Here is a 72,089-nt window from a genome sequence, read left to right on the forward strand (position 1 = left end):
ATAATGGTTTTTCCTTTTCGAACTATCACTGTAAATTTTTCTTTGCATAGTTAATGTGTTTCAAGTTTTGAGCTTTCGCTGTGTAATTACTTGTTTAGTTCATGATATCTAGTTTTTCAAGTCCCTTCGAATTTGTTTAGCTGTATTCAAGAGATCATGGTTGCCTAGCTTACTCAGGCTCTGAATTATAAATCTCAGTGGGAACATTGTCTCTTGAATTAATATGTTTTCTCTCGTCGGATCTTTCCTCGGAAATATAAATTTAGTTTTTCCTTTTTTTTGGAATTATGGTTGGCGCTCTGTTTTGTATTCTAGCTCCATAGAAGCGATCTCGACCTGTATATAAATGTGAATTTCTTTGCGGGGCTTGTTTTTAAGCTAGGAGGATTTTCGACCTATTATACTACAGGTGTTTTGAGGCTATCTTGCCCTTCTCATTTACTCTACTCTATTTTGGTGAACTGCCATAGGCCTATAACAAAAAATGATTATTGAAGTATTTCTTTATTTGATTGCATTCAGTATTTACAGGGTTTGAGGCCATTGAACTCGGCCTACTGGTTTATTTGTTATTTGATACTATGATTCTTCAGATTAGAGAAATTACGTGGATTAGTTACTTGTATTTTACTGTTCATAAATGTTTCGAGAAAGCTTTCGTTCGATAATCTTTATTTGAAATAAATTTGTCTAAAGTGGGACCGCAATGATGAAAGCAAGTGTAACTTCTTTCCTCCCCTGCCACAACGATGAACGCAGCTACAACTTGCCCTTTCCAGAACGATAAAAGAAACTACAACTTTGCCGCAACTATGAAAGAAGCTGCAACTTTCCCCTATAAGTGGACCAACTTGAAGAGGTAAAAGAAACAAGAAAACTCAAAAAATTATACTTGAAGACGTAATAAAAATAGACAATAGAGGTAGATATATAAGTACAAGTTTTCTTACTATATCGGTTCACTTTGAGTTTTTAAAAATAGGAAAAATACATTACGGTATTTTTTTAAAACTATCAAAACAATCTTACCATATCATAAAATAAGAAAAATACTTTAAAACCATGAAAACAATCTTACTATATCGGTTCACTTTGATTTTACTATTTTATACTAGTTTGAAAGCCTTGTTAAGATTGCTGCATGCCATCTTCATCCACCGGTGGGCAGGTCAGTTTTGGCCACCTGGTCCACATGCGTTATGCTGCAGTCATCATTCTTTAGACCATGACCCTCTAGGGTTTAAACAATATGGTTACAACCATGGAGCTCTCAGGTGCTTTGGGGTCGCTTCCATGGTTTTACATTCAAATATTACTCTTCTTATTTTATATTACTAATGTTTTTATCTTGATATCCGTTGAGGAGGAAGGAAATTTATGTGCTCTTTATTAGATATTTTTCTCTGTTGCAAGTCTTTTTTTTTTTGGTTTCCATAAATAGCCTCTTTTGACTCTTTACCTCGTACCTAAACATACTAATCCCCTATATTATTTTCAATCGTTACACGTACGACTTGAGGAAATAAAAGAATTTTGCTTCCGTTGTACCAAAGACATTCAACTTAATTCCTAAATTGACTTTCTCTTCCTTAATTTACACGTCATACATTTCTCAATTCACCCCAAACTTTGTGTGAAGTTATCCTAACGTGAAGATAAAAGTGATTTGTTCATGATATCCTGAAATAGGGTTTTTGCTAGACTTCTAACCCTCCCATGGATACCATCTGTATAAAACGGTTATGAGCCTTAATATGGTTAGGCAGGACTACCGGCTGCATGCAGCACTTGTTTAACATGACATCCCATATCGTGATTTGTTCATGATATCCTGAAATAGGGTTTTTGCTAGACTTCTAACCCTCCCATGGATACCATGTGTATAAAACGGTTATGAGCCTTAACAAATGGCATTTTATATGGTTAGGCAGGGGCTACCGGCTGCATGCAGCACTTGTTTAGCATGACATCCCATATCTTTAAACGCTATTTTTCATTTCCATATAATTATCAAAACACTAATATTCTTTGTTACGATATAATTGTCAAAATATCATGACATCCAACATCTTTAAACACTAATATGGTTTTACTTTCATATAATTGTCAAAACACCAATACTCTTTGTTGCCATATAAGTTATCTTCTGCTTTTCTTCTGCTTTTGTTTCAGATAATTAAATTTCTTTCTTCTTGAGCAATTTCACACTAATATGGTTTTACTTTCATATAATTGTCAAAACACCAATACTCTTTGTTGCCATATAAGTTATCTTCTGCTTTTCTTCTGCTTTTGTTTCAGATAATTAAATTTCTTTCTTCTTGAGCAATTTCACATCGTGCATTTTTTTTAACAATTTATGAATGGAAATTTTAATTTTGACCAGATAAAATAAAATAAAATGAATTATTTTTAATTTACATTTATATAATTATAATTATAATGGCTTTTAGAATTTTAATTTCGTTATCAATAATTATTAAACAAAAATTATAAGAATTTAACCATCGTAAAATATCCACAATATTTTTAGTAATATTTAAGATAGAGAGTTGAGATTTATTTCAAAAGTAATTATATCTTAATTTCTTTTCAATTTAATTAAAAAATATATCACCAATTCTTATTGTTATACTATATTCTCTCTTTGGATGTGTTTTAAAAAATATATGTGTTTAACTCATATATTAATTCTTTTTATAATTAATGATAATAATAAAATTTTTAAATGAATTTAAAATTTAGTTAATTTTTTAATCTTAATAATGCTAGATATATGAATCTTAGTATCTACTATAAAATGTTGTCTATTGTCATTTACTAATCATTTAATTTATATACTTTTATTGACAATAAATTTAAATATATTGAATTTAATAAAAAATATTATGTAACCTTAATAATAACCCATTAATTTTAACTTAAATAATATTTAAATATATTAAATTTAATAAAAAAAATTATGTAATATTAATAATAACCAATTAATTCTAACTTAAATAATAATATGTAACTCCATAAATTAAAGTAGGAAATCCAAATATTTAAAATTAAATATAATAAATATCAATATCATTAAATTTTAAAGCTTGAAATAATAAATATAAATATTATTCTATAAATAAATTTATTTAAGACACCAACCACTAAACTATCGATTAATAAAATGAAATATTTTCATTACATCATAATATTTTAAAAAGTTATTTATAAATTTATTTAAGACACAAACCACTAAACTATCAATTAAAAAAAGTGAAATAACTTCATTACACCATAATATTTTAAAATATAATATATACTTTTGTAAAGTTCCTATTAATCCTTTCCCCATAATCCCTCTTGACCTGAAACATGGATCTAACTTATTCCTTTCGACCTGGATCTCCCTTTGTTAGCAATATAAGTACACATTTTATAAAAAAATAATCCATAATACATTTATTTCAGTTGTTTAAAAGATAATCCATAATTAAGTCAAATAGCTTTTACACGTTATAGGAAAAGTGGCTCCAAACATTGTGGGCCATGTTGAGATAGAGAGACATCACTGTTGCATGCCCTCGACACAACGAAAATTTAAATTCTAATATCTCTTAGAAATATCAGAAGACAACCAATAGACCATAAAAGAGATTGTTGTAAAGTTTGCCTCTAATTTGTGTATTATAACAGGTTGTGAAGCCAGAGATGCAACCACGGTGCCCAAAAATACCATACAGAAACGTTATCAAAGGATGATATGGGCGTTTACTTGGATTTAAATTTCGTATATATTTTTGCCAGGCAAAAAAGAAAAACTGTAAATTGGCATCAAAGTTGAAATCCTCTGTTGCGCGTGAAACACAGCCAGCGATGGGTTGAAATTTCCAGCATGGATGTTGCACAAAATTGTTGATCCGAAAGATATTAGTAATTTAATGGCTTCATAATTAAACCCCAATTTAGTCTCCAAATAATGCCAATCATATAGATGTCAGCGGAAATGAGCCTAACCCATTCAGAACACAATACCACGTATTTCTGAATATATTTTCTAATTTCGTAAGAGTAAAAAATATGTTACAACTTTGGGTAATTACAGCAGAATAAGGCTGTTACAGACGGATTATGCAGATCACGCATCTATTCCCACAAACAGCTCCTTGATTTTCAAGACTTCCAAAAGGATTTCGGGACCTGTAGAAGAAAAACTTTAACAATCTGCTGACGGAAACCTTTCATCATCGTCCTCCGCCTTGAAGCCACTGACCGCAGGAAAAGTAGGGCGAAGGCCATCCATCAGCTCGCCATTACTGAGACTGCACTCTTCTGCGATTGGCCGCAGTGTTTTCTCCAAAGGCCGCCGTCTTCCCACACATACTCTCCGCGGAGGGGCAATTTCTAGCCACTTCTTATCAGTTGTTACAGTCGTCTTGTGAATCGCCATTACCAGACACTCACTTTGTACGGAGAAAACAATTTTGAAACGAAAACCCTAATAACTACCAAGCCCTAAGGACAGCAGCTGGGCAAACTGCAATCCGAGACGAATTATAGTGCTTTAGTAAAGTGAATATCGGTTGCAAGCCAGAGGAGCTAAATCAGATACGAATTCCTGAGCTGAGATTCCTGATGATGAGTGTGTTATGGTGTGGATTTAAAGGGCGGATGGGCTGCTTCCGTTTAACGCGTATCCAAAACTCCTTCCTCCGTAGTTTCGCCGGATCTTGGATTCCGCGTGGGCGCCTCTAGAAGCTTCTCAGGAATATTCCTGCCAACCGCAAAGATTAGGCACTACGCGTGTTTCGAACGTCAAGTGTGTTGTCCTTTTCAGTAGGATATTTTTGATAAATTTGATGTGTTTGCTTCAACAGATTGGTATCATGTGGACTCAAACCGGATTTGGAACGTGAAAAACGATGCGCATCTGTCGTTCTAAATATACACGTTGCTGCATTGTGATGCAAATTCCAATTGTGTGGTAGGTTTTGTTCAACCGTGCAACTCTATGTTTGGATTCCTAAAAGCTAAATATGTGTTAGCCAAACAACTAAAGTTATTAGCTATGAGCTGTGCTATTTGTTTATTGGAGAGACTGTTGTCATCTATGTGTTTCTGAATTGCCCATGATGCTAATAAGGTAATAGCATTTGCTGTTTCTTCTTGGGACATGCAGTTTGGAAAAAACATAAGATTTTCATGTTAGAAAACTAATAAACTTAAACAGCGATTCTACATGCGGAAAGAACTGAAAAGAAAGTAACCTTGGCGCTTACTCTAACAAAAATAAGTTCAACAACTCATAGAAAAATACAACAACAACTGAGTTTCATGGAAACTATAAAACGAGGAAGGAGCCATAAAAAACAGAAAATGTTACTGTACACCTTGCCCCTAATTTATGAATTGTCATCATTTTCAGAGACGAAAGATAAGAACATGGAAAAACTTTATGGATTGCCCTCAATTAGGCCGAGCCATCCAGTCCCCCATACACAACAATAATAATTGAAGTTTTGTATGGATCGGATTCGCGGGAAGACAAAACTCCTCCGTAAGAATTGAACTCTTGACCACAAATTACCCTAAGATTTGAGCTATTTCATAAACTGCGTCATTAATGCGCGCTGGCAATATATGAGCCTTGAGATAACAGGCGGATTCAAAATTCCCCTGTTTTTAAGGTTTTGACGATGTAAATCGCCCGGGACAAATCTGCAGATAAAATATATTTTCTGCAAACAAAATTTCCTCTAAATTTCTGATAAAAGGATCATTTGTAGCCAATAATCGTCCCAATACAACATCTATCAGAAAATTTATAAAGGAAATTGAACGACTCTGACTTCCAACAACAAAATGGTGATAGTTGCATAGAACGAGGATATTGGCCAATGAACATAATACACAGGTCATATACGACCCACGGTTTGCGCAAAAGGAAATAAATTATGGAACGAAACGGTGGATCGAAATTTGTTTCTTGGCCAACACACAGCAAGGCAGAGGTAAAAGGGCTCTGATACCAACTGTTAGAAAACTAATAAACTTAAACAGCGATTCTGCATGCGGAAAGAACTGAAAAGAATTACTGAAACTTAATGCCCAGGGGTACGAATTACCTCCAGCCATTGGTGAAACTGTTGATGCAATTTCCTTCTGAAACACCACGCTCCAGCTGCGCATGCAAAAAGGAAAGAAGACAGCTGATCTGAAGGCACTTCCAAGCTCTGCTATCTCAGCTAGATGGTGTAGAACTGAAGGGGATTGAGATAGGAGCTTGGGGACCAAACAGATGAACATATAGTTAAGCTTCGATCAAGCTTCTAAAAGCTATGTGTTAGAAAAACCACAAATCAAGGTAGAGATCAGATCAAAGTGATGGACCACTTTAGTAGCTCCCAATTATAAATTTAGTAATTGCAGTTGATTTTCTTAACTTAAGGAAACTACTGCAGTTGGTTTCCATAAGTTAAGAAAAACTGCAATTCCATAAATCAAAGTAGCTTTTGTGTAAAATCAATGGAGCTTAACATTCTCCCACTTGGTCCATACTTCCAAACTTAATGTCTCAACTTAAAAACCATTGATAATCTGTATTAAGTAATAGATACATGAATCATGACGATAAGTCCTCTTATGACGAGTATTATCTTCCATGTATTACTATGCATTTATTCTTATTATAATTTATGTGGCAACAATTTCTTAATGAATAAACCTTATGTTTATTCTTGGTCCTTCTTAAATGAATTTTCTCAAATCAACTTAAAGTGCACATAAATATGAGAAAAAACATCACAATAATTAAGAATTTCATTAAAATATCATTGTCCATACAATGAAAAACTTCATAATGGAACCAAGTCCCATATTCAATACATGATCCTTGAATTTAAATGATGGCATGCCCTTAGTCAAAGGATCAGCGATCATTAACTCAGTGCTGACGTGCTCAATGACCACTTTATTTTCTTTAACACGTTCCCTTATAGCTAAATACTTAATGTCGATGTGTTTATTTCGACTCCCATTTTTTTTTATTTTTTTTTTAGCCATAAAACCAGCAGCTGAATTATCACAATATATTCTCAATGGCTTAGAGATAGAATCCATAATTCTAAGCCCAGAAATGAAATTCTTAAGCCATACACCATGTAAAGCAGCCTCAAACAGGATATACATAAGCATTCTGATATCGTCCCAACAAATGCAATGTCAGGTCTTGTGCAGACTTGAGCATACATTAGGAATTGCTGATCTCTTAGGTCTAGTAGATCTTCTTAATGTTGTACCATCATCTTCCTGAGAAGTATGTGGTTCAACTTGTTGTTCAAAAGTTCTTGGCAACTCTTGAACTCCTTGATCTACTGGAATATCGTTAGCAGCTTGTGGAACTTCAACAATTGGTTGTTCAACACCAGTTTGTACTTGAGGGGTGCTATGAATAATAACCAATCTATCACTTGAAGTGGAAGGTTGAGATTCTGAATGATCTTTCTCAGAAAATACGTTTATGGTTTGATCGCTCCCACTGATCAAGTCATTTTCAAGAAACTTTGCATTTCTTGATTCCACAATCCTAGTGTTGTGAGATGGACAATAAAATCTGTAAGTATGTATGATCTCTAATATGTCTGAACTCCTATTGACACCTTTCTTTGACTTGTTGGTCTGATTTCCCTTTATGCAGTCCACACAAGTCTCAAAATCAGTAAAATCTAGAGTATTAAGTATTCCTTCATTTACCAATCTTTTAATTCTATCTATGGAGATATGACCTAGTCTCCGGCGCCATAATTTAGAGGAATCTTCATTAATAACACATCTTTTAGTGCCAGTGTGAACATGCATTGAATCATATGTGACTTTGTTTTGTAAATTAATGCAGTAAAGACCTTTAGACAAAATACCATTCCCAACATAATCAGATTTATAGAATAGACTGAAAGATTTTTCTGAAAAGTTTAAGGAATATCCAAAAGGTACAAGCCTTGAAACTGAAATCAAGTTTCTAGAAAAACTTGGAACATAAAAGGTCTTTTCTAACTCCAAAACAAAACCACTACTTAAAGTTAAATAACATGTTCCTATAGCTTCTACATGCGAGCCCATTTTGTTTCCTGATAAGATGCTTTGCTCACTTCCCACTGGCTTCCTTAGGTTTTGCAAACCTTGCAAGGAATTCGAAATGTGAATTGTTGATCCAGAATCAATCCACCATGTGTTAATATTAACATTAACCATATTAGATTCATAACAAACAAACGAGATTACTTCCTTAAGTTCGGGAATGTCAGAACGAATTTCAGAGAAATTTGCAGGTTGTACTACTGCATTAAAAAATCACATGCTTATGTTAAAATTGAGGCTTAATAAACTTTCATGTTTTACCAATGTAAAACATGCTAAAAAGAATTGAATCTAATGACATAAAAATTGCCTGTGGGCTAAATTTTTAATTCAAACAGATTCAATAAAACTTTATGATAAAACTTATTAATTCATAACTCATGTGGGTAGGTTATGAAATTTTATCCTAATTAATCACATAAATATAATAAAAATTCCCGTGGGATAAAATTTATTATATTCAGTGTAATTAATTACAATTTGATTGTAAATCATACTTAAAAGGAATTGAATCAAATGACATGAAAATTGCCTGTGGGCTAAATTTTCAATTCAAACAGATTCAATAAAACTTTATGATAAAACTTATTAATTCCTAACTTCTGTGGGTAGGTTATGAAATTTTATCCTAATTAATTAAATAAATATAATAAAGATTCCTGTGGGATAAAATTTATTATATTCAGTGTAATTAATTACAATTTAATGTCTAAATAATCTTTATGTGATCTTATCAAACAAAATATATAATTTTATTTAATTAAAGATGTTGTGGCTATTCTCTAAGTAATTAAAATTATATGGATCACTAGACATTATTTTGCTGCATAAACAAAACTTAACCAGAGAGAAAAACAATGTTTACTGAAAGGAGTAAGTCAAAATGACATTTTAATAAACTCCATAAAACTGTAATAATTCTCCAGCAAAATCAAAAGCAGTCAGCATTACCGAAAATGACTACAAATTGATTGTTCAATTTATAAACTTAACCCAGAGATTGACTGAAGCAGCGTTGATCTACTTTGCACCTGCATAGCAAATGCAGTTCGAAGGCTAGCTGGCTTGACTTCAGGCTCCATCCTTAAGTTTATAAAGCAACAAAAATTGACCAGCAAACAAGCTATTTTGCTCACAAAAACTTAATTTTCAACAACGCTAAATCTGAACTTCATGCGAAATAAACATAGGATCAAAACTGAATGCCCAAATGAGAAATAAACCATTTCTTATTTCTCTTTAATTACAAATGTTCATAAATGTAAGTTCAATGTAAATTTTTACAATAAATATGTAATCAATTATAAAATTTACAGAGTGCCATTATTCGATAATGATGGGATCAGGAGACGCAGCTAACGAATTCAAGAACCATCATATAAACATATATTGAATAGCATGGCACATGCTAACACACAAATTGTGCAAGTCTTTAAGGCTGCTAACTGCACCACTAGATGTGTCAGCCAGAAGCCTTGCTATATAAAGACATATAAAAGTAAAATGAGAACAAGTAATTCAAAATGTGGAATTTAATGATTGCATTTAGATTCAAAAGGAGTAAAATATATAGCTACATTTATATTGCATTGTATACACAAACCCACACATATACACACACTAATATGGACTCTTACCAAATAATCAATATTGCATATCACTTGTGTAAGTTTGTTTGTCCATTATCGTGTTAACCCTTATCTCATGGGCATATAGGACCCATTTCTATGGCATAAGATCTACATGACCACCACGATAATGTCATGCAAACCCACATGGATCATATCATCTAGGCCCAAAAAGATGAGTAATATTCAAAGTTGTTTATAGCATATACATCATTGTGGCACTATTTGTAGCTTGGAGACCTATCAAGAACACACCTTGTGGGCCTTTTACATGCAGAAATTATTATGTTTGAAACTAAACCCTTAAGCAAACGCTTTGCCAAATTTGATAGAATTATATCAAAAGATTTATATCTGGTAATTTCTGCCGAATAAAATGATCATAATTAAAATCAGGCAGTGTTAAATTTCAAGAACAGTGCGCCAGATCATTTATGATGTGCTGAATAAACATAAATAAAAAAAATTGTTTCATGCACCATATTAAAGCGCCTTGGGGTTCATAGCTCCCACTAGAAAACACTAGAAAAGAGCATTCCCCTACGTGAACCACTATTGGAAAACACTTTACAAAATATCAAGAGATCAGAAACAAGGCTCGCATAAAGCACTGAATAATGGATTAAATATATATGATAACGATTATTATGTTACCGATTCAACTGTCATTGTTGATTAGCAGAATCAATCAGTTATGATTAACTTGCATCGATTCGAAAACCAAATAAAGAATAGTAATATAAATACGTTTGCATTGATGGCAATTTTAATAACCTTTTGCCACCATGCGAATTACTGCAATGAATCTTACGGATTCACTGGATCGAATTCATAATTCCTATACATACTCCAAATTTGAACCATGGAACGCTAAATTTTTGGGACTAACCTTGGCGCTTACTCTAACAAAAATAAGTTCAACAACTCATAGAAAAATACAACAACAGCTGAGTTTCATGGAAACTATAAAACGAGGAAGGAGCCATAAAAAACAGAAAATGTTACTGTACACCTTGCCCCTAATTTATGAATTGTCATCATTTTCAGAGACGAAAGATAAGAACATGGAAAAACTTTATGGATTGCCCTCAATTAGGCCGAGCCATCCAGTCCCCCATACACAACAATAATAATTGAAGTTTTGTATGGATCGGATTCGCGGGAAGACAAAACTCCTCCGTAAGAATTGAACTCTTGACCACAAATTACCCTAAGATTTGATTTCATAAACTGCGTCATTAATGCGCGCTGGCAATATATGAGCCTTGAGATAACAGGCGGATTCAAAATTCCCCTGTTTTTAAGGTTTTGACGATGTAAATCGCCCGGGACAAATCTGCAGATAAAATATATTTTCTGCAAACAAAATTTCCTCTAAATTTCTGATAAAAGGATCATTTGTAGCCAATAATCGTCCCAATACAACATCTATCAGAAAATTTATAAAGGAAATTGAACGACTCTGACTTCCAACAACAAAATGGTGATAGTTGCATAGAACGAGGATATTGGCCAATGCACATAATACACAGGTCATATACGACCCACGGTTTGCGCAAAAGGAAATAAATTATGGAACGAAACGGTGGATCGAAATTTGTTTCTTGGCCAACACATAGCAAGGCAGAGGTAAAAGGGCTCTGATACCAACTGTTAGAAAACTAATAAACTTAAACAGCGATTCTGCATGCGGAAAGAACTGAAAAGAATCACTGAAACTTAATGCCCAGGGGTACGAATTACCTCCAGCCATTGGTGAAACTGTTGATGCAATTTCCTTCTGAAACACCACGCTCCAGCTGCGCATGCAAAAAGGAAAGAAGACAGCTGATCTGAAGGCACTTCCAAGCTCTGCTATCTCAGCTAGATGGTGTAGAACTGAAGGGGATTGAGATAGGAGCTTGGGGACCAAACAGATGAACATATAGCTAAGCTTCCATCAAGCTTCTAAAAGCTATGTGTTAGAAAAACCACAAATCAAGGTATAGATCAGATCAAAGTGATGGACCACTTTAGTAGCTCCCAATTATAAATTTAGTAATTGCAGTTGATTTTCTTAACTTAAGGAAACTACTGCAGTTGGTTTCCATAAGTTAAGAAAAGCTGCAATTCCATAAATCAAGGTAGCTTTTGTGTAAAATCAATGGAGCTTAACATTTCAGGCAAAGTTTGGATTGCCCTAGAGATGGCAGCAGGTCGTACTCTGGATGATCTGCTGGAACTTTCTCCTCCTGTGATAAGGCCCGCTTCAGGGTTTCCAAGTGTATTCTTCCACACCCCTGCTTTATCACAACTTTATTTTTTCTTCGTATTAATGATTTGGCCTTAATCTTTTCTCCATTTGTCTTTTATCTTCAATGTCCTCACAACATTAATGTTGTTGTTTTACATCCCCTCTATGGAGGGTTGGGTGAAGATGTAAACAACGAGAGAGGTGGAAAAATATCTCCACTCATTTTTTCTAGGCTGGTGAATTAGGTATTATAATATTTATTTGTTGAAATAGTGGTTACCACTATAATACTTTGATTACAAAGATGCCAACGCCAAACCTAAAAGTACATAGCAGATGCCACAACCAAAAGCAGAGTACTTATGAGAAGTCAGGGATCTTATTTATCTCGTACTATGACAAGCCAGGGAATCTTGTACTATGACAAGCCAGGGATTTTGTTTATGTCTCTCCCTAAGATAGCTCCAATTCTTGGAATCAAAGTGTTTCCCTTGCAATTGCCTTCCTATACTTCTTAACTAATCTAAAAATAAGTAGACTTCTCTAAAAATAGAATGAATAAATTGGCAAAAATTGATATGTTCGAAATTTCCAGAAATAAATCTGTATTTTTAGTTTAAGAAAATTAAAATTTATCTTAAAAATAATTATGGTTTTTTACAAATGTTAAATCTTAATTTTTTTTCCTTAACTAACATTTAGTTTTTTTAATTTTTAATTAAATTAAAATCCCCGTAATAAATATATTTCATTAATAATGTAACTTAAAAATTAATATATATCCTCCATCGTTTTTTAAAACACTCCATTAACATTCCGTTATTTTTTCCACGTGTATTCTTCCCTATATTAGGGAATAACGTTGTCTCCCGAGTCCCATATATTAACGGAGAAGTTCTCCAACAACTCATGACCGAGTAACAAATATGATAATAATAAAATAATTTAGAGATGGTCAATCCATACTTCGGCCATGATTGTAAGGTGATGTGTGTAATGTTGACCTTTTAGGACCCACTTTCACACTAATTAAAGTCGCGCTTTCACATTTGAGTTTCAAATTGAAAGTGAGCTTCCTCTCTCATTTATGTTGCACGTTACGATCGAGTAGTAATGGAGATCTTTTTAATTTCATTCATCTTTGGATTAAAGTTTCAACGATGCTTCCTTGACATTATGGACATGGATATTTAATAAAAAAGCCAACTTTTTGGGGTCACGGTGCAGTTAACTTTTTAAGTGAAAGTTTCTAATTTAAATTAATGGATAACTAAGTTATTTTTATTCATTTTAATTTTAATTAAATAAAAATATATTTTTAAAATTAATATTTTAATTAATTTTACCATAAAAATTTATTGAAATTTAAATGTAATATTAAAAATAGCAACCATTTATTTTAACTGTATAAGTTAATATAGTTGACCCATTATTATATATATATATATATATATAATTTAATTTCATAAAATATGTGGTTTAAGATTAAAAAAATATCATTTAATGTAGGTTAAATATACAAATTATTAGTAAATATTAATTTAAAAAGAAAAAATGGTCTGTAATATATTATATACACAAAGTCACATTATACATTTTTATATACCTAAAATTGTATTTAAGTATATTGAATATAATGTGTATAGTATTATTATAAACAAATTTGAGTTCACACATAAATATTAATTATAATTAATGTGTATAATAGCATTATGAATTTTTAAAAAATTATTATGTAATACGCCATAAATACCATAAATATATAGTTATGTTTAAACATCCTTTAACAATTAAATAAATTTTTTACATTTTATGATGATGATGATTGTTAATGTACAATAAGTCTTATATGGTTCGCTCGAGCTTCAAAGAATTATTTAACATTTTATTTCTATGCTCAAAGAGAAGTGAGAGAAGTATTCCTAGATTGATATAGTTTTGTTAAAGTAAAATGTTAAGAAGGTTGGTAATGTGACAAATATTTTGAAAATTAGATTGAATGTGAGTATAAGATGGACAATCTAAAAGAAAGTGTTTTTCATCTTCAACCTTCTTAGGCTCGCATAGGTGACAAACTATTTCATCTCATGGAATTTTGGGAATCGACCATTGCGCAATTTCATTATGAAGCCCATAGAAATTACTTTTAATCTTGTTAATATTTATTTTCTTCTTAATAATAGTCAAGGAAAACATATAATTTTGGTTTTCGAGCTTGGGGTTGATCACCTCCTTATAATATCATAGTTTCCTATTTCCCTTTAGCTCTTTATTTCCCCACAGTTTCTCCTTAAATTTGGAAGTAATAATATTTTTAATATGATCAAGATTCTACAAGATGATCTCCTCCTTTACTCCTCAGTGGTCCATCCAAGACTAGGCATCCTTATGTCACCTTTGCTTGAGCAGAAGGTCAGTAATTTTAGAGGTAATTTAGGAATCCTCTTGAAATACATGTTCCATAACTTGTTCTTATGCATAAAATTCCTAATTATAGTCATGCTTTCAATGAGGAAAGACTTGCTTCAATCATGAGGATAATGTAGGAAGCATTTCCTTTAAACTTGAGGTAGTACGCACACTGCAACCCCAAACCTCACAATTGTACGAAGTAACAAGATTGATGAGAGTTTCAAAGAAGATATTTTTTAATCCAAATTTAAATATTTTCCAACTTACAATTGTTTTCAACCCCATAGTTAGTTTTCCAACCTATATTTATTATTGTCTTAATGTTATAATTTTGATTGAGCTTATGATCGATGTCGATTCCTAGATATTTGTATGAAGGAACTTCCTTCAAGGAGTTGTGATCATAGGTGGTCATTTTGGATTTAATTATCATGATTTTAGTTTCGCTGGTATTTATAGCCATATCCATCTTTGAGCAACAATATTGGAGGATTTTGAGTTTCTTTCCAAGATCGTAATGGCCTCTTGCCAAAAGAACAATATCGGTAGCATAAAGGAGAAGAGTTATGACCAGATGAATGAGTGTGGGGCCAACACAACCTATATCTTCCAAACACTCTTTTAGTTTATCAATATATATATACCAAAAAGGGTATGGGATGACGAACATCCTTGCTTGAATCAAATATTGCATTTAATTTCTTCCAAGCAACCCTTACTAGTCCTAAGCTTAGAAATAACATTCTTGTATAGCCTTGTCACAACAACCTTCAACTCGAGAGAAACCATTATCACTTCTAGCCTATTTTATAGCTTTGTTCTAGGAATGTGTCAAAAGATTTTCTAAACCAACAAAACAATAAAAGAGATTAGTTTCATTATTTTGAAATTCCTTGACAATTGTAATAAGTTTAACAAGATGGTCCATAGTTGAATAATATCTCCTAAACCTAGTCTAGTCTTTAGCTCCTTTACCATGGATTTCAAGCCAAAGCCTAATCTTCTTTCTAAAATAAGCATGTACAACTTGGCTAAAATGTGGCTAATCAAAATGGTCCTATAATTAGAGGGAATGCGTTTATCCCCACTCTTAAAGATATCCACAATAAGGCTCTCTATCCAAGGCTTAGGGAATCCTTACTTCACTACTAAATTAAAGATCTTGTGTATGTACAGGATGAGGATAATTACCATATTTTAAATTTTTTAGTTTTGTATCCTTCAAAGTCCTTAGCTTTCTCATTAGTGGGGTACTTATCCCCAAACTCAATGTCTTTCAAGGAAGATAACATTCTTTAGAGGGGCATTCAAAATGGCATCCATTGTGTTAGGGAATTCGTAGAGGGTTTTAAGGTAAATATTCTAATTGTTTAATGGAATCAAATGATTTTCTTTAGTCTTATGAATAAAAAATTATTCAAAATTTTGTAAGATTAGACTTAGAAAGGTGCAACAACTACTCTTGCTTTCTACTTGTATAATATATTTTCTTTCTTTTAATAAGATATTTGTATAATTGTATTTTATCAAGTTTTAAGGTTTCATTAAGAGTATTTTTAATAGTTTTTATAGTAATTTTACAGTTATTATCATATCAATGGTTGGTAGTTCTATTATTATTTTTATATAATACCTTGGTAGAGAACTTGCTAATGGTAGTAGAGAGAGTTGTAGTAAAATTATGATAAATGTTTTTAATGTTATCCTTATAATTTAGGATTTCTAAATGCCTATTTAAATCTTTTAAGAAGATATCCATTTTACTCTAGTAAAAAAGAGTGTAGTTTTGACTTTCACATATCTTATGCATGTGCTTGTTTTGCATGAAAAAGTTTAGAGATAGGTTAAACGTCTATGATGATAGTAAGGCTCATGGGCATTTAATAAGTCAAAGATTACAATTTAGTTTGAAATAAGGATATTATATATCACCTAATCCATGACATTACTTCCAAGCCCAGGAATACAAGTCACTTGATTATGCCATTGCAAATTATAAGGTATTGAAAACTGTAAAACTTGACTAAGTTTGTACAAATAGTTCTTCGAAGTTTCTTTTGAATCTACTAGCTAAATCAAGATCCTTATCTAACCAAAAAGGATTAAGGTTTGAAACATTACTTAGAAGAAAATCTTGATTAATTATCGTCATAGCGTTAAAGTCTCCTAACAAGAGAATATTACCTGTATTCCTTACACTGTGGATATTCTACTCTAAGGTACTATAAAGGTAACAAGTTGTCTTTAGTGAGACATTATGGAAAATTTTCCAGTCTAATTTATCTGAAGTCCGATAGGAATTTATTGGAATTACAAACTTTTGGCAACCCTGCACAATTGAAGTGCCCTTGGGATTTTTCAGGGTGCTAAGTCCATATATACAGTCAAAAAACCAATTTAAATAACACAAATCAAGATTTCACCTCAAAATTTTCCGCAGGATTCTAGCACCGAAAAGTCCAAAAAGTAGCACTAAAGACAACTCCTAAAGATAATATTATCTAGATCCTTTTTTCTTATAAAAGGTAAGTTGACAAGTGTAAAATAACAAATTACAATATTAGTTTATGATGCTTTTAAATCATATAGATATTACATGTGTATCATAGTTTGTACACCACACTGTAAATTAAATTCATATTTCATGAAATTAGTAAATGGTTGCAAAGTAGATTGTTTATCAATTGTTGTGGATATGAAATTACTCAGCTAAATTAGCCAAAAAAAATTATAATATATTTATTTCAATGTTTTAAAAGATAAATTCATAATTAATTCAAATAACTTTTATATGTTATGCATAATGATATCCTTAAGGGTTAGTTCAAGTGGTTTACAACTAGATGTGAAGTTATTTGATATTGTTGCTAGTTATTGTTAATCACTGGTTCAACTTTTCTTGGATTTCTAGTTCAAATTTCTTTGATTTTATCAAATCCGGTAATGTTGACTGTTTATTAGATTTACCAACCACAAAATGTCGAAAAATACTCTAAAATTTCCAACTTTCATTCCAAACTAAAATATATATATGAAAACACCCCGATTTGGGTGTGTGCTGGAGGTTGGAAAGGACGGAAAATAGTCATGAGAACTATGAGGATTAATGGAAGGGTACCTCCCACTGCCCCCCACATGCTCATGGTGATGGGTGGTAGGAAAGGTGGCGAGCATGGCAAGGACAAGGTGGGAGGCGTTGCAGGTAAGGAATGACAGGGGAGATGTAATGGCATGGTAGATGGTGGAGTTAAGGAAGATCAAGGGAGTGATAACTACATTTTTACGAACGATGGTGGGAGTTGGAGCACTAGAGCAAGGAGGTGAAGGCATCATCAATGGCATCAGTGGAGTGAATCTGGTTATGTTTCTTGATCATGCAACCCTCTTGCTATGGCAACATTGTTTGTTTATGGATGAAGGGTTTGGGAGAAGCTAGGGGAGGGGAACTAGGGGGCTAGCTAGGGAAAACATTGTAGACATGGGCGAGATGTTGTTTGGTTTAGTTTTTTGCCTTCGAGGGTCCTGAGTGTTGACTTGGTTAGCAAATGGGAAGCCCCTCTTGAGAGCAGCAGAGTGAATTCACATGACTATTCGGGTGGAATGGAAGAAGTAATGCAATGGGGAAGGGTAGGCATGAAGGAAAGCAGAGGAGTGGTGCAACTTAACTGGGTAGAGGGGAATGGGAAGGCTCAACCTTGCTGGGGAACCCTTGACTGGGCAAAGGGGAATGGGAAGGCTCACCTGTGCATGGGAACTCTCGCTTGGTCGAGAGAGGGGTGGGTCAACCGAACTGTGTATGAGTGGCACCGGGAAGGGAGCAGAGAGAAGCAAGACAGGGCAAGGCGACTGGCCTCATTTCCTGAACGGGCTGTCACCCAACCTGTGTATGTCTTAGAAAGCAATCGGGATAGGCAAAGGAATAAAGTTAACGTTGGTATTGAAATTCAACGACAGAGGTTAACTCATCGTGCCTTTGAACAAGGTGTGTACAAAGTGGAGATGGCTCGGTCGGCAAGAGGAAGAGGGCGTGGAAGACGTGGGAGGGAACCTGCACGGGAAAATGACCCAAGCACCTCAGAACCGAGAAAAGGAATGAAGCTGGTAGAACACCTTATCAGCGAAGCTGTTGTGGCTTATAGGGAGGGAACGGATGTTGGTATCTATAAGTTGTTGGAAGAATGGGAGGGAGAAATTAAACAGCAAGGCGAGACTGAGGAGGAGATTGAGAACTGGAGGACTGTAATCTCGGATCCCGGGAATACCAGAGGTAAAATAACTCAGTTTAAACAGACCCTTTATCTTTATTGGCTTATGAAAATCCTAATGGGGAAGGCGATGGAGCAAATATCAGTGGGGATGGCGCTGACCCTCCAAGATATGCCCAACTATAAAAAAAGATTTGCAGCAAATTCAATTTCAACTTCACAAGTAGGACATCTGCTTGGACAGAATTCAAAGGCACATCCCTTGCATCATCGAACTAGCTGAGATGCCTAGTGATTCTGCCAAGGACCCGACATCGGTCGAGTCAGCTTCAAAAGAGCAGCAGGAATAGCGAGTTAATCTAGGCGGTTTTTGTTTTTATGGGTAGCATTTACTTTACAATATGCATGCTTATGATAGATAGACATATAGAGTCTTACCATGAAACTGAAACTTATCTAGCTTGGTTAAAAAGGCTGATACTTTATTGTTTTTGGATGGCTTATAATGAGGATAGGTGGCCAACAGACTTGGTTTCCCACTGGGCAAGTTGAGGCCACCTATCTCACATAAAAATGTTATACATCATGGAAAAATGGCTTTCATTCCAAATTAAAAATATATATATGAAAACAAATTAAAAAAATAAAAATAAAAATTTTATACAACATGGGCAAAGTGGCTTCATACATGTTGAGATATGTGTGAAAGAGACAATAGTGTCCCCACATCTCATTTAGAGATCATGGTGGACACAATGAATTTTATATTCTAATATTTGTTACACACATCATAAGACAACCAAGAGACAATAAGAGAGATTATTGTAAAGTTCGCCTCTAATTTGTGTATTATAACACATATTGAACCCAGAGATGCACTAGGGAAGTACCACGGTGCTAAAAAATGCCATGCAGAAACGTTATCAAAGGATGCTATGGGCGTTTAGTTGCATTACATTGACATCCAAACTCTGATTCTGTTGAAAGGAAGAAAGTGTGTAAATTGGCATCAAAGTTGAAAAATATAGGGGTTGATTTCCCAAATGTGCATTGCAGTTACAAACATTTAAGCCTAAATCCTCTGCTGCGCCTGAAACACAGCCAATTATGTGTTGAAATTTCCACTACTGATGTTGCACAACATTTTCGTTGGGGAAGATACCAATAATTTTATGGCTTAATAATTAAACCCCAATTTAATATCCAAATAATACCAATCATATAGATGTCAGCGGAAATGATCTTGACCCATTTAGAACACAAATCCATGTATTTGTGAACATATTTTCATAATTTCATAAAAGTAAAAAATATATTACAAAATTGGGTAATTGCAGATGAATAAGTTCGTTACAGACGGATTATCCAGATCACGCATCGATTCCCACAAACAGCTCCCTGATTTTCAAGACTTCCAAAAAGATTTTGGGAGCTGCAGAAAAAAGGTTTAACATTCCGCTGACGCAAATCTTTCATTATCGCCCTCAGCCTTGAAGCCACTGACAGCAGGAAAATTAGGGCAAAGGACATCCATGAGCTCGCCATTACTGAGACTGCGCTCTTCTATGCTGGAATGGAAGAGAGAAACTGCTAGTGGTCGGATCTCATGCAGGAGGAGATCAAGAGAAGCATTCGAGATGGTTAAGAAAATATGGCCTTAGCAAGTAAGACAAGGAAAGGGAAAGGGAAGGCCTGAGCATGTGATTATTGAAATTATTATTGTTATACTTTATTTGACTTCCTCATGTGCCTCAGAACCATTATTGAGTGTTTCCAAGATCTTATTGATGAAACCCTAGACCTAATGAGATCTAAAACCCTAAAAATTACTTTTACAGATTTAAAGACAAAAAATGACTGCAGATGATCTAGATGTATAAAAATGAGCCAGCAGGAAAAGAACATGAGGGAAAATGTATAATATGCCACTAGGGAAAATGTATAATATGCCACTACCATCAGATGATCCATGACTCGAAAGGCCGCCGTCTTCCACACATACTCTCCGCCGAGGGGCGATTTCTAGCCACTTCCTATCACTATTTACCGTCGTCTTAAGAATCGCCATTACCAGAGTCAAATTGTCTGGAAAATACAATCTTGAAATGAAAACCCTAGCCTGCACCAAACCCTAAGGACAGCACCAGGGAAAACTGCAATCTGAGGCGAATTAGAGTGCTTTTGTAAAGTGAAAATCGCTTGCACGCAAGAGGACACGAATTTTTGACCTGTGATTCCCACTGCGCCTTAAGATGTGCGCGCAGTGTTGTGGATTTAAAGGGCGGATATGTAGTTTCCGTTTAACGCGTATCGAAAACTCCTTCCTACGCAGTGTCGCTGGATCTTGGATGGTGCGTGGGCACCTCTAGGAGCTTCTCAGGAATATTCCTACCAACCTCGAAGATTAGGCACCAGGTGTGTTCTGAACGAGTGTGTTGTCCTTCTCAGTAGGATATATGTGATAAATTTGATGTGTTTTCTTCAACACATTGCGGTCATGTGGACCCAAAATGGATTTGGAACTTGAAAAACGATGCCCTTCTGTCGTTGTACAGATAAACGTTGCTGCATTGTGTTGCAAATGCCAATTGTGTGGTTGGTTTTGTTCAACGGTGCAGCGCCATGAATGGAATCCTAAAAGGTCAAAAGTGTAAACACCTCCATCAGCAATCCTCTACCGCACCCTTGCTTCATCACACAACTTTATTTTTTCTCCGTATTAATGATTTGACCTTAATCTTTTCTCCACTTGTCTTTATCTGGAATGTCCTCACAACATTAATGTTGTCGTCTTACATCCTATCTATGGAGGGTCTGGTGAAGATGTTAACCAGATGTGGTGGATAATTCCCTATGGAGGGTCTAGTGAAGATGTTAACCAGATGTGGTGGATAATTCCCTCTGCCCGTGTAGGAAAATTTTATTGTTTTCTTACTACTAAAGAGAAAATGAAAGGTTATTATTAACGTGTCCAAGTTAAAGGTGGATGATGTTTGGATTCCCACCTATTAGCAAACTATTTTTGAGGCAAAATTGTATCAGCAATAATGTTGTTGAGGTGAAATTGTATTTTCAATTTGTGGATAGTTTTGGTACTGTGGTTAAGGCTTTAAAGGGATTTCTTAAAGCTTATACTCATTTCCAGGGGTAATTTAGAGATGTTTTTTTACAAATTCCATAGAAATTTTAAAAAAGTAAATTAGAAAAAAGCCATATATTTAAGAGTAAATATTGATTTGAAAAGAAAATGTTCATTTTAGTTTTTGTAGAGAAATTTCTTATGTTTTTATTGTAAGTGATGCAATTAGTACAAATTCTAGCACATTACTACAACATGTGGGAGGATGCATGCTAACCATTCAATATAATGATAATGAGATTGGGAGGATGCATGCTAACCATCCAATATAATGATAATGAGATTGTTTTTCGGATTAATCACATTATTAAGATTTAGTTTTTCAGATTAACCAAATCTTAATAATGTGAATTATCCGAAAGACAATCTCATAATCATTATGGATAACAAAAGTCTAAGATCTAGCATTTAATATAGTTTTTAGCAATGCCAGCAAGAAACTTTTTAATTGTTCTTCATTCTTTCAAAAAAAAGTAGTCCAAAATAACTCATTGTCTCCTTTGGATTCTCACACTCCTTAATCAGAACTTTACTCTAGATATTACATGGAATATATTAGATTTTATATTGGAGTAATCAATAATTAATAGTGCATTAAGTCGTGGTGCATGTGAGCGTTGTGCTAGATATTTGGATGTTTATGGTAGCAAATGTTATTAATATATATGGATGATTAACACTTCACTAATCATCGATAGTCAATGCTTACAAGTATCATCCTCTGTGGATGATGGTTGGGGTTTCCCTTGGTGGCTAATTGTTGATGAATTGCACCTTAGTATGTGTTGTACTCTTTTCTAGCAATTATTAAACTTCACATTGCATACTAACTACCCTCTTGTTAGACTTGGGTGTTTTATATGGTTGGGTGGAAGCTTTTTGGAATAGTCACTCATTAGATATTTACTCGCTTTGAGACATGTAATCTAATGAGTATATCTTTCATGACTTGTTATGAGTAATCTTTAGTTGATATGATGTCAATATAATTAGACACATTGTGATATGTTGATACTTTAGTCTAATTGATAAGATATGGTTCTCTCAACTTACCATCCCCTTATACTTGCTTCTACTAAGTGTTGAGTATAATGAACCTAAATACCAATGTAATTACCTATTTTGTGATGGGAACTAATATTTTCTAATTAATCAATGATATCATTAAAGGTTTTTGATAAGGTTCTTGATAATAGTTTGATTATAAAGACGTCCACACCAGACCTAACAGTACCTAACAGATGCCACAACGAGAGCATCCATGACGAGCCCAGGATCATGTTTATGCCCCCTCCCTAGGATAGCCCCAACTCTTCGAATCAAGGTGATTCCCTTGCTTGCTGAGTTTCGCAATCATGCAACCGCCATGCCCTCCTGCAACATCATGAACACATAAACTTCTAAAAACACCTTCGAAATTTCTAGACATACATCTACATTCTTAACTAAAACAAATGTTTAAAATTTATCTTAAAAATAGTTATATATATATATATATATATATATTTTAATTTTTAATTAAATTAACATCGACATAATAAATATATGGTTAATGATGTAACTTAAAAATTAATATATATACTCAATCGTTTTTTAAAACACTCCATTAAGATTCCGATCTTTTTTCCAAGTGTACTCTTCCCTATATTAGGGAATAACGTCGTCTCCCGAGTGCCACATATTAGCGGAGAAGTTCTCCAACTCATGACCGAGTAACAAATATGATAATAATAAAATAATTTAGAGATGGTCATTTCATACTTTGGCTATGATTGTAACGTGAGTGTAAGGTTGACCTTTTAGGACCCACTTTAACACTAACCAAAGTTGAGTTTTCACACTAATCATTTGAGTTTCAAATTGAAGTATCATTAATTTCTCGATTAAAGATTCAAGGATGATTCCTTGACATTTTGGATCTGGATTTTTAATCCAAAAGCCAACTTTTTGGGGTCGCGGTGCACTTAACTTTTTAAGTGAAAGTTTTTAATTTAAATTAACGGATAAATAAGTTATTTTATTAATTTTAATTTTTAATTAAATAAAAATAAATTTTAAAAATTAATATTACCGTGTTAATTTAGGTTCATTTTTTTTTAAAATTTAAATAGATATACAAATTATTAACTAATATAAGAAGATTAATGCTTTAATATATTAAATTGAAAGGCGAAAAAAAAGTTCTATAATACATTATATTCACAAAGTAATATTAATATATATTGTATTCTTATATATCTAAAGTGATATTTGTGAAAATGGAATACAATAGGTATAGTATGCAATATATCATAAAAATATAATTATATTTAAATATTTTTTAATAATTAAATAATTTTTTAACATTTTGTGATGATGATGGTTAATGTACACTAAGTTTTATAAGGTTTACTGGATTTTCAAAAGGCAAGAAATTAATAAGAATGGTTTAAATTGTATTTATGTGATCAAAGAGAAGTGAGAGAAGTGTTCATAGATAACTATAATTTTGTTGAAGTAAAAGGTCAAGAAGGTTGGTAATGTGACAAATATTTTGAAAATTAAATTGAATGCGAGTATAAGATGGACAATCTAATAGAAAATATTTTTCATCTTCAACCTTCTCAGGCTCGCATAGGTGACAAGCTATTTCATTTGATGGAATTTTGGGAACAGACCATTGTATAGTTTCATTATGAAGCTCATGGAAATTACTTCTAACCTTGACAATGTTCATTTTCGTCTTAATACTAGTCAAGATAGACATCTAATTTTGATTTTTGAGATTGGGGTTGATCACCTCCTTATGATATCATAGTTTCCTATTCCCCTCTAGCTCTTTATTTCCCCATTATTTCTCCTTCAATTTGGAAGTAATAATATTTTTAATATGATCCAAATTCTACAAGATCATCTCCTTCTTACTCTTCAATGGTTCATCCAAGACTGGACATGCTTATGTTTGCCATGCTTGAGTAGAAGGTCATTAATTTTAGAGGTAATTTAGGAAGCTTATGATGGATGTCGATTACCAGTTTTTTGTATGAAGGAACTTCCTTCAAGGATTTGTTATTATAAATAAAAGTATCATAGGTGGTCTTCTTGGATTTAATTATCACGTTCTTAGTTTCGTCATTATTGACAATCATATCCATCTTGGAGGATTTTGAGTTTCTTGCTAAAATTGTAGTGGCCCCTTGCGAAAAGAACAATATCAGTAAGCATAAAAGGTGAAGATTTATAACCAAACCAGTGAGTGTGGGGCCAACACAACCTATATCTTTTAAACACTCTTCTAGCTTATATATATATATATATATATAGGTATGGTATAAGGAACATCCTTGCTTGAATCCAATATTGCATTTAATTTCTTCCGACCAACCCCTACTCATCCTAATCTTGGAAACAACATTCTCTTGTAGCCTTGTCTTAATAACCTTCAACTCGAGATAAAACATTATCTCGTCTAGCCTATTTCAGAGCTTTCTTCTAGGAATGTGTCAAAAAAATTTCTAAAACCAACAAAACAATAAAAGTGATTAGTTTTATTATTATGACATTCCTTTACAATTGTCCTAAGAGTAACAAGATGGTCCATAGTTGAATAATAACTCCTAAACCCAACTTGGTCTTTAGCTCTTTTACCATGGCTTTCAAGCCAAAAGCTAATATGCTTTTCTAAAATAAGCTTGTACAATTTGGCTAAAACATGGCTAATCATAATGGTCCCATATTTAGAGGGATGATTTTATCCCCACTCTTAAAGATATCCACAATAAGGCTCTTCGTCCAAGACTTATGGAAGCCTTGCTTCATTGCTAAATTAAAGATCTTGTGTATGTGCAGAATGATGATAGTTATCCTATTTTAAAAAATATAGCTTTCTATCCTTCAAGGTCCTTAGATTTCCCATTAGTGGATTGTTTATCCCCAAACTTAATGTCTTCCGAGGAAGATAACATCCTCTATAGGGGCATTGAAAATGGCATCCATGGTGTTTGGGAATTCATAGAGGGTTTTAAGGTAAATATTCTAATTCTTTAGTAGAATCAAATGATTTTCTTTAGTTTTATGAATCGTAATTTTCCTTCAAATTTTTCCAATATTAGATTTAGAGAGGTGCTACTCTTTATTTCTACTTATATAATATATTTTCCTTCTTTTAATAAGATATTTGTATAATTGTATTTTATCAAGTTCTAAGGTTTCATTAAGAGTATTTCTAATCACTTTTTTAGTAATTTTACGATCATTATCATACCATTATCATACCAAGGGTTGGTAGTTCTATTATTCTTTTTATATAACACTTTGGTAGAGAACTTGCTAATGGTAGTAGAGAGAGTTGTAGTAAAATTATGATAAAGGTTTTTAATGTTATCCTTATAAGTTAAGAGTTATAATCCCTATTTAAATCCTTTAAGAAGATATCTATTGTACTCTAGTAAAAAAGAATGTGGCTTTGACTTTCACAAATCTTATGTATGTGGTTGTTTTGGGTGGAAAAATTTAGAGATATGTTAAAGGTCTATGATCATAGTAAGGCTCATGGTCATTTAATAAGTCAAAGTTTACTATTTGGTTTGAAACAAAGATATTATATATCACATAATCCAGGACACTACTTCCAAGCCCAGGTATACAAGTCACTTGATTATGCCATTGCAAATTATAAGGCCTTGAGAACCATAAAACTTGAATAACTTGGTACCAAATAAATAATACTCGGTTAGTTCTTCAAATTTTCTTTTGAATCTATTGGCTAAATCAAAGTCCTCGTCCAACCAAAGATGATTAAGGTTTGAAACATTACTTAGAAAAAAAGCTTGATTAGTTGCATACCTAGTGTTGAAGTCTCCCAACAAGAAGTTATTACCTTTATACCTTACATTATGAATATCCTACTGGAAGGTACTATAAAGATAATTTGTATTTAAATTATTTTTTCTTATAAAAGGTAAGTTGACAAGTGTAAAATAACAAATTAGTCTATGATGCTCAGATATTATATGTGTACCATACATTGTGCGCCACACTATGAATTAAATTCATATTTCATGAAATTAGTTGATGGGTTCAAAGTAAATTATAATATTAGTCTATGATGCTTCTAAATCATATAGATATTATATGTGTACCATACATTGTGCACCACACTGTGAATTAAATTCATATTTCATGAAATTAGATATTATATATGTACCATACATTGTGCACCACACTCTGAATTAAATTCATATTTCATGAAATTAGTTCATGGTTGCAAAGTAAATTGTTTATTAATTGTTATGGATATAAAATTACTTAGATAAATTAGTAAAAAATATCCTATAATATATTTATTTCAGTTTTTTAAAGATAAATTCATAATTAATTCAAATAACTTTTATATGTTATACATCATGATAGCCTCAATGATTACTTCAAGTGATTTACAACAAGACATAGAGTTATTTGATATGGTTGCTCATCACTGGTTCAACTTTCTTGAATTTCTAATTCAAGTTCCTTCGATTTTCTGGACAGGGCCGAGTGATCACAGTGGAAAGTTTATTAAGTTAGTAACCACAAAATGTGGAAATGTACTCCAAAGTTTTCATGGCTTTCCTTCCAAATATGTATATAAATATATGTATATGTTTATATACATATATATGTATATGTTTATTATTTATCTATTTTAATTCGTTTATGGAAGGAAAGCCATATGTTTATTATTTATATAAACATATACATATAAACATATATAAACAAATTAAAATAGATAAATAAATATGTCATAGATCCAGGGCAAAGTGGCTTCAAACATTGTTGAGATGCGTGTGAAAGAGAAGATAGTGTTGCCACGTCTCATTTAGATATCGTGCTCCACACACAACGAATTTTATATTCTAATATTTGTTACACATATCATAAGACAACCAATAGACAATAAGAGAGATTATCGTAAAGTTAGCCTCTAATTTGTGTTTTATAAAACATTGAAGCCAGAGATGCACTGAGGAAGTACCACAGTGCTCAAAAATACCATACAGAAACGATATCAAAGGATGCTATGGGCGTTTAGTTGGATTACATTGACATCCCAACTTTGATTTCGTATATATTTTTCCGGGAAACAAAAGAGAGTGTAAATTGGCATCAAAGTTGAAAAATACAGGGGTTGATTTCCCAAAAGTGCATTGCAGTTACAAACATTTAAAGGCTGCTGTTACAAACATTTAAAGCCTAAATCCTCTGTTGCGCGTAAAACACAGCCAGCGATGGGTTAAAATTTCCACCATGGATGTTGCACAAAATTGTTTATCCGGAAGATATTAATAATTTAATGGCTTGATAATTAAACCCCAATTTAATCTCCAAATAATGCCAATTCAGAACACAATTCCACGTATTTCTGAACATATTTTCATAATTTCGTAAGAGTAAAAAATATGTTACAACTTTGGGTAATTACAGCAGAATAAGACCGTTACAAGCGGATTATCCAGATCACGCATCGATTCCCACAAACAGCTCCTTGATTTTCAAGACTTCCAAAAGGATTTCGGGACCTGTAGAAGAAAAACTTTAACACTCTGCTGACGGAAATCTTTCATTATCGCCCTCCGCCTTGAAGCTACTGACCGCAGGAAAAGTAGGGCGAAGGCCATCCATGAGCTCGCCATTACTGAGACTGCACTCTTCTGCGATTGGCCGCAGTGTTTTCTCCAAAGGCCGCCGTCTTCCCACACATACTCTCCGCGGAGGGGCCATTTCTAGCCACTTCTTATCAGTTGTTACCGTGGTCTTCGGAATCGCCATTACCAGACTCACTTTGTAGGGAGAATACAATCTTGAAACGAAAACCTAACGACCACCAAACCCTAAGGACAGCAGCTGGGCAAACTGCAATCCGAGACGAATTAGAGTGCTTTAGTAAAGTGAAAATCGGTTGCAAGCCAGAGGAGCTAAACCAGATACGAATTCTTGAGCTGTGATTCCTGATGATGAGTGTGTTATGGTGTGGATTTAAAGGGCGGATGGGTTGCTTCCGTTTAACGCGCATCCAAAACTCCTTCCTCCACAGTTTCGCTGGATCTTGGATGCCGCGTGGGCACCTCTAGAAACTTCTCAGGAATATTCCTACCAACTGCAAAGATTAGGCAGTACGCGTGTTTCGAACGTCAAGTGTGTTGTCCTTTTCAGTAGGATATTTTTGATAAATTTGATGTGTTTGCTTCAACAGATTGGGGTCATGTGGACCCAAAACGGATTTGGAACGTGAAAAACGATGCGCATCTGTCGTTCTAAATATACACGTTGCTGCATTGTGATGCAAATGCCAATTGTGTGGTACGTTTTGTTCAACCGTGCAGCGCTATGATTGGACCCCTAAAAGGTCAAAAGTGTAAACACCTGCATCAAGTACCCTCTATCTCCAAGTGTATTCTTCCACACCCTTGCTTTATCACACAACTTTATTCTTTGCGCATATTAATCTTTTGTCCATTTGTCTTTTATATTGGGTGAAGATGCTAACAACGGGAGATGTTTTTTAAGGCCGAAAAAAGCTATATTTCATTTATATCAGTAATATAAACAATAATATAATATCAGTTCATCTGATTTTTGTAAATTAAAAACATACAAGATATTTAATCTCAAGGCACAAGCCAGAACTGAAATACATAAATGTTCCACATATTTGAGCTTAAAATAGGATCGGCATAAGCCAAAAACTCCCAAAAAGATTGAACAACATCTGAACCAGACTTCCTAATGAAATCAGGATTGAATCTATGGCGGACACGCAGCCCATAGCAAATCGCAGTCAGCAAAAAGAAGCGGGACCTGGCATACTGCTTCCAGCAACAGAATATGTAAACACTCATGAAGAACCTGCGATCACTGGAACAGCATGATTAGCGAATGGAAACCTTCATCTACCAGAGAGATATATCAGAGCTTTTTAGAAACAAAACCAGAGAAAGATGAAAGAGCTAGAATCAAAACAAGGATTAGAAATCAGGAGGGAGAAAGTCCTGAATGGATATAATATTGCCCTCAAAAGAAACCTGCAAGAACCATAATCCTGGAGCCACCCGGAGACCTTTTTTGGATAAATCATCTGCAGCATGGTTAAGATCCCTCTTGATATGATGAATGGACACACCCTTAGATCTGTTCCATAAAAAGTTAATCCTTTCAATCCAACCAGAGAGCTGCGGATTCCTTATGATGTTCTTACCACGGAGACCATCAACCAAGACCTTAGAATCACCAAAAATGGAAACATCCTGGAGATTGAGAAAAAGACAAAAATGAAGAAGGCCAGCAAGGGCCATCGCTTCCGCCTTACTGTTTGAACCACTGCCTCCATTCCAGAACAGATGAAAATGACAGATTTCATTTACCACAATAAAAACCCCGCAGCCACATTGGCCATCCTGTTCAGCCCCGTCGAAGAAGGCTCTCGGCATATCAGACAGGTACTGTTGAATCACACTTTCTTTCTGGACAGGCATCTTAGATGAGCTTTGCGGGATTGATTCAAATATAGAAGTGATGGAGGATAAAATTTCCATGAACTGGGGGACCTTACTATTGAAGACAACCTTATTGCGCCATTTCCATATGCACCATATCGTAATGATGAATATTGATCTCCATGATTTCTTTTGCAGGCTGCACCATAAGAATGCATCAGCAGTCGACGAATGAGACAAGTGCTGGACACCATGGGAATTCTCCAGATTCCACCACAGAAGACGAGTCTTCTTGCAGTCAAAGAATAGGTGGAAATTGGTTTCTTCCTCAGCCCAACAGATGGAGCAAACACCCGGACCCTGCCACCCTCGCTTTCTTAAGTTATCCCAAGAAAGATTCCTGTTGTGAAATGCCAGCCAAGAAAACAGGATCATTTTTGAGGGGCAACCTGTTTTCCATAGAATGGGCGGAAAGGACGGCTTGAGAAGAGAAGGAACTTTGCTTATCATATCCTTGTAAACATCTTTTACTTGGACCTCATATAAAACCTTAGAACTTCTCCAGATGAGATTATCTTGTTCCTTTGAACGAAAGATTCCACAATTCCTGAGTTGAAATTTGATTTTGTCCCACTGCAAAGCTATGTCTGCAGGCATCCCCATATGTTCAGCTTCCTTCCATAGGGGGATGGGACCAATCCATTCAGCAATAAGACTCTCCCAATAAAAAATACCTTGTCTGTGAAGAAAGTTTAGCAGAGAATTCTGAATCTCAATCACTTCAGTACCGCTCATAAAACAATCTTTTCCAATGAGAATATTTTTCCCTGTTTGGAAATGCCAGCATAAATTTTCCAGAAAAAACTTGCCAATTTTCCGCAGGCTTTGCCAAATAGGAGATCCCCTAGAAGAGCCTAATTGCTTTCTCCTGAGCCAAAATGCCAAGCTCTTCCTTCTTAGATATTTGAAGCGAATAATGTTACTCCACGGACCCTCCTCAAAAATGCCTCTCCATAGCGTCCTGCATAGTAAAGCCTTGCCGAAAGATTTCAATTCTAAGAGCCCCCAGCCTCCGAATTTCTTTGGTTTGGAAATGCTGGCTAGAGAAGAGAGATGGAATTTTTTTTCCCCGCTTGGTCTCCCCAAATAAAGTTCGCCGTGAGCTTGTTCATTGCCGAAATTATGCTTGCTGGGATGGCAAATAAATGAGCCCAATATACCATCAGCTGATTTAAAACCGACTGGGCAAGGATCACTCTGCCTCCAAGAGAGAGATATCTATACTGCCAGACGGAAATCCTCTTATAGAATTTGTCTAAAATCCATCCCCAGTCTGCCTTTTTATAACCTGCGGCTTTTAGCTGAAAGCCCAAATATTTCAACCCATGCCCGATAGGATGGGCTTTGATTCCAAACAGCTCCGTCAGCCAATCAATCATATCCTGGCTCGATTCGTTGTGAAAAAAAACAGACTTTTCAGAATTGATATTGAGGCCTGTTGCTTTTTGAAAATTGTCCAAGATGTCGAAGTAACATGACCATGTTATCTTGCACAACATTCCAAACAATATGATATCATCAACAAACAGGTTATGGGATATCGAGATTCCCCTGCAAACTTTAAGCGGAGAAACTCTGGATTCTTCTACAGCTTTATTAATATGGAGACTAAGAGTATTCATTGCCAGAATAAATAACAGTGGCGATAAGGGGCATCCTTGTCGGAGACCCCTGGATGCAGAAAAGAAAGGGGAGGGAATTCCATTTATGATCACCGAGAAATTCACCATCTCGACACACGCCATTATCCAGTTTGTCATACGAGTATTTAGGCCAATCTTTACCAATAAGCACCTGAGGAATCCCCAATCGAGGCAGTCGTATGCCTTTTGGAGATCAATCTTAAGGATGGCTGCATTCCTTTTCCTTTTCTGAATAGTAAATAGTCCTTCCTGGGTGCTTGCCACTGCATCCTGTATGTTCCTCCCTTTTAGAAATGCATGTTGTTCTGATGAAATATGCTTTGATAAGGAATCTTTTATCCTTTCTGCGATTATTTTCGCAATGATTTTATAAGAAATATTGCATAGAGAGATCGGCCGGAAATCCATAAAAGACTCAGCTTCATCTTTCTTTGGGATGAGAGCGATATTGGTGGATGCAACCTTTGAATTTATACTGCCCGCCATTCTTGAACCCTCAACCATTTTTAACAAATCCCCTTTGAACAGGTCGAAGAAATGAATAAAAAACTCTATTGTCCAACCATCCGGCCCTGGACATTTATCAGATTTAAATGACTTCATAACCCCAAGCAGCTCTTCCTCAGAGATTTTTTGGAAAATTCTATCATTTGATTCTTCATCAAACATCTTTGGGAAGATTTCAATACCCCATAGGATGTCCTTAAAGTTACATTTTTCAGATCTTTGATATTGCTTCCCAAAGAATCTTACTGCCTCATTTGTTATATCTTGCTGGGAATAAATGAGCTGACCATTGCCATTTTTTATCTTCCATATGGAATTTTTTCTCTCCTGGCATTTGCGAAATTGTGAAAGAACTTTGTATTTTTATCCCCTTCTTTAATCCAAGTCGCTCTGCTTTTTAGCCGCCAATAGGCTTCCTCTTGTTCCATGATTTTAATTTTCTTTTTTTGCAGCTCCTTTATGAGGCATCTCGACTCCAGTGACAAACTCTGAGAGGCAAAAGCCTTCGATGCCATATCTAAAGCCCCTTGAATACTTCTTAGTTCTTTCCTATTTGATTGTCTTTTCTCATATTGCCATTTTTTCACAATCCTCCGCATATAATCCATTTTGTCCTTAAAGGTCATCAAGAGCGTGGAAGGATTATTATTTTTTGCCAGCTCAGACCATGATTTTTTAATGATATCATTAAATCCCGGATCCTCCAAATAAGAGCTGTTAAACTTGAATGAGTATCCTTTCCTGAAGCTTCTTTCCCTCCAGCCTAACATGATTGGCCTATGATCTGAAATGAAAATGTTTTCTATTGATGAAAATGGCATACCCATACAATCAATCACACTAGCATGAATAAGGAACCTGTCCAGTCTCTTTGCAACATATGCTTCATCATTTCTGCCATTTTCCCAAGTCAGCCTCATTTGAGAAGGAAGGACGTCCACTAAATTTCTTTTAAGAAATTCATTTTTCAGCCTTTCAGCTATAGGATCTTTTTTCCTTTTGCTTCCCCATATCTCGTCCATACTTAAAGTGAGGTTTAAGTCACCTGCAATCAATAAATTTTCCACATCAAAAATTTCAGAGTCCAAGATTTTCTCCCAGAAGAGCATTCTGTCCCTGTAGGGTGCATATATATTGAGAATATTAATGGGAGAATTATGTCCTCTCAATTTTGCAGAAATTAAAATTCCTGCCAGACATCTATAGGTTTTCGCCTTGATCCAAGATGGGTCCCAGAGGACTGCTAGCCCTCCCGAGAGGCCCATCGCTTCAGTGGCTGAGATGTGCCATGAAGGATACATCTTCCTGAAATAAGAAATTGCAGCAGAGGCATCATGCATTGTCTCCTGTATTAGAATTATTTTAGGATTTTCAGAATGAAAGAAATTTTTTAAAGCCAAAAACTTGGGGTCTGCCCCCAATCCTCTAATATTCATGGAAATTGCAAAATTCATTTTGGAGAGTTCTCGGCCTTGCATGCTCTAAGAGGCCTGTCTTCAGTCATGTCTACAATTGGAACTTCAACCAGAGATAAATTACGGATCCCCCTGCCCTCCCCTCTCCCCCTGAAATGCCTGCTTCCCCCTTTTGTTTTCCTTCTCACCGTTATATTTTTGGCCGACTTCGGACTGATTTGAGGGGACGGATGAGAATGGGGCTTGTGGATTGTAAGCTCCCTGAGCTGGAGCGATTTTTTGTTCAGCAGGAAATCCAGATCGCTGCCTACCGAATTCGAAGGCGATGAATTAGGCGAGTTAGCAGGAGTAGGCGAAATCATAATTTCTTTTCCTCTATCTGACGACATATCTTTGTTATTCTGAGCAGGAGTAGAGGATGAATTTAACAGATTGTCATTTATGGTTCCATAGAGAGGATGTGGAGACGGACTTGGGCATGGGATCTCATGGTCCGAAGCAGGCTCCAGAGGGGGCATAGACGGAGATATAGGCTCCGGAATGTGAGGGTTAACAGGAATATCTTGGTCCGAGACAGGTTCCATGGATGGGGTTGGCTCCTTCAAAAGGGATGAGGGTCGAAGGTCATTCTCTGCAATATTCAGCTGGTCATCAAAATCCATAAGCGACCTGTTCACTGCGGGTGACGAATTCTCAGAGTCCCCTTCAAGGGATGAGCTTTTGACGGGCTTTACGGCATATCTATGATGACTGTGCTGTTTACGATTAATTGGAAGACGTCTTGGACAGTTCTTGATTAGATGCCCAGTGCGATGGCAAACTGAGCATCTAAAGGGAATCCCCCAGAAATCGAGCCTTTGCCTGATTTTTGAGTCCCTCCATTGAATGTCTATGTGAGCCGGAAAACCCCCTCTGAAAGGTTTATCTATCAAAATCCATGCTACCCTTTTGTCTTTTTCACCTAACACCCAAGGATCCACATATACGCATCTTCCGATTGCATTACCAATTTCAGCTAGCGTTTCCTTTGACCACAGTTCTAATGGTAAGCCGGGTAGCTTGACCCAAATTAAGTTATTAGATGGAATGTTTTTCAAAGGATTATAGCCCATGTACCATCTGTGTAAGGCCAAGAAGCTTCTTTTATAAACCCATTGATGTTTTAGGATGATTTCCAGATCAACGGAGTTTAGAAAGTGGAAGCAGTACCACTCTTTTAATAACCTGGAGATGATCGGCACATATCCAATTAAAGGCTTCCATTGCTGCTCAAGCCAGCATCTCATTTTCGCATCGTCTAATTCCGGGAAATGCCATCTCCCAACTAAAGCTTTAGTTTGAAGACTCTCAATGCGTTCTGACAGATGACTACTGTTAATGCTGATGGCGCGGGAGGGGGAATAGTCTTAACCGGTTTGTTATTTCCCTTGTGACGGGCTTCTTGCCATGACTTTTGTGTTATATCCTTTCCGAGATTGCTATTTGGAATAAGACATTTTTCCTTTAACAGGCCTCTTCTCTCATTTTGTGGGACCGAGGGATGAATGAGCATCTCCTCCAGCGTGGAATGCCACTCGGAATCCCCTCTGGCAGATTTTTGAGCCGATTCCGCCTGAATCGCTGCTTGAATCATCGCCTCGAGATCAGAAGTGTCAGTCATTATTTATTTCTCCAGCTACTTCTGAACCCAAGAGGATTACAAAAAATCCGGCGCAGATTTGATCCAGGGTGGACTGACAGAGAGGATTGAATAATACCCAGAGAAAGGGAGCCTAAAACATTGAATTCAAGCTGCGGTACAGGTCCGGAATGTCTAGGGATTGAGTCGCCCCTAAATAGGATCCTTGAGGAATTAATTACTTATCCTTCAGACAGAATTCCTATAACGGGTGAGGACAATGCCATTACCTGGATACTGACAGTCATAAATAGAAAATGGAAAACGACGGCTAAATTTTATATCCCAAATTTAGATCTGACCCTTCAGTAGATTCGAGAATCCAGGGGAAGTACAAGACTTTCCTCAACCCGAGTTTCTAGACAGAGAATGATTTAAGTCTTTGTACTTATGAGAGCGGGAATTGGTATCCCGGAAAAAAAAACCAGCCCTGAGAACCCCTGAAGATTTCAGGCAAGGAGATGAGATCTGAGAACCAGAGGTTGAGCTTGGTTCAGGTTGATTCCTCTGGGCATACAAAACAGCAGCACACTATTTGACAAACACACCACCATTGACAAATCCTAAATCGAAAGTCCGAGCATGGCTTGGAGATAACAAAGAATTTCTGAGGCTTTAGAAACGATGCCCATGACCGTCTCGAATCCATTGACATGGGAGGAGTATTATGGTTTGCCTGAGGTCAGTGAGACAAAAGGAACAACCACTCTACACCCTATCCATTCTAGAAAGCTCCCACTTATCTACAACCAGACTACCAGCTCCATGATTTCTTTGTTCCAAACAAAAACAGCTACTAATCAGAAGAAAAAATATAGAGAAAAAAACTCACAGATTAGATGTACTGACCTGGAGCCGCCAGCAAGCTGAGCAGAGAGTGCAGGAAGTAGCAAACTTGAGCCAGAACCAGAGAAGCCAACTCCCATACCGCATCCAAAAGGAGATACAACATAACAATCATCCACCATTCCACAAAAAGGCCTTAACCAAAGAATGCTCTCCCTCACAAAGACGATACCAAGAAATTCTGCACGTCTTGGCATCCGTTACTTTGGACCATGACCCTAAGGAGAAGCTTACCTGAGAAGATAACAGAGTTGAAATTACCAGGGAGGATGAAAGTCCTAAGATGACAAGAGATTAGAATAACTAAGGCCCCTCTAAGCTCTGAAACACTGAAACGCTTCCTTTCGATGATACTACCAGCTAACCACTAATGACACACAGAGTATGCAGAGCACTAAGCCGTCGAAGAAACCGAAGCCACCTGCCTTCCTGAGAATTTAGCTGGGGCTGGCAAGCATTTCCCATCGCCAGGTATCAATCTGGACCATCCTTACGTGCCCTGCATGTTAACATGCAATTACCTCCGAATGTCAACATGCATTGGCTGCTTACACCTTCTGCCACAAGTCCCTGCTTTGCAAAAGCCTTCGTCACTCAACATGCATTGGCTATCAGTTCATTTGTTTCCCTCCTTCCTGCTTCCTGGTTGGCTGCTGCATTCGCCTACTGCCACACGTCCCTGCACTCCGCTCAGCTGCCGCGCTCCCTTTCAAGTCAAGGTACAGAGGGCTAACAACGAGAGATGTTAACATTACGGAGGTGCAGTTAACTTTTTAAGCAAAAGTTTTTAATTTAAATTAATGGATAAATAAGTTAATTTTATTATTTTAAAATTTTAATTAAATAAAATAAAATTTTAATTAAATAAAATAAGTTCTAAAAGATAAAATTTTAATTAATTTTACTATATCAATTTATGTTTAAAATTTTATTAAAATTTAAATATAATAAAGAAAATATCAACCATCTATCTTAAATGTACAAGTTAATATGGTTGACAGATTATTATGTTTATATATGTAAATACATTAAATATAATTGAAAAAAAAAATTGTAAAATTCAATTTAATAAAATATGTTTTTGAAGATGAAAAAAATATCATTTAATATAAGTTAAACATATAAATTATTAGTAAATGCAAAAAGTTAATGCTCCAATATATTAAATTAAATTAAAAAAAATAAAAATAAAAATATATAATACATTATATACTCAAAGTGACACTCATGCCTAGTGTATTTTTATATACATAAAGTGATATTTATGTATATGAAATACAATGGGCATGGTATTAGTATAAACAAATTTGATTTCTTACTCTCAGGGGCAAATATTAATTATAATTAATGCACTATGAATTTTTACAAAAATATTATGGAATACACTATAAATATATAGTCATGTTTAAATATTTTTTAGTAATAAATAAAATTTTTACATTTTATAATGATGATGATTGTTAATATACACTAAGTCCTATATGGTAGGCAAGAGATTATATGAATTCTTTAACATTTTATTTCTATGCTCAAAGAGAAGTGAGAGAAGTATTCTCATATTACTATAGTTTTGTTGAAGTAAGAAGGTTGGTAATGTGACAAATATTTTGAAAATTAGATTAAATATAATTATAAGATGGACAATCTAAAAGAAAGTGTTTTTCAACTTCAACCTTTTCAGGCTGACATAGGTAACAAACTATTTCATCCCATGGCATTTTGGGAATTGACCATTGCCTAGTTACATTATGAAGCTCATGGAAATTACTTTTAATCTTGGCAATGCTCATTTTCTTCTTAATATTAGTCAATACAGATAGATAATTTTAGTTTTCATGATTGGTGTTAATCACCTCCTCGTAATATCATAGTTTCCTATTTCTCTCTAGCTGGTTATTTCCCCACAAAATCTCCTTAAATTTCGAAGTAATAATATTTTTAATATGATCTAGATTCTACAAGATGTGTTAAAAAAATGTGGCAAGAAAGTCTCAATTTGATTTTAGCCTTAGTCAAATTGAGTAAATTGAATTTCCACATCAACAGGACAACCTGAGGCAGTTAACTAGTGTGACATGGATCTTGTCACTTAGTTAGCTCAATAAATTTGATTTAGAGGGCTTGGAGTTCAGTTATGCATGTGTGATTACTAAATTTTAGTAATCTAGTTCAATTATTTTCAGTTGTATTTAGTTAACTGAGCTCTAACTATTGATAGATTCAATTAAAGGCCAATGGTATAGTGGGACAATAGTCTAACTCATAGGTCTGTCACTTAACTGATCAATCAACCCAAAATAACTAGTGCATGCAACAAATTCAAATTCCTCAACTGAAGTGGAGATGACAAGGCATTGCAACGTGAATTGTAAGCTAGTTTTGAGTGTACAGATGTTGCACGCTGTAAGTGATCAATCATTGGGAATTGCACAATCAATTTGGAGGAAATTCCTATCTTCTAGGGGCCAATTTCGTCCAAATTTGTGCAACGAAATAAGAGGCTTGGTGCAAAATTAATTGGCTAAGTGTTGGCCAGAGTTTCTCATTAAATAGATAGAACAATTATTCTTTTGCATGTTGAGCTGAGAGCTGGAGCTAGCAATTGTAATAGTTTCTCTATTCAATTGATTAATGAAAAAATGTTTGAGAGGTTATTTTCCGAGTTGGGTTCCCCCAGAAATCATTGTGTATTTGTGGTTTTGATTGTTGCATGTCTATGCATGTTGTTTTAAATTGTAATTTTCATTCTGTGGATCAGTAGAGTAGAATTGTGTCTCTAGTTTTCTGGTTGAAATATTGAGCAGTTGCAATTTCTATCAAATTTCTACATAGTATCAAAGCTTTGAAATGACATTAGATTCAGTATTTCGAACTTTTCTCTTAGGAATTTTAAAGGAGCAGCTTTCAATGCAGTTTCTTTTCTTTAGGATTGGGAGAATCTCTTTCAATGCTCTAAGGTTAGAGTATGCCCTAGAGGGTACCTCAAATTTCATAACCTGGAAGGATCAAATGGAAACAATGCTCGATGAAAATGGTGTGTTAAAATATGTGAAAATTGATATTGCAAAACCTCCAAAGTCGAATGCACATCATTAACCAGTGGAAGAAGGATGTTGCAAAGTCATCTAACCAGTGGAAGAAGGATGTTGCAAAGGCCAGAAGAATTATTCTAGAAGGTTTGAGAGACCATGGGTAAAAGCATGAAGTTCGGTTACTCTTTCGGGCAAAATGTGGCGATGAAATTAAGTGTTTCTTCTTTATCGAATCGAAGCCCTAAAAATTCATATAAACGCTTCAAATTTTGATTGGGAGTAAAAAGACAAATTGTGGAGAATTTTGTAGTTGTCCTAATAATATTTTTTGCAAAAATATTTAGTATCTTATAATATGTCAATTTTCCATTAAATTAAATGCTTGTCCTTGCAAATTGTCAAAGATCTTAAGAGGTATGCCTCTATTCATGTAGCATAACTTAGTCTAAAATGTGTAATTTAACAAAAAATATATATATGAGCATGATCTACAGAGAGAGCTAATTTTTTCATATTAAAAATTTAATTTTTTATGCAAAAACTATATTTTTTTTATTATTTTTCAAAGTTGTCGAAGTAATATTTCAATTGCATTTTTTTACACACATGTGTTCACCTAAGGTATTTTTCAACTATTTAAGTAAATTTAAAAACGAAAAATACCCTTTTGAAGAGAACTTGTAAACCAAGATAATGATATTTAAAAAAAAAATTAGTTGTGTATATTTTAGGATATTGATTTTTTATTCAACCTCTTTAAAACAGTTCAAAAAAATTTCAAAAATTATGTTTAAAAAAAATTAGATGAAAAATATCATATGAATTTGAAAATGTGAAACTCATATGCCATTTGATAGAGGGTTATTTCATGAATCCAACGTGATTAGCCACTGAGAACAAATTCAACCTGACTAAGGTAGAAAATGGAATTACAAAAAAAAATATTAAGATTGTTGATTTTAAGACTTATGAAGTTCATACAGCCCATGTTTCGTAAACCCTAAATCGAACTAGTTATTTAATATATATCTATATATATATATATTGCAAATTAAATATCGATTGACATTTTAACACACAATAAAGTTGAAACATAATAAATTATAATTTTATTATATCGAAGCCATAGCCCTCTCAGGTCTTTTAAAATTTTGTATTTTTCTAGACATTCAGCAGGTCGCTATCTTTGGCGATTCCAAGCTATGGGTAGATTCACTAAACAGGAAAAACTCCATTTTGGCACAACATCTGACTGGATGGAGAGATAGGATACACTTCTACTGGATCCGCATGGAGAATTGCTCTATTCAGCACATCAATAGGGACAAAAACTCAACCGCTAACGCTCTTTCAAAAATGGGTCTTTCTTCCTCTTCTGAATTCTGGCATCTCGAGATAGTATCTGATGATACCACTTATCAGATCAATGATTTTGCCTTACCAGACTTTTAAATGTTTCATCTTGCTAAATAGTCTCAAATATTCAGAGTTTTTGATTTTCAGATATATCAGTTTTTGTTATCATAGACAATATGTAATATCTCTATAGATCATAGGTTTTTATTTGCTCAAATATTTTTAGGATTTCATCACTGATTTGTGGATGTATCTTTCAGTACTTTATATTCCTCATATAATACATATAACTAATACATATAGCTTTTTTTTTCTCTGAAAAAAAGAAAGATACATTTTATATCATTCATTAATATATACATCGATGCTATGTCACGGACAATATAAGCGTGTGTCATTGACATTGTAACCCAAGAATGGATATGTATCCTGTCTTATTTAAACTAGCAATTGTCCCAAAAGGTACAAAGAGAGGCCGATAGGATTAGTAAAAGGAAGAGAGTTCTATAGATAGTGAAGCATATAGAAAGTTGAGTAGTGAGGAAGGCAATAACCACGTTGAGCATCATGTACCAGTACATTTGATATTAAAAGAACAAAACCAAAACCAAACCATTCATATCAATATAGTAAGTGTAGAACGCGTTCATACTTAAAGGTCAATAGATTCAAAAGATTATTGGCAACACGCTTTTTTTTTAAGTAAAAAGTAAATTACAACGTTGTACATGGTAAATGAAAAGTGGTGAAATTTGTGATTTGCAAATATTAAAACAAATCACTTACATTACTAGTTGACACTACAACTAAAACATTAACGTTATTAAAATTTTGAAACCGATTTTAAATTCATGTATTGTATTTTTCAAAGTATGTTGGGAAATCTTGTTAAATAAGGAATGCAATTGGTAGTATAACCAACTTGTTTGCAATAATTATTAACATCACACCATAGAAGTATCTGTAGACAGCAGTAACGCTTAGTCATGAAATTGAAAACAGAGATAAGCTCAGAACCGCCAATGTTGCTTAAGGAAGGATAATCAGTTCTCTGACAAGGTCTTCACAACTGCTGTTGCATCAATGTTAGTGTCAGAGGCAACAAAATTGTTCAGAGCAGAGTTGCCTTTTTCTTTCTTAAACCAAAACTAGGAAACTTTCGTATTAATCAAAAAGATGTTGTAGGAGAGCTAAACAGCAGAAGTACATTGTTCTTTGAAATTCCAGATAAGCTAGGCATTCCAGCTCCATGTCTAAAATTCCCAGCTTACAAAAGACTACTAAAAAAGATTTCCAAAAGTTCACACAAGTATAAATCCTGTAATAGCTTCCTAGTATTAGTAAAACTTTGAAATACATTAGAAAAATAAAAGATGTTACAGCTGTCAGCTTCTCCCATTCCTTGGGTAGAGTGCACTGGTTCCAAATCTCCTATTTCCATGGCTTCAAGGAGCTGCCACACAGTGTCTTCTTCCCTGATTTCTCCAATCTCTGCAGAGTCCAAGTTTATGTGATTGGAAGCACCTGAAATATCATTCTGACTTTACTGTGTGCTTCTTAGGAAAGCACATTCCATTTCCAACTGCATCACCCTTTGATTCAAATGGGGCAGAATCCTCATAATAGTATCATTCTGTGAAGAAATTTGATGATCATGATTTGTGCACCTGAAAGTCTGGCTTTACCTTTTGATTATAAATATACAGGACAATCTCAGAATTGATGTGCTCAGACAAAGGAGAATAGGCCTGAAAATGCTGAAAGCCTGACCCAACTTATATGAAGGTTTGCCACTACAAATTGAAGTCTCCCAATGCAATAAATTAGAAAGAAAACCTGAAAATCCGGAGGAACTTGTAGTCAAAATGAGCCAGAGGTGAAATGTACAGAGGTAGCCAGAACTCTGAATAGAGCTTAAGATGAAAAGGACAGAATCCCACTTGAAACCAAAGCCTGGTTGCAGAGGATGATGAAGCAGAGTTTTTTTTTGTTGATGAAGAAGGGGAAGGTAGATTATTCACTTTAGGGGGGTATGTGATGACAAGTATGCAAAAGGGTAGAGGCTATAAAGAAGAGATTAAGGATTTTGAAGATGGAAGAGCAAGCATTGCCTGCCAACACTCTGATTGAAGCACTTGATGCTTTAGAAGGGCTCATAGAAGCAATATTGAAACAATGAACCCAAATGAGGTGTGAAATTTTACTTCCTTGAGGAGATTTAAAACCTAGATTTAGATTTCTGTTAAAAAAATTATCATCTTATCTACCGCACTTTGCATTTTTAGAATTCTGTTTCTATTGTGTGTGTGGACAGGAAGGATATCATCCAACATGAAGCAGGGGTAGTTTGTATTAGTGAAGTGCTTTGAGGAGGTAATCAACCACCTAAAGAAATAGATAGCATCCTGAGAATGATTGGCACAGGGAAGTGAAAATGAACCCCATCAGAATGCCAAAAAAACATCAAAACATGCAAGAACAAGCACATGTGGGTGAAGGAAGCAAACCCAAAACATTAAAAAAGATATGGCAAAGGTATGGGCAAGTATTGAGCATACATCCCAGATGGAGAAGAGATCCTGGATTTCGACAGCCTCCGAGAGACTAATGCATCTTTAAATGATGACTGAATGAAACCCTAGATACAGTCCAGCCAAGGCAGAACACAACTACATCTCTCAAGAATAGTAAAATGCTTTGCTCACATGCTCTAACAGCAGTTTATTGTATGCTTCCGACAGATGCTTGTGTGATTTGATGAAGACATAAATATTGCACATTCTTGATGAGAAAAGGAGGTTGCGGGGCCTTTGTTAATTGAAGAAGAGGGGAAAGATATATTTTTCGAAGGAAAGCTTGATATTTAAAGGATGCCTTACAGATACAGAAAAATTTGGCCATATGCTTCTTGAATATCACCACTATAAACAAATAATAATGTATATAAAGTTAGCAATTGTCTATGAAGGGATACGGTACACAAAAAATGACTTCAACTTCATAACATGTAGCAATTGAACCTTACAGGACCGTTGGGCTGGAATATAACCTTTATTAGCTCTTCAAGTGTTCTAATTTCTGACATCTATTCTCTTCATCACTGCAGGTTACTGAGAGTGGAAGGCGGGAGTGCCATCTAGTTGCGACTGTTGGTAAATTTTCTGTCATCTGGAACTTCCGGCAAGTAAAAAACAACGACATGTGTGTTACAAGGGCCAGAATGGTCTAAAAAGCTGCTATTGCTAGAAGATTGTTCCAAAATATGAATCCAGTGTGGATAGCAAATTTATGCATGACAAATTTGCTATTACAAATTCTCCAGGAGCTCCACTTGTGGTTGCAACACCAAAGAAAGTGAGCTCTTTCAGCATAGCATCTTAACAATAACATCCATTTCACACTAATCATGGCGTTGAGCAATTAACTTAAGTGATGAACTATAAACAGTTGTACTGGCTTGTGCATATAACATTCCAGACCTTATTGGGGTGGAGTAAAACTAAATTCTTTATAGATTTATAATCTGTTGTATAGCTGAGTGATGAACAGGAGCTATTCTGCTTGTAAGTCTGTGTAACTAAGCAATTGAGAGTTTTAGAAAACAGAGTAATAGCAGTGTGCAACCCATTGTGTGTGTCTGGAGCAGCTTTGAAAGCTGAACATCCAAATGATATAAAACTCAACTTTGTGAATGTGATGGAAGGGTAAAATGCTGACATGTTTTTGTTGTTTAATGTAGAAGGAATCTTGCCATCTGGGCTGTAGAGCCCAACCTGCTCTCTCGTATTGCAAAACACAGATCAGTTAACCAACAAAAAGCACAGAGCAGTGGACCATGTACTGGATTGCAGAAGATGACAGATGTGAGAAATCATTTAGTTTCTGTACAAAGTTTCTATAATCAATTTTGCAACTCATTGGGATACGTGGTTAAGTATGTGGACGAGCTTAAGACAAAAAGAACCATGTAAGTCATGATTTCATACAATATCTTTCAACTTGGATAAAAAAACCACAGAGAACTGTTCTATCAAGTACGCGAACTCCTGTTCTGGGGTATACTGTATTCAATGGAAAAACAAATCATCTCAACTACCTGCTTAACCATTTGGAGAACAGAAAATGCACCGTGTTGTGGATGCCTTAAATTTAGTAGACCTTGGCCATACTATGTTATGAAGTTCGGCTGTGCTGGCTATCAGATTATTTTAGGATTGTGATTTTGGGCATCAAGGTTTAGTTTATTTCTTATGACTGCTGATGACTGCTTATGACTGCTTTCAGATTAACATTTACGAATGCGGTCTTCATTGAGCTATTAAAATAATACAGTTAAGGAAGCAGCTGATGCAATTAAACCACGAGGAAATTTGATATGAAACCTTTCTCACTGATAAAGCTATAAGTCAAAAAAACTGTTCTCCAGGCACCAAAAACTTTCAGATGGCAACCAATGACACCATTTCATTTACCTTTCAAAAAGATGAACAGGACCTAAACTTATCCACATTATAAGCCAGCAGCTGTAATCTACAGTAAAGAATGTCAATTGAACAAACCTGTCCTCCAAAATGAAAATGATAGCACTTCTAATTTCCAAGGGGTAAAGGTCCAAGAGCCATATCTAGACAATATGAAACTAAAATAAATGAACTCACAATACTTGGCACTCTAACATGCATCACCAAGCATGTGAAGAGCCCAGAATAAAAGAAATAGTTCATTATAAAGAAAACACCTCTACTGTCAAGAACTATCCTCATCTACTATTTTAATTGCAAATATGAATATGAAATGCATGAGACATAAAATTCCCATAGATTCCAGGGATTTGTGGTGCTGGACGTGTGTTATTTCTGAAGGAAAACCATAGTTTCTGTTTCAAAGCTGCATTGGCAGAAGGTACGAACTACTGGGCAGAGTTGAGTGCATTTTCGATACTGGAAAATTTAACAATAAAGAAAGGTACTGGTCAAATCCAGATACTGGGAGATTCATAGCTAGGCATCAACTGGGTAAATGATAAAAAACAATATGCAGATTTTGACCCTATCAAAACTAATAGAAAGAATTAAAGAGCTGAATGAAAATTTCCCTAATAGGTTGTTGTAAACATCGACCTATCTAAAGTGAGAAACGTGTTTCTTAATAAAAAAAGTTGTTGGTTGAATCATAAAACCCAAAACAAAGAGCAGTGGGCCACGTACTTGAATACTCTTTGTCCATACAACAGAGAACAGTTCTATTAAGATATAACTAAACATGCCAGATATAAGTAAAGATATATACAATGAAAGTATTCGTTGGCTTCTAAGCATATGTACAATAAAAGCATTATGTAGAGATGTAATTGAGAATGAGCCGCTAATCATATATGCATGATGGGCCATGGCATCGACAACACCAGTTAGTGTTTATTGTGGTGCCATGTTGTGCGAGCTGTTCCTGCAGTTGATGTCGCATCTGCCTGTGTGCATCCCTTTCATGGATGTGAATTGTAATCTTAAGTAGTTTCCTTATATTCTTTAACAACGTAATTGCTGGGCGCAAACGGTAAAGTGGCATGGATTGTTGTGGGAGGATCCTTGTCTGCATATCTTGTAATGTAAGTTCTTGTTGCTGGATTTCTTCGCAACACTCGTACAACTGTCGTAGGTAGCATGTATTCATACCTGTTGGCATCCAAAAAGTAAACACTGTAACTGACAATGAATATGTTTGATGATTTTGTTTGAATATTCGAAATAAATTAAACGATTCCAAATGAGTATAAAATCATATGAAATTAAATGTAATAGTAAGAAATGTATGTGAAACTTCGTTATGTAGTGAGTGGTGTTTACCATGTGGGTAATTCTGGAAGGCAGGTTGTATGATTGGCTAAATTGTATTATCCTGGATAGATTTTGATGCAAGGAATGATTCCTCTTGCTGTCTACGCTTAAGATATGGATTCTTGTGCAATTGTGCAATGCGGGAGAATGGGAATGCTGGATTGATGTGTATGTCCGCTAGCGACCGCACTCTTGAAATTACAGTGAATGTTAGCCCTTGGCGTTCTCTGGTGCCGATGTCCACTGTTGCTTTGTCTAATGTCATTCCTTGTGACTTGTGTATCGTTAAAGCCCATGCCATTTGAAGTGGTATCTGACGGCGTGCACCCCTTGTGATGGGAGGAATGGGTACATATGTTGGGTGTGAAATGTCCCACGGTGTTCCTCTGTATTGTTGAAAGTCAACAACCACAAAGGATGGTAATGCTGGGGGCTTTGAGTCAGTTGAATAAAATATTGAGATGACCTTCCCAAGCGCGCCATTGACAAGGCCTGCATGTACCCATAAGTTGCTGGTGAGCATAACTTTTTGTTCATTGCATAGGAGCACCTTTGCAGGTAGGTGCTCATCTTCTGTTGTAGTAGGAGTTTTCTGTCTTTGTTGTTCCGCAGAGGAAAGTGCTACTGGGATGTTCAATTGTTTGAGCATTTTCTTATTATGCAAGACAACTGCGTTGTTTGTTGCGAATAGGTGCATGGACTCGTCGAATGTGCATTTCTCTTCATGTGTAAGAGAGGAACTTGTTCTTGACATTAGATGTTGCCAATCTTCAAGTGTAGATATTCCATTCCTAAGATTTGAAAGTATTTGCCGGAAAGCAACCTGGGACGAGCTAGCTCCTTGTTGACGGAATACGGTTGAAAGTGTTATGAATATGTCGAAGCTGCGCCAAAGTGCAGTGCCACGTGATGTCCCAACATATAAAGGAATGTCTTTTACAGGTGGTAGTTGGCCTAAATCTCCGACAAGGATAATTGAGCGATTACCAAATGGTGTATTCCGATGAAGAGGGAATGCCTCTCTTAGACGATCGTCAATGCGAGAAAGCATTTTTGGACCAATGAAGCTCATTTCGTCAATGAGGATGTATTCTACATGACGGAGTTGCTCTTGCAGGTGTAGGAGCGGCTGCCCTTCGAGAGGATGCATTGTCTGGATAGGGATATGAAGGGCAGAATGAATTGTGAGGGCATTTATGTTGAAAGCTGCAACGCCAGTTGGTGCAAGTAACAACAAAGGGTTTTTTTTGGCTGGCGAGTTTTCGACAAATGCTTGGTGAAGGCATTTAATCAAATGGGATTTTCCTGTGCCAGCTGTTCCTTGTACGATGATCTTCCGTGGGGATTTTGGCGAAGGGGTTTTGAAGTGTGAAAAAACAGCGGTGAAAGCTATGCTTTGGGTGGGGGATAATGTATGCTCATGGGGAAGGTTGGAAAATGAATGATGTTGGTGTTGAATGGGTGAGCGGTTGAATTCAATGAAATTGATGGCAATTTCTTGCAAAGGGGGAGGGACAGTATTTTGTGACCAATTGTGGTTGACATCGAAGTCGTGGTAGCCAATCATGTCGAGGTCATCAATTGCAATATTGTAACCTGGGTGTAGTTGAGAGAGGATTTTCCATTCATTCATTTGAATGGAATCAGGGGGGGTGTGTGGGGTAGGTTGATCTTCAGTAGGTGGGCTTTGTGGGTTTTCGGGTTCGCGATGGACATGCCATGCTGTATATGCACCCTTTTTTTGTTCCCAGTGTGCAATAATTTCTGCATCAGTTGTACCGATATCATCAGGGAGTGTTCGGAAGGGGAAATACAAGAGTAATTCACTCCAACAGAAGGTGGAATAAGAAGGATTAGTAGAGGAAGGAATGACATTGTAATGGGGCAAGACATGTACAATCATTGGGGGGAATATGTGTTTCCAGTGGTTTCTTCTCCGCTGGGCAGAATATGACCACGAGCGAGCAGCTTCAAGGAGGGGCAGTGCTTCTAGTGAGGCAGGCCTGTTCATATACGCAACGATAAAGTTGGGTGTCGAACCAGGATTTTCAGTATCTTGCGAAACACGTTTAAAAACAGCCTTGTTGACATTCAAAGAACGGAATGTACGGCTGCAAAGAGAGAGAGGTAGTGTTAGGATATTCCGACACATAGGATATAGTTAAGTTCAACTTGGTCTAGCATAGAGTTAGGTTAGAGTTAGGTAAAGTGTGTTTCTTTACCGTTGTACATTTTGTAACTTACAATCCGACGGTCACGATATGTAGTGATCCGACGGTTCACTCTCACCTCGGTATTACCGACACTTGATCCGTGGCTTGACACCCGATTGGTCCATGAGTTCTATTTAAAGCGCATGGAGGGTCATTGTTCGTGTAATCCGTGCATGAGAGAAGCTTATGTAAATTTTCATTCTTTGATTAATAAATTGCCTGTAGTACCCACGTTGGGACAGGCCGTGGACTGTTTCCCTCCTTGCACTCTGAGGGTTTTAACCACGTCAAAAATACTGGTGTATTGATTTGAGATCTGGTTGTGAGCGGTGTCCTTTTGGTATTCTTTCTGTGGAACTTACCCTGTAAATTCTTACATGGTATCAGAGCTATTTGAGGGCCGCGTCCGTTGGTGATCCAAATCTGAAGCCGGTAGAACTGCATGCGGCTGTCGTTTCCTAGATCTGTTGTTTCTGACTGCTTTCGGGCCGAGAGGACTGCTCTGTTGCGTTTGGAGCATCTGTTCCAGTGAGGAACCCCTTTCGTTTCATGCGAAAAGGTTTCCGGTAGCCCTAGCTGCGTCATTTTTCAGATCGGGAGGTATACAGTGTTTTTTTTTGCAGTTTACTGTTAATTTCTCTCTGCTTATTTCGGTCTCAGTTTATTTAGCCTTTTTTTTTAACCGGATCTATACCTTTCATTTCTGCGTATGCTCTTTGCCCTGCGACTCTGTGCGATCTGGGCAAATCAGAAACAGAAAGGAAGGATTTTTCTCATGCGTATGCTCTTTTCCCTGCACCTTAGTGTGATCTCGGAAAATCAGAAACATTGAGAAAAATATTTAGTTTTTCGGCTAAAGCTAACCTTGAGATTTTTTTAAAAAATTTCTAGTTTTTTGGCTAAAGCTAACTTCGAGCCGCAAGGTTCGTTTTTCTTTGCATATTCGTGTTGGGTTTTGTGTTTTGTGTTTTGTAGGGAAAAAGAGCTTTCTCAAGGCAAGCACGCAAACCGAGGCCCCCTCCCCCCTCTCTCTCTCTCTCTCTCTCTCAAATTTTTTGTATAGATCAATTGGTTCAAAGCTATTTTTAGAGAGTAGAGGTCTTGGGTTCAAGTCTCCATTTTGTGGGGGCGGATTTTTTCATTCCCGCACATTCGCGCACTTTGCCGGCAACGTCAACAATTTTTTTTCAAAAAGCCATAACTTCTTCATCCGGAAGCCTTTTTCAGAGCCGTTTTTTTTAAAACCGCCTATTTTTTCGAGATCTATCCATTGGTACACTTACTTTCAGCATCTTCAGCTTCAGTTTTTAAAAAAAAATGGAAAGTCCATGCCAAGTCATTCTTGACAGCACTAACTACTTCCAATGGGTAGAATACATGGAAGATTTACTTAGAAGTAAAGGTCTCTTCAGAATAGCCACAAACCAAGAGAAGAAACCAAAAGATGAAGACAAGGCGGCAAAATGGGAAAATAGACAAGATCAAGCACGTGGTTTGATAGGGATGTCTATTTCTCCTGATCTTAGATTCCACATTGCAGGACTTGAGACTCCTCATGAAGCATTAGAAAAACTTGCTAAAGTTTTTGGGATTAAAAATGAAATTAGATCCCATCAACTTGAAAATGAGCTGCTTACTTTGGATCCTAATAATTTTTCTTGCATTGAAGATTTCTTGTCCAAATTCAAGACCCTTAGATATCTCTTGGAAGGTGTTAAAGTTAAGAAAGAAGATGGTAACCTTATTTATTCCATCCTTACTAAGTTGGGACCAGCCTACTCTGTATTTGTTTCCACTTTCCATTCTACAAGGGAAGCTTTCATTTGTCAAGGACAAGACTACAAGGCCCCTTCCTTTGACTCCTTTTGTGATTCCTTAATAAGAGAACAAGAAAAACTCTTACACCTTGGTCTTCTTAATCTTGGAAACTCTTCCACGAAAGCGTTAGCCGCCCAGCAGCAACCAAATTCAAAGAATCCTAAGAAGTCATATCCTCAAAAGAATGGTCCTAAACCATCTCAGCCTCAAAATGAAAGATCATTTCAGCAAAATGATAAGACCAATAAAAACAAATGGAAGAAGACTGATAGACATTGTAACTTTTGTAATCGAGATGGCCACTTAGAATCTAAATGCTTTAAGAAGATGGAAGCCTTGGAAGCCGCAATGAAGAAACATAACATCCATCTGGAGCCTACTTCAACTTCAACTTCCGGAACGGCACTTTCTGCATGTCATCGTCAATCATCTCAGTCTGGTTATGCATTAAATGTATCTTCTTCTTCTTCTCATTCTCATGAGTGGCTCATTGATTCTGGAGCCTCTTGTCACATGGCCAAAAACCAAGCCATGTTTTCTTCTTTAAATGATTGTAACACCAAAATATATATGTTGGTGATGATAGATCTCTTAATGTTGTAGGGACTGGAACTGTTCATCTAGACAATGGTCAGTTCAATGATGTATTATGTGTTCCAAACTTATCCTGCAACCTTCTATCTGTCTATCAGATAACTCATTCAGGTGAAGGTAAAATTGTTGAATTTTCACCTCATGATGTTGTAATCAAGGATCTAAAAGATCCTAAACAGATTCTAGCTACTGGTCTTGCTGATGATTCCAAAAGGTTGTATAAGTTTCACAACTTTGGGTCATCCCATCTTCCCTCAGTATTTGTTGCTCATAATGATGAAGTGAGCAAACTTTGGCATGAGCGGTTTGGTCACTTAAACTATCGCTCCCTTCAGCATCTATGTAAAGAAAATATGGTGACAGGTCTTCCTATGGTATCTTGCAAAGATGGTGTTTGTTCCGGATGTGTACTCGGAAAACATCATCGGGACAGTTTTGACAAACGTGCCTCTTGGCACGCCTCAGCCCCTTTACAGCTTGTGCACAGTGATTTATGTGGTCCTCTTCCTGTTGCTTCATTCTCTGGCTGCAAGTACTTCTTAACTTTCATTGATGATTTCTCCAGACGCACTTGGGTATACTTCTTAAAACTCAAGAGCGAAGTATTTACCACCTTTTTGGCCTTCAAAGCATTTGTTGAAAAACAATCTGGACATCAAATTCTTAAGCTAAGAACTGATAATGGTGGAGAATATGTTAAAAACACATTCATCAACTTTTGCACCGAAAATGGAATTCAAATGCAACATACTGTTCCATACACTCCACAACAAAATGGTGTAGCTGAAAGGAAAAATCGCACCTTAAAGGAAATGGCTAATTGTATGCTGCAATCTAAAGGACTCAGTCTTAGTTTTTGGGCCGAAGCAATTAATTGTGCAAATTATATAATCAATCGCACTCCTACTAAGGTTCTAGAGAATATCACTCCAGAAGAAGCTTGGAGTTCCATTAAACCAGATGTAAGTCACTTTCGTGTGTTTGGAAGTGAAGCATGGGCCCATATTCCAGATGAAAAGCATAAAGCTTTAGAACCTAAGAGTGAGAAATGTACTTTTGTTGGATATTCTGAAGATGTAAAAGGTTATAGACTTATTCCATTTAAGTCCAAAAATGTTATCATTAGAAGAGATGTAAAATTTGATGAAAATAAATCGGCCTGCGAGCCTAGTCCGGCGGATGTGCCACCTCTTCCTATCTCTTCTATCTTTGAAAACATTTCTTCTTCTGATGATGAAAGCGAGGATGATAATCCTCCCCCACCTTCTCAGGATCCTCAACTTCCAAGATGGGTCCGTGCTACTCGGGATGCAGCAGGTGATCTTGCCGGTGATCCTACAGATCAGCGACGTACACGTTCTCAGTTTGAAAGAGCCTCTTCTTTACTGGCTCAAGCTCCAGTAAATCATGATCCTGACACTTTTGCAGAAGCTTCAGGCCATCCACATTGGGAAGCAGCTATGAATGAAGAATATCATTCATTGATGACAAATGATACATGGGATCTTGTTCCTCTACCAAAGGGACGCAAACTTGTTAGATGCAAATGGGTTTACAGAACCAAGTATGGACCAGATGGGAAAGTTGATAAACATAAAGCTCGTCTAGTTGCTAAGGGCTTTTCACAGGTTGAAGGCATTGACTACACTGAAACCTTCTCTCCAGTTGCCAAAATGAACTCTATCCGCCTTGTTCTTTCCCTTGCTGCCTCTTTAAAATGGGAAGTCCATCAAATGGATGTTAAATCTGCCTTCTTGCATGGGGACTTGCAGGAAGAAATCTATATGGAACAACCCATTGGCTTCATACAAACAGACTCCAGCCTCGTTTGTCGACTTAAGAAATCCCTTTATGGCCTCAAGCAAGCTCCTCGGGCTTGGTATGCCAAAATGGATAGCTTTCTTTTAGAATCTGGCTTTTCTAGGTGTCATTCTGACAATACTGTCTACACCAAGAAAGTGGGCAACTCTCTTATCATCCTTGTTCTTTATGTTGATGATCTTATTCTTACTGGTAGTGATCCCAACCTTATAAACCATGTGAAGTCCAGCCTTAAAAAGAAATTTGAAATGACAGACTTAGGACACTTACACTATTTTCTCGGTCTTCAAGTCTTGCAATCCCAAGAGGGTATTTTCCTTTCCCAGTCCAAGTATGCTTGTGATATTCTTCGTCATTTTCACATGGAAGACTGTAAGCCAGCCCCTTCTCCCTTTCAGTCTGGAGTCAAACTTTCAGTCTCTTGTACTTCTCCTGAAGTTGATGCTACCTTATACCGTCAACTTGTCGGAAAACTCTTGTATTTAACCCATACTCGTCCTGATCTTTCCTTTGCTGTTGGCCTTGTTGCTCGTTTTATGCAAAACCCCCGTGAAAGTCATTGGAAAGCAGCTAAAAGAATACTTCGTTATGTTCGAGGTACAGTACAGTTTGGGATTCATTACAGTGCCAAAGCAGCTCCTCTGTTAGTTGGTTTCACTGATTCTGATTGGGCTGGTGACCTTGATGATCGGAAGTCTACTGCCGGTTATGTCTTCACTCTTGGTTCAGGACCTATTACATGGGCTTGTAAGAAACAGGCTGCCATTTCTCTTTCGTCAGCAGAAGCAGAGTATCGTGGTGCCGTGGAAGCTAGTAAGGAAGCCTTGTGGCTTCGTCAGATCCTATCAGAGTTTGGCTTTGAGCAGCAGCATCCAACCACACTTTGGTGTGATAATCAAAGTGCCATTCAGCTATGCAAAGATCCAGTCCAGCATCAGCGCAGCAAACACATTGAACTACACATGCACTTCATCAGAAAGCTCATTCATGACCATGTTCTTGAAGTGCAATATTGTCCAACAGATGATCAGGTTGCAGACATCTTCACAAAGGCTCTCACAGAGGCGAAGTTCACTAAACTTCGATATATGCTTGGAGTTCAGGAAGTTGTCACTAAGGGGGGATAGGCTCTAGTGCCTCCTTCCTTCTCCTATTGTGTCATATTTGTAAATCCTTCAATCCTATCCCAAGTTGTTCTTAAGGGGGGATGTTAGGATATTCCGACACATAGGATATAGTTAAGTTCAACTTGGTCTAGTATAGAGTTAGGTTAGAGTTAGGTAAAGTGTGTTTCTTTACCGTTGTACATTTTGTAACTTACAATCCGACGGTCACGATATGTAGTGATCCGACGGTTCACTCTCACCTCGGTATTACCGACACTTGATCCGTGGCTTGACACCCGATTGGTCCATGAGTTCTATTTAAAGCGCATGGAGGGTCATTGTTCGTGTAATCCGTGCATGAGAGAAGCTTATGTAAATTTTCATTCTTTGATTAATAAATTGCCTGTAGTACCCACGTTGGGACAGGCCGTGGACTGTTTCCCTCCTTGCACTCTGAGGGTTTTAACCACGTCAAAAATACTGGTGTATTGATTTGAGATCTGGTTGTGAGCGGTGTCCTTTTGGTATTCTTTCTGTGGAACTTACCCTGTACATTCTTACAGGTAGCTTTTGTAACATATGGCATATTTCTTGTGCACCAATGTCTCTATCTGCAATGGTTTCTGTAAGAAGTTTCCGGATGACACCACTAGTAGGTGCTTCTGGAAGGGCACTTTGTGATAGTCGCGATAGCATTTGACGGTAGCTCTCAAATCTTGTCTCTGCTTTTGTTGCATATTTTGAAATATATTTCAATACAGCATGGCGAGAAAGGACTGGTTGGCAATCAACATTTTCTCTCCAAATAGAGAGTAGATCGGCGTTGTGAATATTCAATCTTTCATCATTGCGAGCAGGGACATAGGTTTTATGACCCTTATCATCAATGAAAAGTGAAGAAGTGGACTTCAATTCCCACGGTACTCCATATCGGCAGCTAAGCACATTGTCTTTCTTACGCAGACAGGAAGATTCATGACACTTTGTATGACGTTGAACGCAGTTGACAAGCTCTGTGTAGTCTTCAAATTGATTGGATGCGAATATTGCTGCTGTGTCAAGGAGACACGGGTTATGAATTGTTGACTGGTGAAGCGGAATAGTTCGGTGTTCTGCCTGACGTGGATTCCAAGCAGTTACGTAGTGGTCGAAATATTTTTGTGCATTAGCAATTTCTAATGCATTGTCCCAATCAAGTGTGTCCATGTCTGGTGCATTTTGTAGCCAAAGGAAGCCATGAATGTGTGCGGATCCTCTATGTTGCCATTCGTATCTGAATATAACATGAAGGGTACATTCAGTTAATACATGTATATGCAATGTATAAAATTAATGTAGAGGGATATGGATATTAAATAATACCTGCACCAGTAGTCGGTTGCATGGAGGCCTTTTTGAAGGATTTCTTCAAGGAAAATTGTAAATCTACAATGCATATATTGGGCTGTTAGATGTGGGTTTTTAATTATGTTTTGGATTTTCCATTGGAAGGGGTTGACTGAAGTGGAATGAACACTTGTGGGCATGATCGTGTGCAAGTCATGCCATTTAGTATCAGCTGCACTGAGAGTGAAGAAGAACGTTTGGCTTCCTATTTGCGTGATCATGTCAGTTAGCTCAGATCGGCGTTTGTTCCAGAAAGACCGTGTTCCTCGTAGAGCTGACCCAAACCTCATTATTTGCTCTGGCAATCTTGAATCTGGAGAGTCATGAAGACACTGGCGTAGGTCTGACACCGTTGTTGGCAAGTTGTTCTCAATGTACTTCTTCACGAAAACACTGGTTGTTGCTTGGCTACGGTGGCGCATTAGAATGTTATAAAGATAGTAGCGGAATCTTGGGTGTTGGCCAAAGCGGTTATCATGGTAATGAAGCAAGTGCAAAGCATATTCATGCATTTTAACTTTTGTAAGTCTTGGTTTCATGATCATTGCAATGCCTGTAGGGAAGAGTGTGGGGAATGCCATGGCAAGGAGGCTGATGGTGTTGTATTCATTTATAGCGGTTGGAGATATCGGAGGCCAATCGATAGAGCTTGTTGAACTTGAATGGGTCGAGTGCAAATAGTTACAAATGTGGTCACGTTCGGTAAATGAATTTGGGAGGACTGGAACAAAAGAAGAGGGTTGGATTTCTAATGGAGGTAGCATGACATCATCAGGATTATAAGTGGAATCAGTAGTGGTTTGATGGGGTTCAAAAGAGGAGGTGGTTACATTGTGGAGAAGAGAAGAAATGTCTGTAGGGAGATCTGGCAGCGTAGAAATTGTAGATGAATTCAATTGAACATCACGGTAGTAAGGGTCATATTTTATTTTGTATTCAAGGGCTGCAAGGACACGTGATTTGCAAACGTAGAATTCGTAAGCCTTTTCAGATGGATTTTGCCTTTTCACAATGAGGATGTCTAAGTCAGAGAGCATCCGGGGTAAGTATTTGGCAATACTGGTGATATCTTGAGGGAAACTAATTGTATGGCCACTATATTTATATTGACCACCACGGGAATGAGTGACTTGTAGAATGGGGTTGACACGTGCGATGAGCATTTCTTCAACTTGGGTTAATTGGTGAAGGACACAGGGTTGTTCTCCAGGGTCCATGTTGTTTAGTTCAGAAAAACGATTGGTAGATTTAGATGATGCACAACGAAAACAAGAGAGTCTATTGTGGAAGAGCTTTGTTTTCATTCCTGGGTATGCTTCCTTGCATGTTGTGCAAACATGCAAGGTAGAAAGTCCATCAATCCTTTCTCGAAAGCGACGGTGTTCTTCGTTAAGGGGAGGGTTATATTCATTTGAGGTGGGAAGGGATGTAGAGGAAGTAGTAGGGTTGTTGTGCTGTTCATAAAGTAGTCGACGTCGTGCATTTATTTGATCCTTCTGTTGTGCATAAAGAATACGCCGCCGCTTGTTTTTGTCCGCAAGTTGATTGTTTGGTGGCATATCTAAACAAGTACAAGTAGTAGTTGTTAGTTTTCGTAAACAAGTAGTGCATGTTTGGTATCTCATTTTATTGTGTGCACATCCATTGTGAAATTGGAACATTATATTTTGAACTTAGATTTAAAATTTTTTAGTTCAACATCGGTGAAGATAGGTAGATTAGGTAGAAGGGAAAACATGCAATTAGGAATGATATGAAACCATATGTTATTTCAGTATCTATCATTGAGAGGAGAGAAACAAGATTAAAAATAATTTGTTCCCTTTTCTTAGAAAAATTTTTGTTTGACATGTTTGAGCGATAAAATGAATAGCTTAGCAAGCAAGGGATCAATGTGTAGCATGTAGACAACGAACGACAAAGATATGTAGTGACTCTTTACATCTGTTGATATTTATATTACGTAGAATGTAAATGGCAAACATACATATGTTGGAACGAATGGAAGAGAGTATTTGCACTGAAAACTGCAGGTTTCATCATAATAACATGGGTGTGTAATTTACAAAGATGAGACAATTAGTTGTGTGGAAATGTTTGTTTATGTACAAACAAGCGTGGTAGATGACGCCCTAAGAAAAAGTTCACAGACGGCGAACAATAGGTCGTTTTGAAGCGGACAGTGCTTGAATGTCAGTGAGCGCTTCTTTGCATGCAGAGGCATATTGAATTTCCTCTGAATTGATCAGTATTGGTTGCAAGCGTTGAACACCGTTGAAGTAATCTGTTTTAATGGAAAGTGTTAGCTGGAAGAGGTGCCCTGAAATCCGGCCACAAATTTCATGTAGATCAGTTGGTTCGATAGAAAGTAGGAACAGGTCTTTAGTTGTGATGCCCATGAGCTCGTTCCCTGCATCATTGAAAACCGTGATGTTCTGTAGATTCCCGGTGTGGTCATGTAGTTCAATTTTAAGTTTGTAACGGTAGTCACATTCTGGGAAGTCACCGTTACATTTTGTACAATGCCAAAGATTGTTAGAATGCTCCACAACCTTCTTCATGCATTGTTTTCCATTGAAATCTAGTGGACATGCTAGAAAGTAGAAGTCATCCATATTAAGAGCAGTAATTGTTGCTCGAACTGAAACCCAGATTGCTTTATCAGAGGGCTGCATGCCAGCAATCTCATGAAACGTCTTTCATGGCAGGGCACGTTTCGAAGCAACACCATAGTTTCTACTCAAAGATGGAGAAGAAGAGCTATAGCCGGTTTCACGGAACCATGCATGTAGTTGCTGAGTTTCTTCAACCTGTGGATTTATTGTGAGAGTGCTCGTTGGTATCGTCCCTATTGTGGTGCCATTAAATTCAGACACGCGGCCTCGTTTGATTTCAAGAATTGGTGGGTTGTCGAAAGAGTAGAATTCAGAAAGATGCTGTCGATATAGTCACAATGTTCTCCCCATAATGTTACATCAATGCTAAAACCCGACCTGTCCTTTAGTATGAGTGTTTTCCTTAATGTCTCACTTCCATCTTTTCATCGAATTGTGATGCAGGTGACGTGGAAGTAACAACACCAATGACATCTACATTTGTATTTGGAGGTGCATTTTTTACGTCAGCAATATTTCTGAAGTGAAAGCTCTGGTAGGGAAACGTTGGATCATCTGTAGGACATAAATTGATAGTGGAAGCAGCGGACAAGTAAATCTCCCATTTGTTCTTGAGGTGGTTGTAGTTTGGATTTGCTTCTCTCACTGTGCCATTTGATACAATGTATAGTTGCCCAACCTGAATTAGATTGTAAAGAGATTCGGCCAGTTCAGCAAATGCAGAAAGGTGGATCTCTTCCTTATCACGGTTGATAAGGTCAAATCCTAAAACTTTTCCTGAGCCTCGCACATTGTTGTATGACTTCAATGATGTCTTCGCAGATGCTCTACCTTGGATAGACCAATACTTTCGGTAAGGGTTGAGTGCCGTGAATGGAAGTGTTGTAGTTGTTGTCGTAGTTGGTGGGGTAACTGAAGAGGGCAAGGTATCTTTAGCTGACGAAGAGCTAAATTGGGCAGAACTCGCCTGTGCATGTTGCAGCGTCGATGTGTCCTTCATCAACGCTGCTGTGCGCTTCACAACTTCAAGCTCAACGACTCGGATGGACCTTATGTAAACAAGTAAGAAATGAATTAATAAAGATTCCATTTTCCTTCGTTTGATGCAAAAAACGGCTAGGCGGGAAAAAGTAAAAGAGGGTGATTTCAAATGGTGGGCCTTACGAGGAGTTTTGGAGCACTGTGCAAGCTGCTTTTTTGAGCAGAATTATTGATCCAATTTGGATGTCTCCAGAGACAACTTGTGGGCCATATGCGGATGGTAGCAAAGTCTTATGTTGATGTGCTCCATCAGATAGAGTAATGTGGAAGTGCGAGGATGTTGTTTTCAATGAGGTCACGGAACCTGCATCGATTATTTGAAGTAGTGGTTGAATCTCGGTGCAACCATTCAGCAATAGAGGAATGGCATTCGGTGTCAAGGTTGTCTCCATAATAGAACAAGAGGTTTCTTTTTCTCGTGAGGGGAGTACCTGCAATTCATCAATTTCAGCACAATACAGAATTCTAGTCAAAGAAGATGTGACATGAATGGGGAATCTAATCTAAGAAGGTTAACTGTTGATGGTGAAACAATAATAAGGGCACAACCTACACGGGGAGGAGAATAACCTCTCATATTAACGACCGAAGGTAATCCACGTTAACAAAATGCTTGTTATTTGATTCAGGGAAAAGCTACATATTGTTGGAATTTAGAAGCACCTTAAGCGGCTCAAAAATGCTTATAGTCTTACAGTACTGGCAAAACATCAATGAAATAGGAAAATTTCTCAGCCAATCCTAATACTGATCCTACACATTAAGAGATGTTGTTCAATCAAGGCATTTTCCATGTATTTCACTCACTTAATTTACCCTTTCCAGAGCCTTCTAAAAGGCTGACTGGACTCCATATGGCTTTGTAATAATTTACGATATATTAAGTATCATGTGAACAATCCACAATTTTTTTTTCTTTAATATGATATATTCGGGTGTACTCACTGTGCTTGTGCATTTCTGCACATTTTAGGGATGTTGAAAAGGAGGCATTGCATATAGTGAACACGCTCTTCAAACACCATGTATAGCTATTGAATCTGAAAGTTCACACAATCCTTCAGTCCAGGCATATAGAAGAACTATCAGAAACAGGACCCTGAAAAGAGCGGCCAGACCATACCAACAATCCGATTCCATCAGTCACATAACAGTGGCCAGATTTCGGACTATCATGGGCAGTTTCTATTTATTTGCAGCCTGACCAATCCACCTAAATGCAACGATCTGCAAAAGAGGAGTAATTCAATTCCCATTTTCTTCAGGGAAAAGCTACATATTGTTGGAATTTAGAAGCACCTTAAGCGGCTCAAAAATGCTTATATTCTTGCAGTACCGGCAAAACATCAATGAAATAGGAAAATTTCTCAACCATTCCTAATACTGATCCTACACATTAAGAGATCTTGTTCAATCAAGGCATTTGCCATGTATTTCACTCACTTAATTTACCCTTTCCAGACCCTTCTAAAAGGCTGACTGGACTCCATATGGCTTTGTAATAATTTATGATATATTAAGTATCATGTGAACAATGCACAATTTTTTTTTCTTTAATATGCTATATGCGGGTGTACTCACTGTGCTTGTGCATTTTTGCACATTTTAGGGATGTTGAAAAGCAGGCATTGCATATAGTGAACACGCTCTTCAAACACCATGTGTAGCTATTGAATCTAAAAGTTCGCACAGTCCTTCAGTCCAGGCATATAGAAGAACTATCAGAAGCAGGACCCTGAAAACAGCGGCCAGACCATACCAACAATCAGATTCCATCAGTCACATAACAGTGGCCAGATTGCAGACTATCATGGGCAGTTTCTATTTATTTGCAGCCTGACCAATCCACCTAAATGCAGCGATCTGCAAAAGAGGAGTAATTCAATTCCCATTTTCTTTTTGTACAAAGTTAAGAAGATCGAAATGGAGTATGATGTGAAAGGAGAAAGAATGTGGGCAGTTTGAATATAATTTTAGCCTTACCAACCAATGTAATTTCATGACCGGAAACGAAAGGCTTTGAATGACCTCACCTCATACCTATCCTTAGGTGTCGAATTGTTAGTATGACCTCACCTCCTAACTATCCTTAGGTGTGGAATTGTTAGTATGTCAGTTTCTCCCTCCACAAATGATGCAAAGAAGGCCCTTCAAGATGCCACATCCAGCCTCTAAAGGCCTCCCAAGTGCTCCTTTCCTCCAAAATGGGTAAGTGGACTTTCAAAGTGAATGCTCAGCATCAAAAGCCCCAAATAGTCGATCTCCTTCACTCATCATGTAAGAACGCCAAATCTTCCCTTAGCAGTGGATGTATAAGTTTTTTGTTGTCACTTCCGTATAACTCATGAACAAATTTGAAATTTCCAAAGGGGCCAACCCCAAGTCTCACATGCACAGGTCACCCCAATTCATATTTAATAAACAGATCAGCCCAGTTAGATGATACAAACCTCAAAGGTCTAGAGAAACCATCTGGATGAAAAGAACAGTTTACATAGATTACTAAGCATGGTCTAGTACAATGGTCACACTTTTGACTAACCATGATACATAATACAAATATGCATGAGATAGGCTCAGATGTTGGAACAAATTTAGCGAAAAAAGTACACTACAGTGAAAATGAAAGGTAAAAGTGTTGAATTCCAGCATTCTGCAATTCAAATAAAACCATCAATAGCGCATAAAATAAGGGCCACTGTGAAATATTAATCTTCTTTCCTCCTTCATTCAAACAGGAAAGCAATATATATGTCTCCATAAAGGATGAAACTTAAGGATCCTTTCATCAGCAGTAGTTTTTCTTCTAGTCAAAGCCCTAAAACCTTGTGATTCAGCCACTGGCCCATCAACTTATCAACCAAAAACTTTTGAACAAATAAAAGAGCCTTACACCTGGGAAATGGAATAGTTATTTTCTTTGACACTTCTAATAACTTCATGAGGAAACATACTCTCTTTGGTTGATGAGCTCCATGCTTTGAGGTCTTAGCTACAGGGGCTTGGAACACCACGGTTTTTTGCTCAAGGCTGGATTTAGGGTAAAAATTGACCACGTGATGAAAGCTACCTGCAGCGAGTTGGCAGCTGGAACAAACTTTCATCGTTCCTTTGGCTCTCGTGCTGACACGTGGCATCAGATTCTGAATGGCCCCTTCGTTCCTCATACTGACACGTGGCGTCGGATTCTGAATGGCATAACCAGGAGTTTTTCAGTCTCGTGCAGGTAGCGTCAGAATAGAGCGGGACAGTTCTGCGAGGGAGTGGTTCTGCGAGGGAATGGCGGGTCGTGTTAACTTCCTGCAGTTATCTTCCTGCAGTTAGTATAGCGTCGTGTATATATTCGCGCAGAAATCCAACTGCTCCTTTTTCTATAGCAACAGGGCAAGAGCCGAGAGCAATTCGATTTGTGTCTGTTCTCAGCCTGCAATTCTTGAGGGGGGTCAATGTTCAGCGCTGCAGAAAAGTCTGTCCATTGTCATCGGAGGTTATAATTCTCTAACTCGTTCATTCTTATTTCACACTACAATGTTCAAAACAATTCTGTCTGGAGACGTAGAAAATCCAACCAAGCGGCAGAGGGTGTTAATATGACAAGAAAATTGAGATCTGAACACTGAGAAAGATTGGTGTTTTCCTCTATTTGCGGAATCAAGATTACCCACATACGTTTTAGTGGGTTCTGTAGAGAAATTGTCACGGATCTTGTGCTGGGATTCCGTCATTGGACAGAAAAACCAGGGGAGCACAGGAGATCCTGACTTAGCCTGAGGAATTTGACGGTTTTGAGCATTTGGGTATGTAGAAATGGCACAAAGACGAAATGGGTCCATGGGTTTCTCAGTAAACTGCCATTTTTTAGCGTAGTGTAGCTACATTGTTGTAGTCACCGAGTTCGCAGAATTTGCAGTTTTGGGTGTTAAATTGTCATGGAGAGCAACAGTTCTATGGCAATGGATCAACAATTCTTCAGGGAGAGCTGGAAGGATGTTAGAGGATATGACGGTATGCATGACATGGCTTATCCTGCTGCTGGATTGGGCTTTGGACCTTCTTCACCATCTGTGTCGTCACAGACAAATGGACATGTGGATAAAGACCTGTACAGGGACTTAGTTGAGATGGTTCCTTTGGTGCAGTCCCTCATGGTATGTATGTGACCAATCTTATCCTTTTCTGATGTGAGCCATGTCTTTGAGTTTTCATAACCAGTGGTCCTCTCTGGGTTTTGAACCTGTTTAATGTTGTTTTAATGGAAATGTGTGCATTGCCCATTCTCTAAGTATCTTTATCTATAGTGTGTGATGTTTTCATTGGGAGGTCTAATGATTTTAGTTTCTAGATACTCACATCTTGGTTTTGGCACTTTTCTGATGTAATGCTTTGGAGTTCAACGCATCTTCTTCATCATTGTACATCAAATCCTTCAGACAAATGCAAAATCGACAACAACAATCCAGCGACTCTCTTTTTCTGAAATCCTGCACGTGGTTTCGGGAGCTCTGGAAGTACAGACGGGTGGCTCTGATAATAATCTGACATAAATATCTAACTTTGTTATATCATTTGGATTCCAACCATAGTGGGTGATTGGAGTTTTCTGTTACTTGTCAGAAGGATTCTCTGAACTTAACAGGAAACAAACTTGAAAAAAATATATTTTGCAGGAAAATCGGCCCCTTCTTGGCCACTGATGGTGACGGGTTCCCCCATCTCCTCCCTTCTTGCCTACTTGTATTTTCATCTATCATGGTGATATTGAAAACTGTGACGTTTTGTAGATTCCCGGTGTGGTCATGTAGTTCAATTTTAAGTTTGTAACGGTAGTCACATTCTGGGAAGTCACCGTTACATTTTGTACAATGCCAAAGATTGTTAGAATGCTCCACAACCTTCTTCATGCATTGTTTTCCATTGAAATCTAGTGGACATGCTAGAAAGTAGAAGTCATCCATATGAAGAGCAGTAATTGTTGCTCGAACTGAAACCCAAATTGCTTTATCAGAGGGCTGCATGCCAGCAATCTCATGAAACGTCTTTCGTGGCAGGGCACGTTTCGAAGCAACACCATAGTTTCTACTCAAAGATGGAGAAGAAGAGCTATAGCCGGTTTCACGGAACCATGCATGTAGTTGCTGAGTTTCTTCAACCTGTGGATTTATTGTGAGAGTGCTCGTTGGTATCGTCCCTATACTGGTGCCATTAAATTCAGACACGCGGCCTCCTTTGATTGCAAGAATTGGTGGGTTGTTGAAAGAGTAGAATTCAGAAAGATGCTGTCCGATATAGTCACAGTGTTCTCCCCATAATGTTACATCAATGCTAAAACCCGACCTGTCCTTTAGTATGAGTGTTTTCCTTAATGTCTCACTTCCATCTTTTCGTCGAATTGTTGATGCAGGTGACGTGGAAGTAACAACACCAATGACATCTACATTTGTATTTGGAGGTGCATTTTTTACGTCAGCAATATTTCTGAAGTGAAAGCTCTGGTAGGGAAATGTTGGATCATCTGTAGGACATGGATTGATAGTGGAAGCAACAGACAAGTAAATCTCCCATTTGTTCTTGAGGTGGTTGTAGTTTGGATTTGCTTCTCTCACTGTGCCATTTGATACAATGTATAGTTGCCCAACCTGAATTAGATTGTAAAGAGATTCGGCCAGTTCAGCAAATGCAGAAAGGTGGATCTCTTCCTTATCACGGTTGATAAGGTCAAATCCGAAAACTTTTCCTGAGCCTCGCACATTGTTGTATGACTTCAATGATGTCTTCGCAAATGCTCTACCTTGGATAGACCAATACTTTCGGTAAGGGTTGAGTGCCGTGAATGGAAGTGTTGTAGTTGTTGCCGTAGTTGGTGGGGTAACTGAAGAGGGCAAGGTATCTTTAGTTGACAAAGAGCTAAATTGGGCTGAACCCGCCTGTGCATGTTGCAGCGTCGATGTGTCCTTCATCAACGCTGCTGTGCGCTTCACAACTTCAAGCTCAACGACTCGAATGGACCTTATGTAAACAAGTAAGAAATGAATTAATAAAGATTCCATTTTCCTTCGTTTGATGCAAAAAACGGCTAGGCGGGAAAAAGTAAAAGAGGGTGATTTCAAATGGTGGGCCTTACGAGGAGTTTTGGAGCACTGTGCAAGCTGCTTTTTTGAGCAGAATTATTGATCCAATTTGGATGTCTCCAGAGACAACTTGTGGGCCATATGCGGATGGTAGCAAAGTCTTATGTTGATGTGCTCCATCAGATAGAGTAATGTGGAAGTGCGAGGATGTTGTTTTCAATGAGGTAACGGAACCTACATCGATTATTTGAAGTAGTGGTTGAATCTCGGTGCAACCATTCAGCAATAGAGGAATGGCATTCGGTGTCAAGGTTGTCTCCATAATAGAACAAGAGGTTTCTTTTTCCCGTGAGGGGAGTACCTGCAATTCATCAATTTCAGCACAATACAGAATTCTAGTCAAAGTAGATGTGACATGAATGGGGAATCTAATCTAAGAAGGTTAACTGTTGATGGTGAAACAATAATAAGGGCACAACCTACACGGGGAGGAGAATAACCTCTCATATTAACGACCGAAGGTAATCCACGTTAACAAAATGCTTGTTATTTGATTCAGGGAAAAGCTACATATTGTTGGAATTTAGAAGCACCTTAAGCGGCTCAAAAATGCTTATAGTCTTACAGTATCGGCAAAACATCAATGAAATAGGAAAATTTCTCAGCCAATCCTAATACTGATCCTACACATTAAGAGATGTTGTTCAATCAAGGCATTTGCCATGTATTTCACTCACTTAATTTACCCTTTCCAGAGCCTTCTAAAAGGCTGACTGGACTCCATATGGCTTTGTAATAATTTACGATATATTAAGTATCATGTGAACAATGCACAATTTTTTTTTCTTTAATATGATATATTCGGGTGTACTCACTGTGCTTGTGCATTTCTGCACATTTTAGGGATGTTGAAAAGGAGGCATTGCATATAGTGAACACGCTCTTCAAACACCATGTATAGCTATTGAATCTGAAAGTTCACACAGTCCTTCAATCCAGGCATATAGAAGAACCATCAGAAACAGGACCCTGAAAAGAGCGGCCAGACCATACCAACAATCAGATTCCATCAGTCACATAACAGTGGCCAGATTGCGGACTATCATGGGCAGTTTCTATTTATTTGCAGCCTGACCAATCCACCTAAATGCAGCGATCTGCAAAAGAGGAGTAATTCAATTCCCATTTTCTTCAGGGAAAAGCTACATATTGTTGGAATTTAGAAGCACCTTAAGCGGCTCAAAAATGCTTATATTCTTGCAGTACCGGCAAAACATCAATGAAATAGGAAAATTTCTCAGCCAATCCTAATACTGATCCTACACATTAAGAGATCTTGTTCAATCAAGGCATTTGCCATGTATTTCACTCACTTAATTTACCCTTTCCAGACCCTTCTAAAAGGTTGACTGGACTCCATATGGCTTTGTAATAATTTATGATATATTAAGTATCATGTGAACAATGCACAATTTTTTTTCTTTAATATGCTATATGCGGGTGTACTCACTGTGCTTGTGCATTTCTGCACATTTTAGGGATGTTGAAAAGCAGGCATTGCATATAGTGAACACGCTCTTCAAACACCATGTATAGCTATTGAATCTGAAAGTTCACACAGTCCTTCAGTCCAGGCATATAGAAGAACTATCAGAAACAGGACCCTGAAAACAGCGGCCAGACCATACCAACAATCAGATTCCATCAGTCACATAACAGTGGCCAGATTGCGGACTATCATGGGCAGTTTCTATTTATTTGCAGCCTGACCAATCCACCTAAATGCAGCGATCTGCAAAAGAGGAGTAATTCAATTCCCATTTTCTTTTTGTACAAAGTTAAGAAGATCGAAATGGAGTATGATGTGAAAGGAGAAAGAATGTGGGCAGTTTGAATATAATTTTAGCCTTACCAACCAATGTAATTTCATGACCAGAAACGAAAGGCTTTGAATGACCTCACCTCATACCTATCCTTAGGTGTCGAATTGTTAGTATGACCTCACCTCCTAACTATCCTTAGGTGTGGAATTGTTAGTATGTCAGTTTCTCCCTCCACAAATGATGCAAAGAAGGCCCTTCAAGATGCCACATCCAGCCTCTAAAGGCCTCCCAAGTGCTCCTTTCCTCCACAAAAACCAGTAAGTACAATCTCTATGTATCCTCCAAAATGGGTAAGTGGACTTTCAAAGTGAATGCTCAGCATCAAAAGCCCCAAATAGTCGATCTCCTTCACTCATCATGTAAGAACGCCAAATCTTCCCTTAGCAGTGGATGTATAAGTTTTTTGTTGTCACTTCCGTATAACTCATGAACAAATTTGAAATTTCCAAAGGGGCCAACCCCAAGTCTCACATGCACAGGTCGGCCCAATTCATATTTAATAAACAGATCAGCCCAGTTAGATGATACAAACCTCAAAGGTCTAGAGAAACCATCTGGATGAAAAGAACAGTTTACATAGATTACTAAGCATGGTCTAGTACAATGGTCACACTTTTGACTAACCATGATACATAATACAAATATGCATGAGATAGGCTCAGATGTTGGAACAAATTTAGCGAAGAAAGTACACTAAAGTGAAAATGAAAGGTAAAAGTGTTGAATTCCAGCATTCTGCAATTCAAATAAAACCATCAATAGCGCGTAAAATAAGGGCCACTGTGAAATATTAAGCTTCTTTCCTCCTTCATTCAAACAGGAAAGCAATATATATGTCTCCATAAAGGATGAAACTTAAGGATCCTTTCATCAGCAGTAGTTTTTCTTCTAGTCAAAGCCCTAAAACCTTGTGATTCAACCACTGGCCCATCAACTTATCAACCAAAAACTTTTGAACAAATAAAAGAGCCTTACACCTGGGAAATGGAATAGTTATTTTCTTTGACACTTCTAATAACTTCATGAGGAAACATACTCTCTCTGGTTGATGAGCTCCATGCTTTGAGGTCTTAGCTACAGGGGCTTGGAACACCACGGTTTTTTGCTCAAGGCTGGATTTAGGGTAAAAATTGACCACGTGATGAAAGCTACCTGCAGCGAGTTGGCAGCAGGGGTCAAAACCCTAGCTGTAGTGGAGAAAGCCGCCTCTCTTCATAACCAAAAAAGACGCAGCAGCAATACTTGCATTCAACAGACCGATGGATAGAATGAATGAAAAGAAAATGAACACAGAAATAGAGAATGCAGATAGTAATACACAGATTTCAGGTGGAGAAAACCCTCATATGGTATAAGAACTCCACAACCAAATAGATCCCCGGTTTGCAGGTTTGTTTTAATCATACTCAAAATCGAATTCATCCACAGAATTCCCACTTTGGACATAACTGTATTTACCAGAAACGGAAATAGCTATAGTTATTCTCTTTCATCTTGCTCTTCTCAATTTCTGCCTTTCTCCCAAAAGAAAATGAAAATTCCTATTAGTTTTTCCCTAATCATGACCTTGAATTTATAAGCATTCAACGTTTGGGGATAAAGCTACGCATTCATGCCTCAGGACATGGCTTTCCAACTGCACCCTTTCGTAGAAGAGGGAACATATGCAATTGTGTATGTTTCATGGAGGCTATAAAAAAGGCTTGTACTAATCTAGTATTGCGGAGAGTTTGAATAAGATAACAGTCCATAACCACAGAGAAGATAGGTGGTTAAGGCATTATTGTGGAACAAAAAATTTTCATATATAAATAAACATCCAAAGACTAAGAAAGAAGCCATGAACAAACTTGCCTGGAGCGATCACCTCTGTCACGGCTAAACTTGCAGGTAAAAATAGGCTGATGAACTTTTCCTTGCGCTTGCAAAATGTGAGGACTGTCTTCAGGGCGTCAGGGATTTAGGGTAAAAATTGACCACGTGATGAAAGCTACCTGCAGCGAGTTGGCAGCAGGGGTCAAAACCCTAGCTGTAGTGGAGAAAGCCGCCTCTCTTCATAACCAAAAAAGACGCAGCAACAATACTTGCATTCAACAGACCGATGGATAGAATGAATGAAAAGAAAATGAACAGAGAAATAGCGATCACCTCTGTCACAGGTAAAAATGGGCTGATGAACTTTTCCTTGCGCTTGCAAAATGTGAGGACTGTCTTCAGGGCGTCAGGCTGTCCAACAAACTGGAAAACAAACCGTGGATCAGGTTCTGCTCTAACATCCAAAGGAACCCCAGAATAGTTAGACGACACCGCCATTCCCTCGCAGAACATAAATATCCACGACGCCATTCCCTCGCAGAACATAAATATCCACGACGCCACTCCCTCAGAACTGTTCCGCTCTATTTTGACGCCACTCCCTCGCAGAACCGTCACGCTGAAAAACTCCTGGTTTTGCCATTCGAAATCCGATGCCACGTGTCAGCACAGGAGCCAAAGGAACGACGAAAGTCTATTCCAAAGGAAGTATTGCAGAGAGTTTGAATAAGCTAACAGTGCATAACCACAGAGAAGATAGGTGGTTAAGGCATTATTGTGGAACAAAAAATTTTCATATATAAATAAACATCCAAAGACTAAGAAAGAAGCCATGAACAAACTTGCCTGGAGCGATCACCTCTGTCACGGCTAAACTTGCAGGTAAAAATAGGCTGATGAACTTTTCCTTGCGCTTGCAAAATGTGAGGATTGTCTTCACGGCGTCAGGGATTTAGGGTAAAAATTGACCACGTGATGAAAGCTACCTGCAGCGAGTTGGCAGCAGGGGTCAAAACCCTAGCTGTAGTGGAGAAAGCCTCCTCTCTTCATAACCAAAAAAGACGCAGCAGCAATACTTGCATTCAACAGACCGATGGATAGAATGAATGAAAAGAAAATGAACACAGAAATAGCGATCACCTCTGTCACAGGTAAAAATGGGCTGATGAACTTTTCCTTGCGCTTGCAAAATGTGAGGACTGTCTTCAGGGCGTCAGGCTGTCCAACAAACTGGAAAACAAACCGTGGATCAGGTTCTGCTCTAACATCCAAAGGAACCCCAGAACAGTTAGACGACGCCGCCATTCCCTCGCAGAACATAAATATCAACGACGCCATTCCCTCGCAGAACATAAATATCCACGACGCCACTCCCTCAGAACTGTTCCGCTCTATTTTGACACCACTCCCTCGCAGAACCGTCACGCTGAAAAACTCCTGGTTTTGCCATTTGAAATCCGATGCCACGTGTCAGCACGGGAGCCAAAGGAACGACGAAAGTCTGTTCCAAAGGAAGGCCTATAGGCATATATATATATATATATATATATATATATATATATATATATATATATATATATAAATATAAATATAAACATTCCATTATTTCCACGTGTATTCTTCCCTATATTAACGGATAAGCTTTCCAGCCATATATTAGTGATGTTTTCCAAATCATGACTCATGAACAAATATCATAATAATGAAATAATTTAGAGATGACAATCATCGGGAAAAAATATTATAACATGGAGAGGATATCTTTATGGTTTAAAAATAAGCTGTGAGGTAATTTTAACAAAGTAGGGAGTTATAACATGAAGAGGATATTTTGAATATGGTTTAAAAATAAGCTATGAGGTTATTTTAACAAAGTAGGGATATAATGTTTTGATTTAGCAAAATATGATTTTCGAATTAAAATGGTCGATTAATTTAGTTCAAAACCATCGGACACTCGCAAATGTTATCTTTTTTAATGGTCTTTTTGGAAGGAAAATCTTCACTTGGAATGTTTTAGCAAAAAATAGATGGGAAGGTTCTCCATTCTATGTTTCATGTCTTGGATAGTTAATTTATTGATTATTTATTTATTTATTCTTTTTTTGTGAAGAATATTTAGAAATAGGCTTCGTCAATTTTAGAAATAAAATGTTGGTGGTTTGGGAACTCTATTGAAGAAAGTTTATGGCTTTGGGTTTAGAGATTTAATTTGTCTCATTCTAAATTTTCCCCGATATTTGGAATGTGCCACATTTGTTTAGGGATAAACACATTTCTTTTTCAGAATGATGTTGTATGCTCAACAATAATTGTACATAATTTTAGAGTTTCTTTTCGAAAACAAATTAAGCCCTTGAAATTGAAGAAGACAAAAATTATCGGGAAACTAGTGCTATCTAACAGAAATGTATGGGGTTTCTTTGATGGTGCCTCTCAAAAGGAGAATTGTGGGGTTAGTATTTTCATTTCATTCCCTCCTAATGTGGTTCTAAAATGTAAGATGAGAATTGGAAGTGGTACAAACTTTGTTGCTGAGTTGATTGCTCTATTGTGTGCTTAGAGGTTAGATTTGTGGAAGTAGCTGAAGGTTTTTAAATTGATTGGTGATTCCAAAATAATAGTGGACTGGTTCAATGGAAAGGTGGATTCCAAAATAATAGTGGATTGGTTAAATGGAAAGGTGGATCATATAATCCTTCACTTGAAATCATAGAAAAGGAGAATCTAGCAATCATAACAACAGTTTATTGATCTTCATATCCTTCACTATTACAGGGACTATAATGTTCTAATAGATTTAATCTCAAAGGAAGCTTTACTTTTGAATGTTAGCACTTGTACCTATTCACAATTCCATAATGATATTTTATCTTTAGTCATTTCCTTTAATCTCTTAAATCTTTATTTTCTAATTACAAATTAGTATTTTTTTTTTGTATTTATGACTAAAACATATTTTAAATAATAAACTACAATACATTCAATATATCACACTTTAATTTCTATTTTAGAAATATCAAAAATATGTTAAAAAAAAATGAAGAATCCATAACAAACCACCACGATTGTATTCGTGCAAAGGTTGACTTTTTAGAACCCACTTTCACACTAATTAATTATAAAGCTTCAAATTAAAGTTGAGTTCCTCTCTCCTTTATGTTGCATTTTACAAT

General features: G+C 36.8%; 4 protein-coding genes across 4 annotated transcripts; all 4 read right to left on the minus strand.

Moving 5' to 3' along the window:
• Positions 1-28,106: 28,106 nt before the first annotated feature.
• On the minus strand, positions 28,107-28,750 carry LOC149254774 (uncharacterized). Its single transcript, XM_089457102.1, has one exon. It carries the CDS (start codon positions 28,516-28,518, stop codon positions 28,285-28,287), a length of 234 nt encoding a protein of 77 aa, XP_089313228.1. The 5' UTR covers positions 28,519-28,750; the 3' UTR covers positions 28,107-28,284.
• A 964-nt stretch (positions 28,751-29,714) lies between these two features.
• On the minus strand, positions 29,715-33,732 carry LOC149254775 (uncharacterized). The gene is made up of 4 exons (XM_089454833.1): positions 33,591-33,732; positions 33,216-33,437; positions 31,467-32,457; positions 29,715-31,371 (listed from the first exon to the last, which is right to left on the minus strand). The coding sequence occupies exons 1-4, from the start codon at positions 33,730-33,732 to the stop codon at positions 29,715-29,717; spliced, it is 3,012 nt and encodes a 1,003-aa protein (XP_089310959.1).
• Positions 33,733-46,222: 12,490 nt separating this feature from the next.
• On the minus strand, positions 46,223-56,003 carry LOC149254776 (uncharacterized). The gene is made up of 4 exons (XM_089454834.1): positions 55,777-56,003; positions 54,652-55,378; positions 46,931-48,633; positions 46,223-46,391 (listed from the first exon to the last, which is right to left on the minus strand). The coding sequence occupies exons 1-4, from the start codon at positions 56,001-56,003 to the stop codon at positions 46,223-46,225; spliced, it is 2,826 nt and encodes a 941-aa protein (XP_089310960.1).
• A 1,632-nt stretch (positions 56,004-57,635) lies between these two features.
• Positions 57,636-59,196, minus strand: LOC149254777 (replication protein A 70 kDa DNA-binding subunit E-like). Its single transcript, XM_089454835.1, has 3 exons — positions 58,786-59,196; positions 58,205-58,427; positions 57,636-57,985 (listed from the first exon to the last, which is right to left on the minus strand). Exons 1-3 carry the CDS (start codon positions 59,194-59,196, stop codon positions 57,636-57,638), a joined length of 984 nt encoding a protein of 327 aa, XP_089310961.1.
• Between the last annotated feature and the right edge of the window lie 12,893 nt (positions 59,197-72,089).

The sequence above is a fragment of the Pinus tabuliformis genome, chromosome 7 (assembly GCF_031772625.1).
Source record: "Pinus tabuliformis cultivar Carrire ecotype Pingquan chromosome 7, CPIR1, whole genome shotgun sequence".
NCBI lineage: Eukaryota > Viridiplantae > Streptophyta > Pinopsida > Pinales > Pinaceae > Pinus > Pinus tabuliformis.

Coding starts and splice junctions, on each gene's coding strand:
- LOC149254774 (XM_089457102.1), bottom strand. CDS start 28,518: ATGGCGATTCCGAAGACCACGGTAACAACTGATAAGAAGTGGCTAGAA.
- LOC149254775 (XM_089454833.1), bottom strand. CDS start 33,732: ATGCATGATGCCTCTGCTGCAATTTCTTATTTCAGGAAGATGTATCCT. Junction 33,438..33,590: donor CAAGGCGAAAACCTATAGAT/GTCTGGCAGGAA, acceptor TATTGATTGCAG/GTGACTTAAACCTCACTTTA. Junction 31,372..31,466: donor AAGAGGATTTCCGTCTGGCA/GTATAGATATCT, acceptor TTGCCATCCCAG/CAAGCATAATTTCGGCAATG.
- LOC149254776 (XM_089454834.1), bottom strand. CDS start 56,003: ATGCATGAATATGCTTTGCACTTGCTTCATTACCATGATAACCGCTTT. Junction 48,634..54,651: donor TACCTGTAAGAATGTACAGG/GTAAGTTCCACA, acceptor AATGTCAACAAG/GCTGTTTTTAAACGTGTTTC. Junction 46,392..46,930: donor CAACAATACAGAGGAACACC/GTGGGACATTTC, acceptor GGATGCCAACAG/GTATGAATACATGCTACCTA.
- LOC149254777 (XM_089454835.1), bottom strand. CDS start 59,196: ATGGAATCTTTATTAATTCATTTCTTACTTGTTTACATAAGGTCCATC. Junction 58,428..58,785: donor CTCTTTACAATCTAATTCAG/GTTGGGCAACTA, acceptor CTATATCGACAG/CATCTTTCTGAATTCTACTC. Junction 57,986..58,204: donor CTATGGTGTTGCTTCGAAAC/GTGCCCTGCCAT, acceptor GTGACTTCCCAG/AATGTGACTACCGTTACAAA.